We start from the raw sequence: 72,089 nt of genomic DNA on the forward strand, positions 1-72,089 counted from the left end.
ACATCGAGGGGCACGGAGACATCGAGGGGCACGGAGACATCGAGGGGCACGGAGACATCGAGGGGCACGGAGACATCGAGGGGCACGGAGACATCGAGGGGCACGGAGACATCGAGGGGCACGGAGACATCGAGGGGCACGGAGACATCGAGGGGCACGGAGACATCGAGGGGCACGGGGAGACATCGAGGGGCACGGAGACATCGAGGGGCACGGAGACATCGAGGGGCACGGAGACATCGAGGGGCACGGAGACATCGAGGGACACGGAGACATCGAGGGGCACGGAGACATCGAGGGGCACGGAGACATCGAGGGGCACGGGGAGACATCGAGGGGCACGGGGAGACATCGAGGGGCACGGAGACATCGAGGGGCACGGAGACATCGAGGGGCACGGAGACATCGAGGGGCACGGAGACATCGAGGGGCACGGAGACATCGAGGGGCACGGAGACATCGAGGGGCACGGGGAGACATCGAGGGGCACGGGGAGACATCGAGGGGCACGGGGAGACATCGAGGGGCACGGAGACATCGAGGGGCACGGAGACATCGAGGGGCACGGAGACATCGAGGGGCACGGAGACATCGAGGGGCACGGAGACATCGAGGGGCACGGAGACATCGAGGGACACGGAGACATCGAGGGACACGGAGACATCGAGGGGCACGGAGACATCGAGGGGCACGGGGAGACATCGAGGGGCACGGAGACATCGAGGGGCACGGAGACATCGAGGGGCACGGAGACATCGAGGGGCACGGAGACATCGAGGGACACGGAGACATCGAGGGGCACGGAGACATCGAGGGGCACGGAGACATCGAGGGGCACGGGGAGACATCGAGGGGCACGGAGACATCGAGGGGCACGGAGACATCGAGGGGCACGGAGACATCGAGGGGCACGGAGACATCGAGGGGCACGGGGAGACATCGAGGGGCACGGGGAGACATCGAGGGGCACGGAGACATCGAGGGGCACGGAGACATCGAGGGGCACGGAGACATCGAGGGGCACGGAGACATCGAGGGGCACGGGGAGACATCGAGGGGCACGGGGAGACATCGAGGGGCACGGAGACATCGAGGGGCACGGAGACATCGAGGGGCACGGAGACATCGAGGGGCACGGAGACATCGAGGGGCACGGAGACATCGGGGAGACTTCAGTGGAAGAAGAGCAGCGGATCCCGGGACAGCGTATCTCCCGACAAGTAAGCAGATGTGCAGAACATCTGCAATCTATTCTTCACTGTGTTTTTCACTTAAATGATCCTGTGGTCACTGTTTTTATTCTATTCTTCACTGTTCTTCACATCTGCTAACTTGTCGGGAGATAATATACGCGCGGAACAGTGAAGAATAGATTGCAGATGTTTGCATACATCTGCTAACTTATCAGAAGACATTCTTTTTCAATTAATTAACACTAGAGATGAGCGAACATGCTCGTCCGAGCTTGATGCTCGGTCGAGCATTAGGGTACTCGAAACTGCTCGTTACTCGGACGAATACTTCGCCCGCTCGAGAAAATGGCAGCTCCCGCCGTTTTGCTTTTTGGCGGCCAGAAACAGAGCCAATCACAAGCCAGGAGACTCTGCACTCCACCCAGCATGACGTGGTACCCTTACACGTCGATAGCAGTGGTTGGCTGGCCAGATCAGGTGACCCTGGGATAGACTAGCCGCTGGCCGCGCTGCTCGGATCATTCTGTCTCTGGATGCCGCTAGGGAGAGAGCTGCTGCTGGTCAGGGAAAGCGTTAGGGTGTTCTATTAGCTTACTGTTAGGCAGGAGTGATTCTCAAAGAACCCAACAGCCCTTCTTAGGGCTACAATAACGTTCTACTTTTTTTATTTTAATTTGCATCTTTTACCATTTTGTGAGGAATTAGCAGGGGGACTTGCTACCGTTGTGTTTAGCTCTTAGTGGCACACATATCCATAGCAAAGACCGAAGTGGGAAAATTCAGTAGGGGTTGGATTTCTATTAGGCAATAACTCAGTGTCATCTCATCTGGCATAGTAGTGTGCTTCCTTTGATACTTGGCTAGAAAATAGCCATAGGAGAATACAAACAGCTTCTTGAAGCCTACAGTAGCGTTCTATATATTTGATTTCTGGTTGATCTGCTGGTGGCTGTAGTTTCTGCAGTGCATGTACTTGCCAATTCTGAGCAATTTGTAGTGAGACTTGCGACCGCTGTGTTCTGCGCTTAGTGGCGCACATATCCATAGCAAAGGCCGAAGTGGCAAAATTCAGTAGGGGTTGGATTTCTATTAGGCAATAACTCAGTGTCATCTCATCTGGCATAGTAGTGTGCTTCCTTTGATACTTGGCTAGAAAATAGCCATAGGAGAATACAAACAGCTTCTTGAAGCCTACAGTAGCGTTCTATATATTTGATTTCTGGTTGATCTGCTGGTGGCTGTAGTTTCTGCAGTGCATGTACTTGCCAATTCTGAGCAATTTGTAGTGAGACTTGCGACCGCTGTGTTCTGCGCTTAGTGGCGCACATATCCATAGCAAAGGCCGAAGTGGCAAAATTCAGTAGGGGTTGGATTTCTATTAGGCAATAACTCAGTGTCATCTCATCTGGCATAGTAGTGTGCTTCCTTTGATACTTGGCTAGAAAATAGCCATAGGAGAATACAAACAGCTTCTTGAAGCCTACAGTAGCGTTCTATATATTTGATTTCTGGTTGATCTGCTGGTGGCTGTAGTTTCTGCAGTGCATGTACTTGCCAATTCTGAGCAATTTGTAGTGAGACTTGCGACCGCTGTGTTCTGCGCTTAGTGGCGCACATATCCATAGCAAAGGCCGAAGTGGGAAAATTCAGTAGGGGTTGGATTTCTATTAGGCAATAACTCAGTGTCATCTCATCTGGCATAGTAGTGTGCTTCCTTTGATACTTGGCTAGAAAATAGCCATAGCAATAGGATAGGATTGTTTGGTTTTAAAAACTCAAAAAAAAACAAAAAACACAAAAAAAAAACAAAAAACACAAAAAAACACCAAAAAAAACAAAAAGAAGTAAAAAAAAAAAAAAAGTTATAACTCTCATTTTAAAAATGTTTAACCCGAGGGCTAGGGGTAGAGGACGAGGGCGGGGACGTGGGCGTCCAACTACTGCAGGGGTCAGAGGCCGTGGTCCTGGGCGGGGTGAGACACCACCTGCTGATGAGGGAGCAGGGGAACGCCGCAGAGCTACACTCCCTAGGTTCATGTCTGAAGTTACTGGGACTCGTGGTAGAGCACTGTTGAGGCCAGAACAGTGCGAACAGGTGATGTCGTGGATTGCTGACAATGCTTCGAGCAATTTGTCCACCACCAGTCAGTCTTCCACGCAGTCCACCCTTGTCACCGAAATCCCCACTCCTCCAGCTCCTGCACCTCAGCCTACTCCCCCCCAGTCTGCCCCCTCCCAGGAAAATTTGGCATTTGAACCGGCATACTCTGAGGAACTGTTTTCTGGACCCTTCCCACAGTCACAAACCACTTGTCCGGTTGCTGCTGAGCAATTTTCCGATGCCCAGGTTTTCCACCAGTCACAGTCTGTGGGTGATGATGACCTTCTTGACGTAGTGGAAGTGTGTAAAGAGGTGTCCGACGATGAGGAGACACGGTTGTCAGACAGTGGGGAAGTTGTTGTCAGGGCAGGAAGTCCGAGGGGGGAGCAGACTGAGGGATCGGAGGATGATGAGGTGACAGACCCAAGCTGGGTTGAGAGGCCGGGTGAACACAGTGCTTCTGAGACGGAGGAGAGTCCTCGACCTGAACAGGTTGGAAGAGGCAGTGGTGGGGCCAGACGGAGAGGCAGGGCCAGAGCTGGTGCATCAGCGCCACTGTCAACTAGTGAAGCTCCCGTGGTGAGGGCTCTTGCGGCGAGGGCTAGATCTTCAGAAGTGTGGAGGTTCTTTAAGGAAACACCGGATGACCGACGGACTGTGGTGTGCAACATTTGCCAAACCAGGCTCAGCAGGGGTTCCACCACTACTAGCTTAACTACCACCAGTATGCGCAGGCATATGAATGCTAAGCACCCCACTCAGTGGCAACAAGCCCGTTCACCTCCGGCCGTGCACACCACTGCTCCTTCCCCTGTGTCAGCTGCTAGTCAGCCCCCTGCCCAGGACCCTGGCACAAAAACCCCATCGTCGCCTCCACGATCCTCCACAGCATCCACCAGCGTTCAGCTCTCCATACCCCAGACGCTGGAGCGGAAACGCAAATATAGTGCAACCCATCCGCACGCCCAAGCCCTTAATGTGCACATCTCCAGATTGCTTAGCCTGGAGATGCTGCCCTATAGGCTAGTAGAGACCGAGGCCTTTCGCAACCTCATGGCGGCGGCCGCCCCTCGGTATTCGGTCCCCAGCCGCCACTACTTTTCCCGATGTGCCGTCCCAGCCCTGCACCAGCACGTGTCAGACAACATCATCCGTGCCCTGACCAACGCCGTTTCTGACAAGGTCCACCTGACCACGGACACGTGGACGAGTGCTGCCGGGCAGGGCCACTATATATCGCTGACGGCACATTGGGTTAACTTGGTGGAGGCTGGGACCGAGTCTGACCCTGGGGCTGCTCATATACTGCCGACGCCGAGGATTGCGGGGTCTACCTCGGTCCAGGTGTTTCAGGCCTACTATGCCTCCTCCTCCTCCCACCCCTCCTCCACCTCCTCCTCCGAACTACCATCCGTGGGCACGGCGCCATCAGTCGGTAGCTCTAGGCACAGCAGCAGTGCCGTCGCTAAGCGACAGCAGGCGGTGCTCAAACTGCTGAGCCTAGGCGACAAAAGGCACACCGCCCAAGAGCTATTACAGGGCATCACGGCGCAGACTGATCTGTGGCTGGCACCGCTGAACCTCAAGCCGGGAATGGTTGTGTGTGACAACGGCCGTAACCTGGTGGCGGCTCTGCAACTCGGCAGACTGACACATGTGCCATGCCTGGCCCATGTGTTAAATCTGATAGTGCAGCGTTTCCTCAAGACATACCCCAATCTGTCTGATTTGCTCACGAAGGTGCGCCGCATCTGTGCGCATTTCAGGAAGTCCAGCCCAGATGCTGCCACTCTCAGGGCAGCGCAGCGCCGCCTCCAACTGCCCGCTCACCGACTGTTGTGCGACGTGCCCACGAGGTGGAATTCAACACTGACCATGTTATCCAGAGTTTACCAGCAGCGCAGAGCGATTGTAGACTGCCAGATGTCAACTTCCACCAGAACTGGTAGTCAGGTCAGTCAGCTTCCTCAAGTCTACAATGAGGAGTGGACGTGGATGTCTGATATCTGTCAGGTGCTGAGTAACTTTGAGGAGTCAACACAGATGGTCAGTGGCGATGCCGCCATCATCAGCCTCACCATCCCGCTGCTTGGCCTGTTGAAAAACTCTCTGGTCAGCATGAAGTCGGAAGCTTTGCGCTCGTCACAAGAGACGGGGGAAGAATATTCCCTTGTTGATAGCCAAAGCACCCTGAGGTCTGTTTCTCAGCGCATATCGGAGGAGGTGGAGGTGGAGGAGGATGAGGAGGAAGAGGAGGAGAATGTTGGCGAGACACAAGAGGGGACCATTGTTGAGTCCTTCACTGTTCAGCGTGTATGGGCAGAAGAAGAGGAGTTGGAGGAGTTGGAGGAGGAGGAAATGGACAGTCAGGCCAGTGAGGGGAGTGAATTCTTACGCGTTGGTACTCTGGCGCATATGGCAGATTTCATGCTAGGCTGCCTATCCCGTGACCCTCGCGTTCAAAGAATTTATTCCAGCACCGATTACTGGGTGTTCACTCTCCTGGACCCACGGTACAAGCAAAATCTTCCCACTCTCATCCCTGGAGAGGAAAGGAGTGTGAGAATGCATGAATACCAGCAGGCCCTGGTGCACAAGCTGAAACAGTATTTCCCTTCTGACAGCGCTAGCGGCAGAGTGCGTAGTTCTGCGGGACAAGTAGCGAGGGAGAGTAGGCGAGCAGGCAGCTTGTCCAGCACTGGCAAGGGTACGCTTTACAAGGCTTTTGCCAGCTTTATGTCACCCCAGCAAGACACTGTCACCTGTCCCCAGTCTCGGCAGAGTAGGGCTGATCTTTACAGAAAGATGGTGAGGGAGTACGTAGCTGACCATACCATCGTCCTAAATGATCACACAGCTCCCTACAACTACTGGGTTTCAAAGCTGGACATGTGGCACGAACTGGCGCTGTACGCCTTGGAGGTTCTTGCCTGCCCTGCCGCTAGCGTCTTGTCCGAGCGGGTTTTCAGTGCAGCTGGTGGCATCATCACCGATAAGCGTACACGCCTGTCGACTGACAGCGCTGACAGGCTGACGCTTATTAAAATGAATAAAGGCTGGATTTCTCAGAATTTCCAATCTCCACCAGGTGAAGGAAGCTCAACCTGAATAATTGATCCACTCCTCCTCCTCATTTTCCTCCTTCTCCTCCTCTTTGTACAGTAAAGCAGAGGAAAATGGCTATTTTTTGACAGGGCCCACTGGCTCTTGCTATAGTACTTCATGCATTTAATTTTTCTGGAGGGCCACCTACCCGGTCCTCTGTTTGAAACAATTTTTGTGAGTGCCACATACAGGCACTCAATCTATTCCATTTTTCTGGAGGGCCACCTACCCGGTCCTCTGTTTTAAAAAATTTTTGGGACTGCCACATACAGGCACTCAATCTATTCCATTTTACTGGAGGGCCACCTACCTGCTCCTCTGGTTTGAACAATTTTTGGGACTGCCACATACAGGCACTCAATCTATTCCATTTTACTGCAGGGCCACCTACCTGCTCCTCTGGTTTGAACAATTTTTGGGACTGCCACATACAGGCACTCAATCTATTCCATTTTACTGGAGGGCCACCTACCTGCTCCTCTGGTTTGAAACATTTTTGGGACTGCCACATACAGGCACTCAATCTATTCCATTTTACTGCAGGGCCACCTACCTGCTCCTCTGGTTTGAACAATTTTTGGGACTGCCACATACAGGCACTCAATCTATTCCATTTTACTGCAGGGCCACCTACCTGCTCCTCTGGTTTGAACAATTTTTGGGACTGCCACATACAGGCACTCAATCTATTCCATTTTACTGGAGGGCCACCTACCTGCTCCTCTGGTTTGAAACATTTTTGGGACTGCCACATACAGGCACTCAATCTATCCCATTTTACTGGAGGGCCACCTACCTGCTCCTCTGGTTTGAAAAATGTTTGGGACTGCCACATACAGGCACTATCCAAATTAAATTGTCTCCATAGCAGCCTCCACACGTTGTCTCCATTGCTACCTCCAAAAGTCGTCCATATAGCTGCCTCCATACATCGTCCCTTTATCAAACGAGGTGTGTCAGGCAGAAATTTGGGTTGTTTTCATGGATTCCACATCAAAGTTGTTAACTTTGTCGCCACCCTGCTGTGTTATCCACAAAATATACTGGCAAACTTTTACCATTTAGGGATATTATTTCAGCGCTTCTTGCGCATCTGTTTACATTCCCCTCACCCGCCATATCCTAAACTTATAAGAACGCTACTACACTTGATCTTATACAAAAGGTTCTTAGAAGTGCTGTTTGGGGAGTAGCCTAGAGACAGGGGCTTGGATTGGCGAAAGCTCGCCTGGCAGCGGAACGCCAGCTCCATGCGCATCATGCGCTTCTTGCGCATCTGTTTACATTCCCCTCACCCGCCATATCCCAAACTTATAAGAACGCTACTACACTTAACTTGGTGCAGGCTGGGACCGAGTCTGACCCTGGGGCTGGTCATATACTGCCGACGCAGAGAATTGCGGGGCCTACCTCGGTCCAGGTCTCAAAGGCCTACTATACCTCCTCCCACCCCTCCTCCACCTCCTCCTCCTCCGAATTACCATCCGTGGGCATGGCGCCATCAGTCGGTAGCTCTAGGCACAGCAGCAGTGCCGTCGCTAAGCGACAGCAGGCGGTGCTGAAACTGCTGAGCCTAGGCAATAAAAGGCACACCGCCCAAGAGCTATTACAGGGCATTCCACATCAAAGTTGTTAACTTTGTCGCCACCCTGCTGTGTAATCCCCAAAATATACTTGCAAACTTTTACCATTTAGGGATATTATTTCAGCGCTTCTTGCGCATCTGTTTACATTCCCCTCACCCGCCATATCCTAAACTTATAAGAACGCTACTACACTTGATCTTATACAAAAGGTTCTTAGAAGTGCTGTTTGGGGAGTAGCCTATAGACAGGGGCTTGGATTGGCGAAAGCTCGCCTGGCAGCGGAGCGCCAGCTCCATGCCAAGATCCAACTAACATAGTTTTAACTGCAGCACCTTTAATCTACTACTAGTTCACTGCCTCCATACATGGTCCCCTTATCAAACGAGCTGTGTCAGGCAGAATTTTGGGTTGTTTTCATGGCTTCCATGTTAACTTTGTCGCCACCCTGCTGTGTAATCCACAAAATATACTGGCAAACTTTTATCATGTACCGATATTATTTGAGCGCTTCTTGCTCACCTCCTTTGGTTCCTCTCTGCCACCCATTGGTTTGAAGCCTGAGTCCATTTAGGGTATGTCGCCATGCCACTCTCTAGCCTGCTGCCGCTGCCTCTGCCTCTGCATGCCGTCCCCTATAGTGTCAGGGTCAATTATTGGATGTTTTAGATGCTATCTAGCCTCATTCTGTCACTCTGTCATGGCCATGCTGTTGCCCATAATTTTGGCATAATGGTGCGATTATGCAGCCTCAGAGGCATCCATGCATGCTGCCCCTGCTGTTTCCTGTCCATTTCCGTGGTGTTTCCATCCTTTTCTGAGGTTCCCAGGTGTTTGGCCAAGCTTCCCTGTGCAGAGCCTTGGTCCCCTTGAAAAATGCTCGAGTCTCCCATTGACTTCAATGGGGTTCGTTATTCGAGACGAGCACTCGAGCATCGGGAAAAGTTCGTCTCGAATAACGAGTACCCGAGCATTTTAGTGTTCGCTCATCTCTAATTAACACATTTTATTCCCGAACCATGGTCCCTTTGAAAAATGCTCGAGTCTCCCATTGACTTCAATGGGGCTCGTTATTCGAGACGAGCACTCGAGCATCTGGAAAAGTTCGTCTCGAATAACGAGCACTCGAGCATTTTAGTGCTCGCTCATCTCTAGTCTAGATGCCTTTTTACACCTATATAACATTGATGGTTATGTTATATAGAATTGTTTCCCATAAATCTCTTCCTCATCCAATCCCTTCCCTTCCTTGGTTGAACTTTATAAACTATGGGGGCCCCATACGTAACTCTGCTATAGGGCCCAGCCTCTCCTCGTTACGCCCCCGGCTGCTGGATCTTATATGGAGAGATTCATCTGTGTCGCCGCTTTTGTCCTGCATCAGGGGTTAGGAATTAAAGGAGTTGTGGATTAATATAACATTAGCACGGAGAATACTGGATCTGTTAGCACCTTCTTTTTCATTCTTGCACAAATTCTATAAACAGGTAAAATATCCGGACAATTACTCAATAACACAGATACATAATTATGTCTTTAACATAAAAAGTTTCTAAAAAATGTGAAAATTCATGCAGATTTTAGTCATTAAACTGCAAGAGATGAAAAAAGTGTAAAATAAAACAGAAAATCAAAGGACGTAATATCCAGACTTCAGATGGGTAAAATATATAGATCTATCCTAAATGGCACCGCGCAAAAAAAAAACTGCGATGTTCTTTGCTATCATAAAAGCAATCAAAGAAACTGACAACATACCCCAAGGACACGTCTAGAGCGTCTACAAAATCACAGAGTGCAAAGCAAATTTAAAAAGGCACTGAGATGAAAATTACAAGAATTTTATAAATTTAAACTGTATTGTGGTGGAAGACGCTCTATTTATATCACAGCCCATGGGGGAACTGGAGGTAAATTGGGTGAAGCGCAAAAAGTAAGTAAGAAAATTGATGTTATAAAGTAGAAGCCAGGAAGGAGATTGTGAAGTTAAAAAGTGCAGTTCACTCTATAACAGACTTTATTCTGCTCCACGTGTGACTATACTACTGCTCCACACTGAGGATGGATTACATTATGGAGAAAGTACCGAGAAGTAGACAAATAGTGACCAGATTGTACAGATTCCTACTGGAAAGGAAGCAACTTATAATACACCTAACAGAGAGATATAAAACAATCATGTCTAGAAAACTGCCCCCTATGTAGAAGAATATAACTACTATAATACTGCCCCTATGAAGAAGAATATAACAACTATAATACTGCCCCCTATGTACAAGAATATAACTACTATAATACTGCCCCCTATGTACAAGAATATAACTACTATAATACTGCCCCCTATGTACAAGAATATAACTACTATAATAATGCCCCTATGTACAGGAATATAACTACTATAATACTGCCCCCTATGTACAAGAATATAACTACTATAATACTGCCCCCTATGTACAAGAATATAACTACTATAATATTGCCCCCTATGTACAGGAATATAACTACTATAATACTGCCCCCTGTGTACAAGAATATAACTACTATAATACTGCCCCCTATGTACAAGAATATAACTACTATAATACTGCCCCCTATGTACAGGGATATAACTACTATAATACTGCCCCCTATGTACAAGAATATAACTACTATAATACTGCCCCCTATGTACAAGAATATAACTACTATAATACTGCCCCCTATGTACAAGAATATAACTACTATAATACTGCCTCCTATGTACAAGAATATAACTGCTATAATACTGCCCCCTATGTACAAGAATATAACTACTATAATACTGCCCCCTATGTACAGGAATATAACTACTATAATACTGCCCCCTATGTACAGGAATATAACTACTATAATACTGCCCCCTATGTACAGGAATATAACTACTATAATACTGCCCCCTATGTACAGGAATATAACTACTATAATACTGCCCCCTATGTACAAGAAAATAACTACTATAATACTGTCCCTGTGTACAAGAATATAACTACTATAATACTGCCCCCTATGTTCAAGAATATAACTACTATAATACTGCGCCCTATGTACAAGAACATAACTACTATAATACTGCCACCTATGTACAAGAATATAACTACTATAATATTGCCCCCTATGTTCAAGAATATAACTACTATAATACTGCCCCCTATGTACAAGAATATAACTACTATAATACTGCCCCCTATGTACAAGAATATAACTACCATATTACTGCCCCCTATGTACAAGAATATAAATACTATAATACTGCTCCCTATGTCCAAGAATATAACTACTATAATACTGCCCCCTATGTACAAGGATATAACTACTATAATACTGCCCCCTATGTACAAGAATATAACTACTATAATTCTGCCCCCTATGTGCAGGAATATAACTACTATAATACTGCCCCCTATGTACAAGAATATAACTACTATAATACTGCCCCCTATGTACAAGAATATAACTAGTATAATCCTGCCCCCTATGTACAAGAATATAACTAGTATAATACTGCCCCCTATGTACAAGAATATAACTACTATAATACTGCCCCCTATGTACAAGAATATAACTAGTATAATCCTGCCCCCTATGTACAAGAATATAACTACTATAATACTGCCCCCTATGTACAAGAATATAACTAGTATAATCCTGCCCCCTATGTACAAGAATATAACTAGTATAATACTGCCCCCTATGTACAAGAATATATCTACTATAATACTGCCCCCTATGTACAAGAATATAACTACTATAATACTGTCCCCTAAGTACAAGAACATAACTACTATAATACTGTCCCCTAAGTACAAGAATATAACTACTATAATACTGCCCCTATGTACAAGAATATAACTACTATAATACTGCCCCCTATGTACAAGAATATAACTACTATAATACTGTCCCCTAAGTACAAGAACATAACTACTATAATACTGCTCCCTATGTACAAGGATATAACTACTATAATACTGCCCCCTATGTACAGGAATATACCTACTATAATACTGCCCCCTATGTACAAGAATATAACTACTATAATACTGTCCCCTAAGTACAAGAATATAACTACTATAATACTGCCCCTATGTACAAGAATATAACTACTATAATACTGCCCCCTATGTACAAGAATATAACTACTATAATACTGTCCCCTAAGTACAAGAACATAACTACTATAATACTGCTCCCTATGTACAAGGATATAACTACTATAATACTGCCCCCTATGTACAGGAATATACCTACTATAATACTGCCCCCTATGTACAAGAATACAACTACTATAATACTGCCCCCTATGTACATGAATATAACTGCTATAATACTGTCCCCTATGTACAAGAATATAACTGCTATAATACTGCCCCCTATGTACAAGAATATAACTACTATAATACTGCCCTCTATGTACAGGAATATAACTACTATAATACTGTCCCCTATGTACAAGAATATAACTTATTTAATACTGCCCCCTATGTACAAGAATATAACTGCTATAATTCTGCCCCCTGTGTACAAGAATCTAACTACTATAATACTGCCCCCTATGTACAAGAATATACGTAACTACTATTATACTGCCCCCTATGTACAAGATTATAACTACTATAATACTGCCCCCTATGTACAAGAATATAAATATTATAATACTGCCCCCTATGTACAAGAATATAACTACTATAATACTGCCCCCTATGTACAGGAATATAACTACTATAATACTGCCCCCTATGTACAGGAATATAACTACTATCATAATGCCCCCTATGTACAAGAATATAACTACTATAATACTGCCCCCTGTGTACAAGAATATAACTACTATAATACTGCCCCCTGTGTACAGGGATATAACTACTATAATACTGCCCGCTATGTACAAGAATATAACTGCTATAATACTGCCCCCTATGTACAAGAATATAACTACTACAATACTGTCCCCTATGTACAAGAATATAACTTATATAATACTGCCCCCTATGTACAAGAATATAACTACTATAATTCTGCCCCCTATGTACAAGAATATACGTAACCACTATTATACTGCCCCCTATGTACAAGATTATAACTACTATAATACTGCCCCCTATGTACAAGAATATAAATATTATAATACTGCCCCCTATGTACAAGAATATAACTACTATAATACTGCCCCCTATGTACAAGAATATAACTACTATAATACTGCCCCCTATGTACAGGAATATAACTACTATAATACTGCCACCTATGTACAGGGATATAACTACTATAATACTGCCCCCTATGTACAAGAATATAACTACTATAATACTGCTCCCTATGTACAAGGATATAACTACTATAATACTGCCCCCTATGTACAGGAATATACCTACTATAATACTGCCCCCTATGTACAAGAATATAACTACTATAATACTGCCCCCTATGTACAATAATACAACTACTATAATACTGCCCCCTATGTACATGAATATAACTGCTATAATACTGCCCCCTATGTACAAGAATATAACTGCTATAATACTGCCCCCTATGTACAAGAATATAACTACTATAATACTGCCCTCTATGTACAGGAATATAACTACTATAATACTGTCCCCTATGTACAAGAATATAACTTATTTAATACTGCCCCCTATGTACAAGAATATAACTGCTATAATTCTGCCCCCTGTGTACAAGAATCTAACTACTATAATACTGCCCCCTATGTACAAGAATATACGTAACTACTATTATACTGCCCCCTATGTACAAGATTATAACTACTATAATACTGCCCCCTATGTACAAGAATATAAATATTATAATACTGCCCCCTATGTACAAGAATATAACTACTATAATACTGCCCCCTATGTACAGGAATATAACTACTATAATACTGCCCCCTATGTACAGGAATATAACTACTATCATAATGCCCCCTATGTACAAGAATATAACTACTATAATACTGCCCCCTGTGTACAAGAATATAACTACTATAATACTGCCCCCTGTGTACAGGGATATAACTACTATAATACTGCCCCCTATGTACAAGAATATAACTGCTATAATACTGCCCCCTATGTACAAGAATATAACTACTATAATACTGTCCCCTATGTACAAGAATATAACTTATATAATACTGCCCCCTATGTACAAGAATATAACTACTATAATACTGCCCCCTATGTACAAGAATATACGTAACCACTATTATACTGCCCCCTATGTACAAGATTATAACTACTATAATACTGCCCCCTATGTACAAGAATATAAATATTATAATACTGCCCCCTATGTACAAGAATATAACTACTATAATACTGCCCCCTATGTACAAGAATATAACTACTATAATACTGCCCCCTATGTACAGGAATATAACTACTATAATACTGCCACCTATGTACAGGGATTTAACTACTATAATACTGCCCCCTATGTACAAGAATATAACTACTATAATACTGCCCCCTATATACAAGAATATAACTACTATAATACTGCCCCCTGTGTACAAGAATATAACTACTATAATACTGCTCCCTATGTACAGGGATATAACTACTATAATACTGCCCCCTATGTACAAGAATATAACTATTATAATACTGCCCCTATGTACAAGAATATAACCACTATAATACCATAGCTCCCAACCGTCCCGATTTTGACGGGACTTTCCCGTTTTTCGTACCCCTGCCCCGCGTCACGGGCAGCTATGATATTGTCACGGATTCTCCCCCCAGGTCCCGCTGTGTCCCGCTGCTGTGTCCGCATAGTAAATACTTTGAAAATCTGAACTCACAGTACAGAATGGCTTCTACAGACATCGGGCAGGGAATCCTTTTCAGAGAAGTGTCGGGCTTAGCGCAGAGCAGGGACCACGTCATCAGCTTCAGATCTGTCCATATATGGTCACTAGGGTTCCCCAGAGCAGACATCGGGCAGGGAATCCTTTTCAGAGAAGTGTCGGCTTAGTGGAGAGAGCAGGGACCACGTCATCAGCTCAGATCTCTATCTGTCCATATATGGTCTCCAGGGCTTCCCCAGACACAAGCTCTTTATATAATTAAATTACATAAAGTTTTGGCCAGGCTGAGATTCGAACCTGGGACCCTCTGCACCATAGACAGGAGCCTAACTAACTGAGCTATAAGCCCAGTGATACAGAACTGGGGATTTCTGGTAAGTAAGACATGTTATCTGCAATTTACACTGTGACACAGACTAATGCACTGATATATAGAGAGGGATCTTCTCAGAGATTATTATTGTAATTATTGAAACTATTATTATTATTATAAATTTTATTATTATGGAGATGATTATTAATAATGGTAAAAATAATAATAATCATCTCAATAATAATAATAATAATAATAATAATAATAGTCTCAATAATTACAATAATCTGAGAAGATCCCTCCCTATATACCAAGGCAGTATATAGTTCTTAGTTACCAAAATTCTCCACTTGTTAATCACTGAGGTTATAGCTCAGTGGGTTGAGGCGCTGTGTTATTATTGTACATGGACACTGCAGGTTCTGGGTTCAAATCCCAATGAGGATAATATTTTTTATTTTTTTTTTTTTTAAATTATGATTTTTATTATTTTTAATATGGCTAAAATTTGGGGCGTGGCCAGGGAGTGATTGGGGGTGTGGCTTAGGGGGTTCGCCGCGGCACGCTACGCGTGCCGCCATTTTGTCCCTCTTTCCTTTTCCCAAATGTTGGGAGGTATGTAATACTGCCCCTTATGTACAAGAATATAACTATTATAATCCTGCCTCCTAAGGGTGAGGACGTGTGTGGTTTGAGCTCCTGAGACCTCTGCATGTCTGGAGATAGCCAAGGGCAGGGCCACCCTGGGTGGGGAAGCTCCCCAAGCAAGGCCCAGGCTTCTAGGCCTAATTTGGCGAACAGCAATCAGCAAGCTGAAGTAAGAGATGTTAACCCTAAAATGTCTGTTATTGGAACAAATGTCAGCAGTTCCAGTGGTGTCAGGAAAGTTGGTGTAGAAAAAGAAGCAACAGTAAGCAAGAATTTGGTGAAACCACCTACCAGTAGGAAGGTTGTTCTGCCTGTGAACAAGCCTGAAGTATCGCAGAGTCCAAAGTCAGGTATCATCCAGAGTGTGCAGCAGCGTCCAGTGCAGGCCTCAGGTGGACAATCCACCTCCACCCCGGACATCACTGGAGAGGCAGACGATCCAGGAGAACCTGCAGCAGCGTGTAATGCTACCGTCTGATCGTACCAGGTCTGGGGGCCTGCAGGCTGTGAAAGAGACCAAAGGCAGCCATGAAGCAAGATCCAAAGGTGCTACCAGCGTCGTGTCTGCAAGACATCTGGGATCCAGTCGCCCATCAGGAGATTGTGACCCCACGAGAAGTGACAGCAGCCGGGAAAATCCAGGAATCTCTGAACTCTGCGCCAAAATCACGGGGTTCAGTGCCAGGAAACAGCGGTCATGGTGCACCTGCAGGGTCCAGTACTGCAAGCAGGCCGGAACAACAGCGCAGCAGCAAACTGCAGCCCCCAGAGCCATCACCTGAGCTCCAGCCCCCAGAGCCATCACCTGAGCTGCAGCTGGCCAGACAGATCCCAGCACTGGTGAGGAAGATGGAGGCATTGAAAGAGCAGAAACTTTTCCTGCAAAAACAGATTGACTGCACGTATAAGCTAAAAGCAGCAAACCCGGGGAAGCAGGTCCTGCTGGACAAGAAGCTGGACACGTGCGCAAAACAACTGGCTGACATTGTGCAGGAGATGGAGTCCATCATTGAGCAAATGGGGCCAGTGGGAGAAACTTTCAGAAACCAGCAAAGGTTTGAAAGAGACCAGGCCTCATCATCCAGGTCTGAGACCCAGCAGTCCCATGTAAGGCCCATACTACAGCCAGATACTCTGCCCTTTGAAGAGGGACAAGTCTACAAGAAAGAGCAACAACAGCCAAGTCCTGCCACTACACCTGATAAAGTACTACAAGTCCCAGCGTGCCCTGACGAGGTACGACAAGTCCCAGCGTGCCCTGACGAGGTACTACAAGTCCCAGCATGCCATGACAAGGTACTACAAGTCCCAGCATGCCCTGGCGAGATACTACAAGCTCCAGCAGTAAGTAAACCTGATGTTGCCAGTGAAGTAGTGGAGGAGACACCAAAAGTCCCAGAAGGCAGCGCACTGCAGGAGGACTCTGGACTCTCGCATGCAGGTAACACTGTATCTGTACCCCAGGGTATTTCTGAGCAGGACTGTGAGGTTCAGGATGAATCTGAGCAGGACATTCAGGACTGTGCTGTGCAAAGGGTTAATTCTGATACTGTTGCTGACATGTCTGATATTGCAGATATTTCTGATAATGTTGATGTTTTTGTGGTTGATAATGTCCCAGCTGAGGAGTCATCTCAGGTACAATCTGTGGCAGTTGGTGACACAGAGACCCCCAATGTTGATGTTGTAGAGGGCGAGGAATTTCCCCCTTTAGTTACACCACAAGCAGCAGAGCCCCATGGTCCAGCTGCTCAGAAGCCCCATGGTCCGGGTGGTCAGCAGCCCCCTAGTACAGACAGTACACAGCCCACCCATCCCCCACAACAGGACAGGGGTCAGAAATCAGGGAATGCGTGGAGTCGGGGTTCCCCATTTTTCTCCTCCAGCACCCATTACACCGGCCAGGCCTTCAAGAGGAGGAATGTTGTCAGGTTTAGACATAGAGGGGCTAAGGAAGATCTACCTGACAGGAGGCATGTGGTCAGGGACATGTTGTGCACCCAGATGGGTTTCCAGCCAGCCGACATCCTGGCAGTGATTAATCTGCCTGACAGACAGGGGTATGATATCAGCTTCAAGCTGATGTCTAATCTGGACCGGTTCTGGGCTCAATGCCCCCGATACAGAGATACTGAGGGATGGAGTAAGTTTAGTTTCATTCCCATCTCCAAGCTAGATACTGCGATTGTCACCATCATGTTCTGGAATGAGTCTGTCCCCCCTCAGGACATCATCATATGGCTCAAGAGACATTGCACCCTCATGTCAGACATGACCAAGACCAGGGATGAGGATGGAATCTGGACCGGGGGGTGGAGGGTCCTGGTCAGATTACATCAGAACCAGAACATCACCCATCACCTCCCCAATTCCTTCTTTATTGGCAGAGAGAAGGGTGTATGTTTTTATTTTGGTCAGCCCAGGTTATGCTTTAGGTGTGGGAGATCAGGTCACGTGGCGAGTAACTGCACCGCAGTGAAGTGCACCCTGTGCGGGGACCTCGGCCATGTGAGCGCCAACTGCAAGACCATCAGATGCAACCTTTGTGGTCAGATTGGTCACCCCCATAGGGACTGTCCTGATGCCTGGCATAATATCTGTAGGGACCTCCCCGATGAAGAACTGATGGAAGGGGCAGATGTCCCAGATGAGGAGCAGGAGGAGGAGGTGTTATTATCAGGGTCAGTGTGCACAGTGCCAGAGACCCCAGATATTAGTGGTGCTGCCCCGGACCATCCAGGGACAAGTAACACTGAGGGAGACATGGAGGTAGTGGAGCAGTCTGTAGAGCCACCAGTGCCCGTCCCTTCCCCTGCCTCAGCACCTGCCACTGGGGATAATAATAGTGCTGTTAAAAAGAGGAAAAAGGACAGGAGCACCAGAAAACCTGAGACTGCATGGACCACTGTCCAAAAACCCTCTAAAATGAAAGTACAGAGTCAGGCTGATGTTACTGTAACCACTAATAGGTACAGCGTACTGTCTGAGTCAGATGGAGAGGAGGAAATAGAGAGAGAACTGAAGCGCATGATGGAGGAGTATGATGATGATCCAGGGGGGGATCCTCCCACAAAAAGGAAACCCCTTCATGCCGAGTCTCAGTCTGTATGGGATATGGAGATTAGTAGTCAGCAAGACAACTCTGACTCTGATCTATGATGATGGGGATGCTCTTTCTATTTCTTCTTCTGATGGCAGGCTTCCATCTTTCTGTGATCACCAGTAATGTGAATAGCATTAGGGCTAGAAGGACCAGGCATGTTGTATATGACCACCTGAAGTATCTCGAGGCCGATGTATATTTCTTACAGGAGACACGATTAAACACCTTGGGTCTCCTACGAGAGGCGGAGAGAGATTGGCAGTCTGGTCCTTCCTTTTGGTCGCTGGCTGTGGAGCCTTATGCCGGGGTCTCCATCTTGTTTAACACCCATGATGTCACCGTCCACAGACTCACCAAGGTATCGATGGGACGGTGCCTGCTGCTAGAGGTCACCATGAGAGGTAGAAGACTCCGGCTCATTAACATCTATGGCCCACAGACAGTGACCGAAAGGACTCAGCTTTTTAACGATGTAAAGCCTTATCTATTCACGTCTATTCCAGTCATCATGGCTGGGGACTTTAATGCCACCACTACCACCAGGGACAGGAACAGTAGGCCCCTTACCAGGGATGGTAAGGTCCTTAATAGCATAATTCAGCAGGCTGGCCTGTCCGATGTTTTTGTACAGGGTGGTAGGAGTCCTAAGTTTACTTACACATGTGCAGGACGCAGCAGTAGAATAGATCTTGCTCTGGCGAGTCCTACTGAAGCCATAAGGGAAAGAAGGGAAAGAACGGTCCCATACTCCGATCATTTGGCCTTATATTTTTGTTTGGGTGCCAATAAGTATCCTGATGTTGGTAGAGGGCTATGGAGACTAAATTCTAGTCTATTAGATGACAATTCTGTCGAGGAATACTTGCACTATTTTTTCCAGAACCGACTTGACAGAGTGGATTTTTATGACAACATGGCCGACTGGTGGGAGGACGTCAAGGAGGAGATCCGATCCCTCTTGCAGAGACTGTCAATTAAGAAAGGGAGAAGTAAGTATAGACAGTATCTGAGACTGCGTAAAGAATTGGAGTCACTCTACAGGGCCGGCTCCAGGTATAAGTAGGCCCCTGGCGCCGGTGCCTCAGTGGGCCCCTTTACTATGCCTCCCAAATTTGAGTCAGAGAGAGTGACCCGCGACCCACTTTTGCCCCCTCCTGTTACCCCACCATACATTTTTCATGTTATCATGTGTTTTGCTGCTTTTAAAGCCATTTTCTTCATTAATGGAAGCATAAGCTAATGTGTTTACATTTTCACACCTGCTTACACTTCTAGCAATGAAAGAAAACTCTTTCTAAGTAGCCAAACACATGAAAACACATGCGGTGTTATGCATACATACAAACGTGTGCAGAAAACACTGTGGGCCACATTTATCAAAAGTAGTGCACTAAGAGCAGTTTGCCTGTGGAGTGTGCAGGATGCGGCACATTATAGAATACTGCCGTACAGTCTTCATTAATCTGGTACCCCTGCACTTTTCGGGAAGTGTCAACAACCTTTTTTGGTGCACTGTTAACTGTGCCACGCAATTCGGTCGTGTTGCAGTAATAAATGTGGTGGAGGGTCCGACTATGCGCCGGACGCCCCTTTATGTGCAGAGTTTTGTGGTGTGGCGGCTACAGAGCAGCTGCCACACAAAACTGGTGCAGACACTTTATAAATACACATGCAAGCAGTTTCGACATTCAGACAGAAAACTGTCGCAAGCGCTTTAATATATGTGACCCATGTGTGAACGCAGCTTCAGGGTTATTGTTTTTAAGGAATAGGAGGAGGTCAACAGGAAGGGAGACATTGGAAAAGAGGTAGAACAGGTGACACCGGGGTAAAATGGCAGGGGACAGAAAGTGGGCAATAATTTACACTGTAGGAGGGAGAAAATGAATGTCAGACATCAGCAGGTTTTAGACTACTCTGCAAGGATGGACTACAAAAGTAAGAGGTAGGCAGTGGCATGAGAACCTGACTGTCAGGGGCAAGATAGCAAAGGGTTAACTGAACAGACAGCGGCCTGACTCCTACCATGCTGTACTCCGGAGCCTCCTCACACATGGTCATGGGGTCACCATACATCGTTGCAGACAGAGGTGACAAGTTCAGCACATGCTGCCTGTGTCTGCGTCCAGCCTGTCTTCCTCCGTGCAATTCCTTATACAGCAGCCGGCCGACCCCCGAACAGTGGGAGGTTTGCCCGCCCCCTACAGGAACCCGGGCAAACGCTGCACAGGCACTGATGATGCAGAGAGTGACTGCTCTCTGCATCATTATTATATCCGTAGGACACAGCTAACCCGCCTCCAGTGGGCCCTGCCAGCACCAGTGGGCCCCGGCACTTGCCCAGGTATGCCGGGTGCTGACGCCGGCCCTGTCACTCTATTCGGCGGGTGGGGATGATCAACAAAGGATTGACCGGCTGAAATCTGAGATAAGACAGTATCAGTACAGTAGATACACCTCCCTGGTAGTCGAACGTGACTATGGCACCCGAGGGGCACCGGATCCATTTGAGAATTGCCGGGAGCGTGTGGAGAAAAAACTGATCGCTGGTCTCACTGACTCCCAGGGTGTTTTACAAGAATCTCGGGAGGGAATCCTGGGGGTGGTGAGATCGTACTATACTGACTTGTTTCAGAAGAAGGCTTTGGATAAGGAAAAAGTGACCCAATTCTTGGAGGCAACTCCAGCCCCTGACACTAGAGAATTGGACTTTTCTCCTTTAACAGCAGAAATAACAGTGGAGGAAATAAAAGAGGCAATTGATAAGTTAAATCTGAAGAAGGCACCAGGACCAGATGGGATAACAGCAGAATTTTATAAGAAGTTCAGAGACCTCTTAGCTCCAATCCTCGTGGATGTTTACAGAAATTGTCTAGAAAATCACCTGATGCCTCCATCCATGAGGGTCTCATCGCTAATTCTGCTGTCCAAAGGTAAGGAGCCTAGCGACATCAAAAACTGGAGGCCGATCGCCCTCTTGAATGTTGAAAATTTTGGCAAAAATTCTATTCTGTAGATTAGTCTGTTTGTCCCCGGCACTGTTGGCAGGCTCTCAGTATGGCACAGTAAGAGGGCGGAACATCTCTGGAGCAGTCATCTCCATAAGAGAGATGTTTGAGAGATGTAAAGCTCTGAGGTGTGGGAGATATGTTGTAGGTCTGGACCAGGCTAAAGCCTTTGACAGGGTTGACCATGACTATCTATGGGCCACTTTATCAAAGTACGGTATTCCGGGGCAATTTATAGATTGGCTCAGGACTTTGTATAGAGAGGCGAAGAGCTTTCCTCTGATCAATGGTTGGCAGGGGGACACTTTCAGGGTAGAGGCAGGGGTGCGACAGGGCTGCCCCCTGAGTCCACTGCTGTATGTGTTTGCCATCGATCCGTTCCTGAGATCACTGCAGTGGTGCGATTTTCAGGGGGTGCCGGTCCCCCACTGCTTGCCCCTGGATGTTGTTGCCTACGCAGATGATGTGACTGTGGTGATATCTGAGCCTCATGAGGTGGAGATGTTATCTGCAGCCATCAGAAGTTACTCCGAGGCCTCCGGGTCTCTGGTCAACCTTGAGAAGAGTCAGGCTTTCTGGACATTGGATACTGCTCCTGGCTTTGATCTGCCACAGTTCGCCAAGGCCTCCACCCATATTAAGATCCTTGGGATTAAATTTGGGAGGGAAGATAATTCCAAGCTAAATTGGGAAGAGAAGTTGGATACCGGAAATGTAAAGGTTCAACGATGGAAGAACTGGAGGCTGACCTATAGAGAAAGGGTTACTCTGATGAAGACTTACCTGGTCCCTGTCTTCCTCTACGTCTCTGTCGTCTTTCCTTTGCCAGAATCTTTCTCCGCTAGGCTCTTTAGCCTGTTCTTCCAGCTTTTATGGGGGAACAGGTTGAACCCAGTAAAAAGAGGGATAACCTACCTACGGAGGAGAGAGGGTGGGCTGGATATGTTAAATCCAAGGGTTTTCTTTGACTCCATGTTTCTGAAAGCTAATTTTGGTAACTTGGACTCAAACCACAGTCTCCTGTGGGTAAGTAGTGTCAGGGACTGGATATTGCCTTCTGCAGAATCCTGGATGCGAGGCGGCAGTCTCAAGAGGGGTCGGTGGACTCCTGGCTTCCTCCCCCAGTATCTGGAATATGGAATAAGGTGTCTGAAGAAATGGGGTATAGACAAAGGTTTTATTGAGAGTAAGACCAGGAAAGATCTGTACTCCAGAGTCTGTAGGACTTTCTACTCTCTACAGCTAGCACTTCCGGATTGTCCAACCACCACCCTAAAGGACAGTCTGAGGTTTCTGAATGGTCGGAGGCTGCCCCCAAAGTTCGGTAACATCGCCTGGCTCTCATTACAGGGAAAGCTCTTTGTCAGGGGAAATCTAAAATTCCTAAGTGTAGCAGATGTGTCCCCTCGGGTGTCAGACAGAGGAGACTATGGTCCACTTTATATCAGAGTGCTGGGGTGGACGTAATATCTGGCGTGACATATCCACCAAGATAAGAATCCCATCACTGCAGTCCCTTCAGTACCCAGAGATCCTCTATGGTATAAGATCTAATGTAAGTAACATCAATCCGGAGACCATGTATATAGTTATCCAAGTCATTAAATACTATCACTGGCATATGAGAACCAGAGTGTCCATACACAGCGAGCCATTCCACCATGATAAAGCCATAAGCCTCATAATGTCCGAGCTCAGATGGATCCGGTCATTAGAGGTCAAGAAAAAGGGGGAGAATATAAGACTCTGGAGGAACATCCATCTAGACTGATTGTAATATGCGATTGTATCTGTTATATATATATATATATATATATATATCTTTCTTTTTTTTTTTTTTAAGCCAAAATGGACTTTTAAGTTACAGTTAATCTAAATTTTATTTTTATGAACATGTATGATTTATACTGATGACCTTTAATGTTGGTTTATTTGATGGAAAAGTATTTCTGTATTTATGTTTGTTTTATACTAATAAAAATTGCCCCCTATATACAAGAATATAACTACTATAATACTGCCCCCTATGTACAAGAATATAACTACTGTAATACTGTCCATAATGACAGGGATATGACTACTATAATACTGCCCCTAATGACAGGGATATAACTACTATAATACTGCCCCCTATGTACAAGAATATAACTACTATAATACTGCCCCGTATGTACAAGAATATAACTACTATAATACTGCCCCCTATGTACAAGAATATAACTACTAAAATACTGCCCCCTATGTAGAGGAATATAACTACTATAATACTGCTCCCTATGTTCAAGAATATAACTACTATAATACTGCCCCCTACGTACAGGAATATAACTACTATAATACTGCTCCCTATGTACAAGGATATAACTACTAAAATACTGCCCCCTATGTACAGGAATATAACTACTATAATACTGCCCCCTATGTACAAGAATATAACTACTATAATACTGCCCCCTATGTACAAGAATATAACTACTATAATACTGCCCCCTATGTACAAGAATATAACTATTATAATACTGCCCCCTTTGTACAAGAATATAACTACTATAATACTGCCCCCTGTGTACAAGAATATAACTACTATAATACTGCCCCCTATGTACAAGATTATAACTACTATAATACTGCCACCTATGTACAAGAATATAACTATAATAATACTGCCCCCTATGTACAAGAATATAACTACTATAATACTGCCCCCTATGTACAAGAATGTTACTACTATAATACAGCCCCCTATGTACAAGAATATAACTACTATAATACTGCCCCCTATGTACAAGAATATAACTACTATAATACTGCCCCTATATACAAGGATATAACTATAATACTGCCCCCTATCTACAAGAAAAGAACTGCTATAATACTGCCCCCTATGTACAAAAATATAACTACTATAACACCGCCCCCTATGTACAAGAATAGAACTACTATAATATTGCCCCTATGTACAAGAATATAACTACTATAATACTGTCCCCTATGTACAAGTATATAACTACTATAATACCGCCCCCTATGTACAAGTATATAACTGCCATAATACCGCCCCCTATGTACAAGAATGTAACTACTATAATACTGCCCCCTATGTACAAGAATATAACAACTATAATACTGCCCCCTATGTACAAGAATATAACTACTATAATACTGCCCCCTATGTACAAGAATATAACTACTATAATACTGCCCCCTATGTACAAGAATATAACAACTATAATACTGCCCCCTATGTACAAGTTTATAACTGCCATAATTCCGCCCCCTATGTACAAGAATGTAACTACTATAATACTGCCCCTATCTACAAGAAAAAAACTGCTATAATACTGCCCCCTATGTACAAGAATATAACTACTATAATACCGCCCCCTATGTACAAGAATATAACTACTATAATACTGCCCTCTATGTACAGGAATATAACTACTATAATATTGTGCCCTATGTACAAGAATTTAACTACTATAATACTGCCCCCTATGTACAAGAATATAACTGCTATAATACTGCCCCCTATGTACAAGAATATAACTGCTATAATACTGCCCCCTATGTACAAGAATATAACTGCTATAATACTGCCCCCTATGTACAAGAATATAACTGCTATAATACTGCCCTCTATGTACAGGAATATAACTGCTATAATACTGCCCCCTATGTACAAGAAGATAACTACTATAATACTGCCCTCTATGTACAGGAATATAACTAGTATAATACTGCCCCCTATGTACAAGAATATAACTAGTATAATACTGCCCCCTATGTACAAGAATATAACTACTATAATACTGCCCCCTATGTAGAAGAATATAACTACTATAATACTGTCCCCTATGTACAAGAATATAACTACTATAATACTACCCCCTATGTACAAGAATATAACTACTATAATACTGCCCCTTATGTACAGGAATATAACTACTATAATACTGCCCCCTATGTACAAGAATATAACTACTATAATACTGCCCCCTATATACAAGAATATAACTACTATAATACTGCCCCCTATATACAAGAATATAACTACTATAATACTGCCCCCTATATACAAGAATATAACTACTATAATACTGCCCCCTATGTACAAGAATATAACTACTATAATACTGCCCCCTATGTACAAGAATATAACTACTATAATACTGCCCCCTATGTACAAGAATATAACTACTATAATACTGCCCCTATGTACAAGAATATAACTGCTATAATACTGCCCCCTATGTACAAGAAGATAACTACTATAATACTGCCCTCTATGTACAGGAATATAACTAGTATGATACTGCCCCCTATGTACAAGAATATAACTAGTATAATACTGCCCCCTATGTACAAGAATATAACTACTATAATACTGCCCCCTATATACAAGAATATAACTACTATAATACTGCCCCCTATGTACAAGAATATTAATACCATATTACTTTTCACTATCTTTCCCCTTTCTACATTCTATTACTCTCCTCGCTTCTTGTTGCCCTCAGTGAGGTTGATTTTGAGGTAAATTCGGGCTCCATCTCTAGATGATACAACTGAGTACAATGTTACAATTGATTCTGTACCAGTAGAAAATGGCATCAAATGTGTCAGAGTGAGTTTTTCCATTGTGATGGTGATCATGATTCACGTTTACTGATGATTGTATCTGTATGTGTTCGCAGTGGGGCATACAGCCGGTAGTGTATGGGGATTGGTGGGCAGGGATGCTTTCGGCAGTTGTATACGTGACATGATCTTCTATCCCCCCCATCCCGTGCACCGTGCTCTCTTATCCCTTGGTCGCCAGTGATTTGTTGTTCTCTATGTCTGGGGAGATTGAGAAATAAGTCTCAGGACTGAGAGCATTGTGTCGGCTAACAAGATCAGATGCCGCACATTACACCACAGCAGGAGCCGCTCACTGCACCGAGAAATGCTCATATTTCATCTATATTTTATTATTTCATTTGGAAGGTGAAAAAGTGAAATATCAGGAGGTTGTTGTGGGCTCCGTTGTGGCTGTAAAAGTAGGAAATCCAGAAAGTAACTGGTAAAGTTAATGTACAGCACAGATATGGTGCCGGAAGCCGCTGCTCTGCTGGATGGGTCATAATTGACAATAATTTGGAATGGATGAGGTTTGGAGTTTTGGAGATTGGAATACACAGGGACACATTTAATTACCTGGTCCCTGCGCGATCCCTGAGGTGTGTTGTCCGCCTGAATGTCCATCTGCCGCGGTTCATGAAGATCGTATCCCCAAGTTCTTGCATGTGTCGCTTCCCGCTCAGGTCCGCCGGAGTTCACCATCTTCTTCCCGGTGCATGTAAGTGCTTGGCTGGCGATACAAATTGATTTGAATCTAGATCGTCTGATGGCCCGCCCCCTGATTTGTGTCCCGTGAAAGCCGTCGCGGCTGTGCCAAAATCTGATTGCGTGCGGCGCAATCCCCGAAGACGTTGAACAACCCAACGGAAATGCAGCCGCGGGACCTTAGAAAATGAGCCCCACAGTGTTCAGGATTGTTCTCTGTGTGTATGGACAATAAAGCTGCTTCACAGGGCCCCGTATCAATGTCATGGCTGCCCCCCCCCAACACACACATCTTGTCAACTGAACTGATCATAGATATCGGATATCGGAGAACGGGTATGTCAAATCTCTGTGATAACGGAGACAGAGCAAACACAAAGCAACGATTTTTGAGCCGTAACAGAACCCAGAACTGTTGGGTCCCACAGAACATGTTATGACTGGGACACAGACAGTGCGCATGCATTTCCAATATATCACTGCCAAAAAGTAGTTATAATTGAGCAAAACTACATTTTGAAAATAAATATCACAAACTCTTATAAGCTTTGACAGCTCCTGCCTGACACAGTGGGGCTTATGTACAAATAGTCAGCGGACGCACTTTCGGTGGATTTTCCGACATTTGCGGGATTTGGGCCGCTGTGAAAGGTATCAGGTATTTATCTGGGGATTGTATCACAAGCAATCGGATTGTGGAGCGGCTGCAACAGAAATCGGGGGACAGGCCATCGGACAATCCGATTGATTCGGACTTAGCACGGGATTTAACATTCAAATTGTGTCGCAAGATCAAGCACTTACATGCACCAGGAAGAAGAAGGTGAACCCCTGCGGACCTGAGCGGGGAAGCGACACATGCAGGATATCGGGCGCATGATCTTAGTGAATCGCGGCACAGTGCATTATCGTCTGACAATGCACTTTCGTGAACTCCGCAGACGGGTATGTAAATGTGCCCCAATGTGTTACTTACCAAGGTAATGTAAGCCAAGTCTTGATTGATTTTCCTCAGACACTAATTACATAATCCCATAAATACTCTTCCTTTACTCGTAGTAATTACTCGATTTAATGCTCGATTTCTATGACACCAAGAGACCAAGTCTGAGCGATGCTTTGGTTTCAGTATAGTACTGGATTGAGCTGTTAAGGGCCCGGGTTGGCACATGGTCGGGTGCAGTTCTAGTAGACAAAACCAAGAAAGCATCTACAAGAGATAGAAGGGGACAGAACAGAGAAACGATAATGAGGATGAAGAGGAAATAAGGGAACAAATAATCCAAATCAGAAGGTGGTAGCAAACCTGAAAGCTCAGAGAGGGTCGAAGATCCCGAGAGATCACAATATCCAAGGAAGGGTCAATCATGAGCCGGGCACAAGAGAAACTCGATAAGTAGCCCAGAGTAGAAGCCAGGTAAGATCTCCATACTACGCCAACAGAAAGAGTCATCAGGTAGGTGGGAGACTGATGCGACAGGACCTGACACGATTCTACAGTCTATGGGTAAAGGTGATGGTTCTGTATTACTGAAGTCATAGACTGATCCTGAACCAATTTTTAGCAAGAAAAACTGTTGTTAAAAATGACTTGGACTTATAGACCAAAGCCCAGGAGGATCCGGCACTTCACCTCTGAGAGAGCAGCTCATCCGTACATGACTGTTATTGAAGGACTTAAAGTGATGTAAGAGGCATGTGAGTGAATGGATGTTGTGGTGCAGAGTGTGTTCATGTGAGTGAATCTATGTAGCTGTTATGAGAGCATATATGGATATAGCAGGAGTGTGTGAGTGTGAGTAAATTGTAATAGCAGTGTGAATGAATAGCAGAGCTGTGGGTGTGAGTGAAAGGATGTAGCAGAGCTGTGTGTGTTTGAGTAAATGGATGTAACAGCACCTTGTGTGCATTTATGGATGTAGCACGGCTGTGTGAGTGAATGGAGGTGGCAGAGCTGGGTGTGTTTTAGTGAATGGATGTAACAGTGCCTTGTGTGCATTTATGGATGTAGCAGGGTTGTGTGAGTGTGAGTAAATAGATATAGCAGTGCTGTGTGTGAGCAAATAGATGTAGCAGAGCTGTGAGTGTGAGTAAATGAATATATCTGAGCTGTTTTTGAGTGAATGGATGTCAGAGAGCTGTGTGTGTGAGTGAATGGATGCAGCATAGCTGTATGTGAGAGTAAAAGGATGTAACAGAGCTGTGTGTGAATGAATAGATGTAGCAGAGCTTTAATTAATGTCATTTGTCGAAAACTCCTGTAGTCTCATAGTCTGTCTATGAGAGCGATGGCTGTTATACCCCAGTAATATATATGTGGCTGCTACTGTATCAATTTCTATTGTAGAGAGAAGTAGTTAGCTAGTTACAGTATCACCAATGTCATTATTTCATACATTGACTCCATGAAATGTAACAATCTGTAGATGAAGACCATTTCAGTGGGAAGTGAGAGAAGAAGACAACCACCCAACCACATAGGTGGTCACACGTCATGTGACGGTCGGCATCAGACAGCAACTTCCTGTCCCTGGAGGAAGCCGCAAAGTGAGACTATCCTGCAGAGAGACCTTGCTTGACATTTCTGGCACAAACTCATGGAAATCTTTATATTTTAAGGACATGTAGTAAAATATATATTTTAATGATATTTTACAAAGTCTAAACATGACAGAAGACTCGTAACAATCCCGACCAACTATCCGTCCAAATTGTTAGATTTCTGACTACAAAGTCAGATTTTTCTCCTTAACTCATCTTCACGGTAGAAAAGAAACTCTCCTCTGCGATGACCTTGACAAATAATTTAATTTAAGGTTCTCAAAGTTAAGGTCTGGAAGGAAGTTATCAAATAAGCAGCCATTGACAAGCTGTCACTTTTTTTATCTCCACGAAAAGGTCAAAATTCTAGAGTTATTTAAGGGTGAAAATGGTAAAACTGATATTCAGCAAAACCGGCATTAGCGCACGACCGTCTCCCAATAATAAAAATGTCATTGATATTTTTTGTCAAACTGTCTGGGAGGAAATGCCGCGATTCAATTTTTATAAATGTCTTAGAAAGGTAAGTCAGAATATCTCTTAGAAAATCATCAAAAATATTTCAAAAATTCCCCAAAACTGAATTGAGAATAAGACTTAAAGGGGTTGTCCAGGATAAGAAAACATGGCTATTATCTTCCACTGACACACAGGGGGTCATTTACTAGGGGCCCGAATCACGTTTTTCCATCGCGTTACCCGAATATTACCAATTTGTGCTGATTTTCCCTGAATTGCCCCGGGATTTCGGCGCACGCGATCGGATTGTGCCGCATTGGCGCCAGCATGCACGCAACGGAAATCGGGGGCGTGGCTGTAAGAAAACCCGACAGATTCAGAAAAACCACCATATTTTAAAAAAAAGTGTCACTTGACACGCGCTTACCTGCACCCAGGGAAGGACGGTGAACTTCAGTGCACTCTGACGGAATTCAGCGCAGCAGCGACACCTAGTGGATATCGGGTGCACTACCTTAGTGAATCGCCGGAAGACCCGAATCCTCCACTGAGAATGCGCCACTGGATCGCGACTGGACCGGGTAAGTAAATCTGCCCCACAATTTCATAAAAAGCTGAGCTGTAATACCTGTCAGGGTTCGGGGTCAGTGGACCTCCGCGGTAGATGGTACTAGCCGACACCTGGGACCAAAATCTAAGTGGCATCTGGTCTTCACCAGAGCCCGCCGCAAAGGGATGGTCTTGTGCCACCAGGTTGTTCCACAGGTGCGAATAGCCCACGGAGGCAGCCAAGGTCGAGGTACAGAATCAGCGTCAGAGCTCAAGGTCAGGTACAGGCACGTTGTCAGGGCTGGCGGCAGAGATGCAAGGTCATAGGTCAGGTCCGAGGTCACAACAGGAATTCAGGCAAAGGAGAAACGGGAACTAGAGCAGGAACGCAGTGAAGCGGAGAGGTGAGTGAGGGCCGGGGGACAGGGCAGCGCCGCCAGGGGCTGGGGTGTGCCTGTGATCCGAGGCATGGATCGCAGGGATGGCCGTGACAATGCCAAAGACAATCAGCAGACATATGTGGCAGTATATCAGAAATAAAGTCCCCATTATGTTGAAGTCTAGGATATGTCTTTTAATGCCAAAAGCCTCTAACATTTCTGCTTGAATTCAATTAATTACATCAAATTATTAATTAAATGATCTTATTAAAAGTATTTCAGTTTAGAAAGGTTTAATTTAGGTGATTCATGAGGTGCAACATATGGAACTTCCACTTATCAGCAGTTTCATATTATCAATGGAGATGGTCGAGGACAGCCCCGGCCATAGTTAGTGGCCATCCTCCCTCAAGTGCTGACACTGATTCTACTCAAGTGCATGCAAGTGGCAGTAGGAAATAGAAGGTATTTATTAGAGGAAGATCAAAGGAGAACAGAAATATCAGTATGAAGAGATACAGCAGAGGAAAAGGTAGTAAAGTAGAGGAAGAATGGTATAAGATATAACAATAGGAAGGAATAGGAATGAAAAAGCAAATAAATGGTAGCGGAAAATAGAAGAAAAGCAGAGGTGGAGGAATTGGATAACAAAGAATTGTAGAAAAAGGGTAAAGGAAGAAAAGATGAAGATCATAGAAAGAGTAAAGGAACAGAGAAGGTATAAAGGAAGAGCAGAATAAGAACAGTAGGAAAGAAAAGGAAGAGGAGAGGAAGAACAGTGCTAGAGAAGAGGAAGAGCAAAGGAAGAGCAGAGAGTAAGAGCAGAAGAATAGAAGAGCAGAGTAATATCAGATGGGAAGTAGAGGAAGAGCAGAGTAATAACAGAGGGAAGGAAGAGGAAGAGCAGAGTGAGAATAGAGGAAGAACAGAGCGAGAGTAGAGAATGAGCAGATCAAGAGGAGAGGATGAACAGAGCGAGAGAAGAGGAAGAGCAGAGGAAGAACAGAGAGGAAGAACAGAAGAATAGAAGAAGAGCAGAATAATATCAGATGGAGAATAGGGGAAGAGCAGAGTGGGAATAGAGGAAGAACAGAGCGAGAGAAAAGATGAGCAGATCAAGAGGAGAGGATGAACAGAGAGAAGAGGTAGAGCAGAGGAAGAAAAGAGAGTTAGAACAGAAGAATAGAAGTGGAAGAGCAGAGTAATATCAGATGGAGAGTAGAGGAAGAGCAGAATAATAACAGAGGGCGGGAAGAGAATCAACAGATCAAGAGGAGAGGATGAACAGAGTGAGAGTAGAGGATAAACAGAAAGTGAGAGTACAGGATGAACAGTTAATGAGAACATAACAATAGTAGAGTACGAACATGTAATTATAGAGGGAGCATGGAGGAAGAGCAGAGGAAGAACGGGAGGAGTAAAGGAAGGACAGAGGAAGAACAGTGCGAGAGTAGAGGAAGAGCAGAGGAAGAACAGAGGGAAAGAAGATGATAGCCTTATCTCTATAGACATTAAATACATTAACCTTCTTATCAAGGACAAGCCCTCCACCAGCCTCCACCCCATCTTCCTGAGCTCGGATACACAAGCGATGGCTCCTTTTAAGCTAAGTTCTGCTGTGCCCCGCTGTTCTGAAGAGTGGTATTTTTTATTTTCAAATAAAGTATGCAGAAGCAATCCAAGACTCACAATTCAGTCAGATCAACAGCTGGAAATTGAAGAGAACAATGCTTCATGCTGCTTTCTATAATTTTCAAAAGCTGTAAAACACAAATGCAATCTTTAAAACACATGCACTGGCATTTATAGCCGGCGGAATGAGAGAAGCGACTGCTCCGCCGGCCTCATTTACAACACAAATGTGGATAAAACACGTTCGCGAACTGTGTGAGGGAATTAAAAGGAGCAGCCAAACATCTATCCTCAACAAAATCTGAGGCATCTGACAGTTTGGAACAAAATAATTGATTTCTAATGAACAGTGAATCTCGGCAGACGTCGGCTGACTCCGGGATGTTCTTCTAGAGACCTCGGAGGACATATTGACTTCTAAAGGGGCAGTATTACAGACTTTGTTTGACTCCAGCACTGCTCCTCATCATGTGGCCCCTGGTATCAATGTCTTTAATCTGGCCACTAGTCAGGTCGGTATTTACCATTAGGCACTATGGACACATTGGGGCAAATTTACTTACCTGGTCCTGTTGTGATCCCCGATTCGGATGGTCCAACAAGGATGAAGTCCGGCACGATTCATGAAGATCATTCGCCCGAGTTTGTGCATCCGTCGCTTCCCCGCCGAGTTCGCCTTCTTCTTCCCGGTGCTTGTAAGTGCATGTCTTGTGACACAATTCTAAATGTTAAATCTTGCGCATTGTCCGAATCCGTCGGGTTGTCCGCCGGCCACGCCGCCCAATTTCTGTTGTGTGCAAGCCGGCGCCGATGCGCCAAAATACCGGGGCAGTTCGGAGCAAAATGCAAATCGTCGGGAAACCCGATAAAAATGTGCTCCGCGGACCCTTAGGAAATGAGCCCCATCGCCTTGGGTGACCAGCTGAGGGGAGGCCAGGCTGCAAAAAGTTTTATTTATATGTTTACAAAAAATTAATTGTTGATTGAGACGAGAGCACGAGACCCTCCTCCCATTCAGGTGTGGATGGAGCAGGTGCTGGGCACATCTACCCACACTGCTGCAGACAATACACAGATAAGGGACCCCATTTATTAACGTGTATGTGCCAGTTTTCTGTCTGACTTTGCACTGAAAATAAAGTGCAACCTGCTTGTACATGCATTTATAAAAAGTGTCTGCGACAGTTTTGTGTCGCGTCTGGTCTGTGTCCGACACGACAGAAAAAATGTGCACCTGTTACAGAGGATGCAACAGCTTAGTCAGATAATGGGGCACTTTTACTTGCCCGGTCCTGTCGCGATCCCCGATCCGGACAGTCTGGCGAAGAGTTCACCTTCCTCTTCCTGGTGCATGTAAGTGCATTGTCTTGCGACACAATTTAAATGTTAAATCCCGCTCTCAGTCCGAATCCGTCGGATCGTCCAACGGCCACGCCCCCGATTTGTGTCACGTGAAAGCTGGCGCCAATGTGCCAAAATCTGATTACGCACCACAATACCCTTATAATTGGTAATCGTCGGAATATCCGACGTTTGTGTGGTCCGCGCACCCTTAGTAAATGAGCCCTAATGTGCCCCAATTCTGCAGGAAGAACAAAGTGCACCAAAAAAAAATTTGGTGCATTCTGCTGGAGAAGTGCAGGGGGGCCAGATTCATGAAGACTGTGGGGCTCATTTACTTACCCGGTCCATTCGCTATCCCGCAGCGCGTTGTCCGACGTTGATTCGGAGCTTGCCGGGATTCACTAAGGTCGTGCGCCCGATATCCATTAGGTGTCACTGCTGCGCCGAGGTCTGCCGAGGTCCACCGGAGTTTACCATCCTCTTCGTGGTGCATGTAAGTATGTGTCAAGACACATGACACATTTTTAAAAAAAAATACTGCAGTTTTTCCGAATCCGTTGGGTTTTTTCCGACGGCCACCCCCCCCCCCCCCCGATTTCCGTCGCATTAAACCCGGAACTGATGCGACACAATCCGATCGGGGGGCAAAAAACCCAGGGCAAAACAGCGCAAACCGTTAATTTTCTGGAAAACACAAAGAAAATGAACGATTCGGGCCCTTAGTAAATGTGTGACACATTTCATTAATCTGGCACCCCTTGTGCTCTCCACAAGCAAACTTCACATAGTACACACTGCACTGTATTTGATAACCGTGGCAAAGTGGCCAAAGTGGCAAAGCTGCCATCAGGGGGGAGTGCTGGCACTCCTATCTCAGCTCTGCAGTCAGGTCAGAATGATGGGGGATGGGCTGCAAACTGATGTGATGTGGGAGGAAACTGCAGAGGCTGCTGTCCCAATGTTTTCCTGCTCATGAATACATAGCTCCCAACCGTCCCGATTTTGACGGGACTTTCCCGTTTTTCGTACCTCTGCCCCGCGTCACGGGCAGCTATGAGATTGTCACGGATTCTCCCCCCAGGTCCCGCTGTGTCCCGGCGCTGTTTCCGCATAGTAAATACTTTGAAAGCCTGAACTCACAGTACAGAATGGCTTCTACAGACATCGGGAGGGAATCCTTTTCAGAGAAGTGTCGGGCTTAGCGGAGAGCGCAGGGACCACATCATCAGGTTCAGATCAGCATCTGTCCATATATGGTCACTGCATCTCCTAGGGTTCCCCAGAGCAGACATCGGGAGGGAATCCTTTTCAGAGAAGTGTCGGCTTAGCGGAGAGCGCAGGGACCACGTCATCAGGTCAGATCAGTATCTGTCCATATATGGTCACTGCATCTCCTAGGGTTCCCCAGAGCAGACATCGGGCAGGGAATCCTTTTCAGAGAAGTGTCGGGCTTAGCGGAGAGCGCAGGGACCACGTCATCAGGTCAGATCAGTATCTGTCCATATATGGTCACTGCATCTCCTAGGGTTCCCCAGAGCAGACATCGGGAGGGAATCCTTTTCAGAGAAGTGTCGGCTTAGCGGAGAGCGCAGGGACCACGTCATCAGGTCAGATCAGTATCTGTCCATATATGGTCACTGCATCTCCTAGGGTTCCCCAGAGCAGACATCGGGCAGGGAATCCTTTTCAGAGAAGTGTCGGGTTAGCAGAGAGAGCAGGGACCATGTCATCAGGTCAGATCACCATCTGTCCATATATGGTCACTGCATCTCCTAGGGTTCCCCAGAGCAGACATCGGGCAGGGAATCCTTTTCAGAGAAGTGTCGGGCTTAGCGCAGAGCAGGGACCACGTCGTCAGGTCAGATCACCATCTGTCCATATATGGTCACTCACTGCATCTCCTAGGGTTCCCCAGAGCAGACATCGGCAGGGAATCCTTTTCAGAGAAGTGTCGGCTTAGCAGAGAGAGCAGGGACCACGTCATCAGGTCTGTTCAGCATCTGTCCATATATGGTCTCCAGGGCTTCCCCAGACACAATTTAATTAAATTAAATAAAGTTTTGGCCCAGGCTGAGATTCGAAGAGAGGGATCTTCTCAGAGATTATTATTGTAATTATTGAGACTATTATTATTATTATTATTATTATTATAAATTTTATTATTTTTATTATTATGGAGATGATTATTAATAATAGTAAAAATAATAATCATCTCAATAATAATAATAATAATAATAATCTCCATAATAATAATAATAATAGTCTCAATAATTACAATAATCTGAGAAGATCCCTCCCTATGTACCAAGGCAGTATATAGTGTGGGGAATTGCTCTGGTAGTTGACAGGTAGCAGTGCAGGAAGCAGTGACACACGCAGGTTTAAAAGTCCAACTTAAGTGTTTATTCACACTTGCAAAACAGAACACAAATTCAGCCTTGGCTTAGGCACATGCAAAAACATTACAAAAGTAATTCCTGCCCGGCTAGGCGCTGTCTAATACATTTGGAGGACCCTAGCTATCCGGGTACCAGGCTGCCTGGCACACGCTCTTGGCCAGCAGCAAGACAGGAGACCCCCAGTTACCTTTGCTGTGAGAATGCAATCTCGCTTTCAGCTCTCCAGGTAGGGCCTCTCCTACTGCTTCTGGCCTGCAGACTAAATCAGACCCTAACGAGGCCTGTGACCTGCACCTGTGGGCTATACAAAAGCCCAGGACCGAAGCCCGGGTGGAGTAGGAGTCCCACTACCAGCCTACCCCTACTCCATAATAAGCAGGCCCAGTACGGACATTACAAATGTGTCTGTGTTAGCTAGGCCAACACAGACAAAACAGACTATTCCTGCTTATCATGTCTGCATTAACCCTTGGCTTACTGCAGACAAACCCAGGGCTTTTACCACCAGCATTTCATCTGCCTATAGGACAGATAGCGGTTTTCCCACACAACACCTCTCACTTTCTCACATACCCTCCCCCTCAGTTCAGACCCACCGGGGCGAACTCCTGACATTAAGCAATGCGTTCGGGACAAGGCATCCGCATTGCCCTGTAGCTTCCCGGCTCTGTGCTCCACCGTAAAGCTGAAATTTTGGAGGGACAAGAACCACCTAGTGACCCTGGCATTCTTCTCCTTAGTTCTACTCATCCACGTGAGAGGAGAGTGGTCAGTTATGAGACGGAACTGTCGTCCCAGCAAGTAGTACCGTAGGGACTCCAATGCCCACTTTATCACCAGACATTCCTTCTCTACGATACTGTAATTTTTTTCAGCTGGCGTGAGCTTCCTGCTCAGGTAAGTAATGGGGTGTTCCTCGCCATTCACCTCCTGAGACAGGACAGCTCCCAGTCCTACATCTGACGCATCCGTCTGCACAATAAACTCTCTCTTGAAGTTTGGCGCAATGAGGATGGGAGATCCACACAACGCAGACTTCAATGCCTGAAAAGCACCTTCTGCTTGTTCATTCCACCGCACCATGACAGGCCTTTTACCCTTCAGCAGGTCTGTCAGGGGAGCGGACACGGTGGCAAAGTTTGGTATAAACCGTCTGTAGTACCCTACAATGCCCAGGAATGCCCTGACTTGCTTTGTGCTCACTGGTTGAGGCCAACCCTGTATAGCGTCAATCTTGTTGATCTGAGGTTTAATTATACCTCGACCGATCACATACCCCAAATAGTGTGTCTCCTCCATTCCCAGCGCACACTTCTTGGGGTTTGCAGTCAGGCCCGCTGCCCTTAGAGAGTTCACTACGGCCTGTACCTTGGCCAAGTGACTCTCCCAGTCTTGGCTGTAGATGATAATGTCATCTATATAGGCGGAGGCGTATCTCCTATGTGGCTTTAACACTATGTCCATTAACCGTTGAAAGGTAGCGGGGGCCCCATGAAGCCCAAACGGTAATACAACATAGTGAAAAAGGCCCTCAGGGGTGATAAAGGCTGTCTTTTCTTTAGCCCTATCTGTCAGGGGTACCTGCCAATATCCTTTAGTTAGATCCAGGGTGGTGAAGTACCGAGCACCCCCTAGTCTCTCAATAAGCTCGTCCACCCGGGGCATGGGATAGGCATCAAACTTAGACACCTCATTCAATTTTCTAAAATCGTTGCAAAATCGCAACGTCCCATCCGGTTTGGGAATTAGAACAATTGGACTGGCCCACTCACTTTTGGACTCCTCAATAACCCCTAGCTTCAGCATCTTCTGAACTTCTTCTGATATGGCTTGTCTACGAGCTTCGGGGACTCGGTACAGCCTTAATCTTACCCTTACCCCTGGCTCAGTGACAATATCATGTTTAATTACAGATGTGTAGCCTGGCAACTCTGAGAACACATCTGTATTTCTTGCTACAAACTCTCGAGCCTCTCGCTGTTGCTCTTTGGTAAGGGTATCGGCTATTCGCACGTCTGCCTCCGGCACAGGCTTATCTGCAGCCTGTGAGGGTAGCGCAGGAGGTGGACTGGCCAGGACCATCTCTGTATGCAGACTCTCTCTGTCTTTCCAGGCCTTCAACAGATTTACATGATAAGTCTGCTCGGGTTTTCTCCGTCCGGGCTGACGTATCCTGTAGTTCACCTCTCCTATTTTCTCTATAACCTCATACGGTCCTTGCCATTTAGCGAGAAACTTACTTTCTACAGTGGGGACTAGCACCAACACACGATCACCGGGACTAAAGCTCCTTACTTTTGCTGACCTGTTATAAACCCGGCTTTGAGTCCTTTGTGCCTCCTCCATATGCTCTTTGACAATGGGCATGACGGCTGCCACCCTGTCCTGCATATCTGCGATATGGTCTATTACACTTTTGTGGGGGGTGAGCTCTTGTTCCCATGTCTCCTTGGCTATGTCCAGGAGACCCCTGGGATGTCTGCCATACACTAACTCAAACGGTGAGAACCCAGTAGAGGCTTGTGGGACCTCTCGGATGGCGAACATTAAATATGGCAATAGTACATCCCAGTCCTTCCCATCCTTGTTTATCACTTTTTTTAGCATACTCTTTAAAGTTTTGTTGAACCGTTCTACCAATCCATCCGTCTGAGGATGGTACACAGAGGTGCGTAACTGTTTAATATTAAAGAGCCGACATAGCTCCTTGGTGACTTTTGACATAAAAGGAGTCCCCTGATCTGTGAGGATCTCCTTGGGAAGTCCCACCCGGCAGAACATGGCAAACAACTCTTTAGCAATTAGTTTCGCAGAGGTGTGCCGCAGTGGGATGGCCTCAGGATATCGGGTAGCATAGTCCATGACTACCAGGATATGCTGATGCCCCCGAGCAGATTTAACTAAAGGACCGACCAAATCCATGGCGACCCTTTCAAAGGGTACCTCAATAATGGGCAGAGGTACCAACGGACTTCGAAAGTGTACCATGGGAGCATGCAATTGACAATCAGGACAAGTTTCACAATACCTTTTTACCCTATCATATACTCCTGGCCAGTAAAAACGCTGCAAGATACGTTCCAGAGTTTTTGTGGTACCTAGGTGCCCTCCCATCACATGCTTATGTGCAAGGTCTAACACCATCTGACGATATGGCTGAGGCACCATTAACTGCTCCCGGGTTTCACCGTGGACCTTATCAATGCGGTACAACAACTCCTGATTTACCACCACACGAGGGAACAACTTATCCGCACCTGGGTGCTGAGGTACGCCATTAATTTCTACCACATTTTCTCTGGCGCGGACCAGAGTGGGGTCCTGGAGTTGGGCAGTACCAAAGTTGTCACGGGACACCTCCAAATCAGACAACTGCGGTCCTGTCACTACCTCCTCAGTTTCGCCTGCCATAACATCTAGGGGAAACATTACACTTCCATCTTCTGTGGCGGTCACCCCTACGGCTGGAACTCCAGAGTCTGGGTCATCAGGCTCGGCTTCAGAGATCTGACCAGACAACACAGGAGAACAACCCCCCAACTCTTGGTTTCCCCGCCATAGAGTCCAGAACATGGGGAAGTCCCGTCCCAAGATAAGGTCATGGGGCAAGTTCTTGACAACCGCTGCCTCATGTAGTGTCTCTCCACAAGAGGTCTGGAAGTTAATAACTGTGGTGGGGTAGTCCTTTACGTCCCCATGGATGCACAGGACTCCAATTGTGCGCCCTGTGACTGCCTTGGGGTCTGTGAGGGACCCATTAATCAAGGTCACCCGACTGCCTGAGTCCAGCAGGGCCAACGCTGGATGCCCTGCCACAGTCACCCGGCACAGGTGGCGCTCATCAGCAGAGTCGGGGCTAGTAGCTGTGTAGACAGGGGCAGCATAGAAAGAAACCCTTCTGGCGGAACTGCAGTCCATGGGCTCTGAGGAATTGGGGCAATGGGCTGCAATATGACCTGGCTCATGGCAGGTCCAACAGGTGGGAGCCTCCCCCCTCCTCCTCCCCTGGGGTACTTCCCGGACATTGGGCGTTGTCCTGCCCCGGGAATTTGTGGGTGACAAGACCTTCCGTGCCTTAAGGCCTGTCTTGGTATAAGGGGCTTTCTTTGTTAGGGCCTGAGTGGCACAAAACCTCTCCACCAACCCCACCAGCGCATCAGCATCAGACGGGTCCCCGTGTCCCACCCATTGTTGGATCTCACCCGGCAAGGAAACGGTCCCTCAGGAAACGGTCCAAAACAACCTTCTCGACCATCTGGGCTGGGGTTGATGTCTCCGGCTGAAGCCACTTGCGGACCAAGTGAACAAGTTGGTGCATCTGCCCCCTCGGTGGTAGCGCCTCCTGGTATCTCCAGCTATTCACTCTTTGAGCGCGTAGATGCTGATCCACTCCTAGTCGGGCCAAGATCTCTGCCTTTACCTTGGAGTAGTCCCGGGCATACTCCTCGCTCAGGTCGTAGTATGCCTGCTGGGGATCAGCGACGAGTAAGGGGGCCAACACCTCTGCCTAGTGTTGCTGTGGCATCCTCTCTCGGGTGGCCACCCTCTCAAAGCCTGTCAGATAGGCCTCCACATCATCCTCGGCGGTCATCTTGGTCATAGCTTTGCGGACCTCTTTCCTGGCGTCCTTCACCGTCATTGCTGGGACAGTCCTTTGCTGAGCAGCGGTCAGGGCTGTTATCTGCTGGAGCAGCAATCTGTTTGTCTCTTGCTGCTGCACGTTGGACTGGACAAGCTGCTTGATTAACTCCTCCATGGCTGTGGCTTGCAGCTTCAGTGCTGTCAACTTCCAGGACATGCACTAGTGTATACTTCACTGCACTTTGCCCGCATCCTCCACCATATGTGGGGAATTGCTCTGGTAGTTGACAGGTAGCAGTGCAGGAAGCAGTGACACACGCAGGTTTAAAAGTCCAACTTAAGTGTTTATTCACACTTGCAAAACAGAACACAAATTCAGCCTTGGCTTAGGCACATGCAAAAACATTACAAAAGTAATTCCTGCCCGGCTAGGCGCTGTCTAATACATTTGGAGGACCCTAGCTATCCGGGTACCAGGCTGCCTGGCACACGCTCTTGGCCAGCAGCAAGACAGGAGACCCCCAGTTACCTTTGCTGTGAGAATGCAATCTCGCTTTCAGCTCTCCAGGTAGGGCCTCTCCTACTGCTTCTGGCCTGCAGACTAAATCAGACCCTAACGAGGCCTGTGACCTGCACCTGTGGGCTATACAAAAGCCCAGGACCGAAGCCCGGGTGGAGTAGGAGTCCCACTACCAGCCTACCCCTACTCCATAATAAGCAGGCCCAGTACGGACATTACAAATGTGTCTGTGTTAGCTAGGCCAACACAGACAAAACAGACTATTCCTGCTTATCATGTCTGCATTAACCCTTGGGTTACTGCTGACAAACCCAGGGCTTTTACCACCAGCATTTCATCTGCCTATAGGACAGATAGCGGTTTTCCCACACAACACCTCTCACTTTCTCACAATAGTCATAGTTCTTAGTTACCAAAATTCTCCACCATGTTAATCACAGAGGTTATAGCTCAGTTGGTTGAGGCACTGTGTCATTATTATACATGGACACTGCAGGTTCTGGGTTCAAATCCCAATGAGGATAATATATATTTTTTTTTTTATTGAGATCATTTTCATTATTATAATATGGCTAAAATTTGGGGCGTGGCCAGGGAGTGATTGGGGGTGTGGCTACGCGTGCCGCCATTTTGTCCCTCTTTCCCTTTCACAAATGTTGGGAGGTATGTGAATATATGCACCACATTTATTAAGCCTCCTCAATGCCCCAGCAATTCTCTGGCATCGCGATGACCATGCTGAGGGTGCCCTCTCTGTGAAACAGGTGCCTTGGATTTCACTGTTTAGCCGCAGGTGTTGGTTGGGTCACACGAAGGGTCCAGGCAGAGGTAATATTGTGCTGTCTGTATCCAATAATCAGTGAGGGCCAGGATGGCGCCCCCTGAGGTGGAGGCAGGTGTCATCCTAGGCAAACGGCAACCCCTTGTCCCAGTCCTGGTTTCAAGTTGTGCTCCTGGACCTTATGCATATATCGGTTCCTGAATTATGAAGTTCATTGAGACCCTCAGTCAAGACTGACACCCACTCATTGTGCCAGAATGAGCAGAACTAGTCGCCACATAGTTAAATACAGAACAACACTCTCTTGATTCTGTAATATCGGCTGCTAGAAGTTGTTGGATAGTATCTGTTGAAATAAAATTAGATAATTAGACAAATTAGATTGTCTGTTCCCCTCATATGAGATGGTTCATCCCATTGTGACGTCAGACTCTACAAGTTCTGTCTAATCTGTAGTGATATTTTACATTTCTCTTTGTAATCCGCTGCTTTTATTTCCAGATTTCAGGATGTAAGTAACGACGGGCGCGTAAACAAGGCGTTCTGTCTGGCGGCCCCCAGCCCCTGATGTATTACACCTTTAATTTCTTCCGAGAGTCGATTAAACAGTCAAGAAAGAAACGTCTTCTCCCATATTCCCAATAGATGAAGTGTAGATTAGGAGCGGCCGGATTGCCACCTTCCATCGTCGCCGCGCTGCAATATTTAGTCTCCAATGTTATTTGCAAGGATGATTTAATACTTTTGCCACTAGGAATTTGGATCGGAGGCCTCACGTGCCGATCACACGCGACAGATCCAACCTCTCAATATATGAGATGACTAAGTGAATAAATCACCATGTATCAGGCAGAATTTCCATACACCATCAAATTTCCTCCCCGACAACAAAGTAGCAAAAAGCGGAGCGCGAGCGGTGGAGAGTGTGCGGTAATGTAATCAGGGCGGCGTGTCGCGGGGGATGGAAGGTCACTTTCCATTCTGGAGTAATAGTTATGTTTATCATAGTAAATTAATAAGATGTCGCGTTTCGCCTCTTTGTGATGTTTCCTGAGAGTTGGACTTGCAGAATTCTCGAGACATTGTTATCGGCTCTGACGTCTCATATTCATCTCGTTTCTTTCTAAAAATAGAATTTTCTGTAAGAAACAACAGAACTTCTCGGCTATGGATTATGAGGGGAGAGAAGTGGGGAAAATCGGATCACGGAGGGGTAAGATTCGCCTTATAATGCAGAGGATGCAATGCTTTATCGCAGGTAACTCAGCTGGTTTCCCAGAGGTCATGACCTCCAGGTCACTAATACTGTCTTGATGCTCACCTGTAGGGTCATGTGTCCTACCTCCTATCCCTCTTATTTCTGCGCTTGCAAGATGCTCTTCCGTCTTCTGTGTCAATGGTAGAATGATGGAGTGAAGATCCGCCGGCCGCCTGCTCCGCTCACCTCGTGGAGCGACGATGGGTCCGACAACGGTACCTGGGACCCCATAGGACCCCCCATTCTTAATATCTATGGGGGTCTCATCACTTAGACCCCCAACGATCAGCATGTTAGGCCTTATCCTGAGGATAGGGCCTAACTTGTTTCATGGGAAACCCCCTTTAAATCTCATCCCCAAAAACTGGAAATGTCCTGCTGACTCTAGGATTGTTTTAAGATATAATTTCCCCCCCCCCCCCTAAAAAAATTAAATCCTATGTGAAAATGTACGAAGATGGACCTTATGTTGGATGGAAACTGGGACAATGACAGGTGGACTCATCACAGAGAAGGCAGGATAAGGCTGGTAGTCCACTACAGCGCCAGTCGGCAAAAAACGGACCATGGGGTGAATGGATTTCATGGACTGAATTTAGAGAATCTATTCTGTGTGAAAATAAAGAAATAATAAACTAAAACAGTGTCAGGGACTGGGGAAAATGGTGCAGTGGTGCAGGGGTTAAGATCCCGGAGAAAGGCTCCTGCAGGAAGATCTGATGCTACTTGGGTTTCTTGGGGCAGATGCTCCTTAGTGATAATTGATGAGAACTTGCTGAGAAATTTGATTTTCATAAAGGAGAAGCTTGAAACCAAGAAACAGAAGATTTATATTGTTTACAAGAGAAACAGATTCCAGCACAATGTATCTAAATGTACAAAGATTGCAACAATGTATCTGTTCAATCTGCGCCTCATATGAAGATGGATGGAGACGGCTCAGCAACTGCCAGGACGGGGCCGCGTCGCAAACACAGACAAAAGATGACAATTAGCGAAAATCACATTAATAAACATGTTGTGCGTGGAGGTCACAGGGAGGCGCAGAGGTGATACATGAGATGAGATACTGGGAGGGATACAGCACAATGTCATAACTCACTGTAGAGGGATACATGTGGATTGGGATGGGAATAACACGCTGAGCAGGATATGTGGTGTATATACGTATGTTACATATATAATTGGTGTGTGTCTGTGCATACAGTATGTAATATTTATATATGTCAGTGTGCAGTATGTTATGTTTATGTTTGCATACATTGGGGCTCATTTACTTACCCGGTCCAGTCGCCATCCCGCGGCACGTTGTCCAACGTGGATTGGGGTTCTGCCGGGATTCACTAAGGTCATGCGCCTGATATCCAATAGGTGTCGCTGCTGTGCCGAGGTCCGCCGGAGTTCACCTTCTTCTTTCCGGTGCATGTAAGTGCTTGATTTTGCAACACATTTCGTTTTTTTAAATTCTGCGTTTCTTCCGAATCCATGGGGTTGTCCTACAGCCCCACCCCCTGATTTCTGTCTCGTGAAAGCCGGCGCAATTGCGCCAAAATCCCAGCGGAATTCGGCGCAAAACTGAAAAATTTTGGAAAAACAACGAAAAAGTGCCTGCAGAGCCCTTAGTAAATGAGCCCCACTGTGTTTATTGTGTGTGTAGGTGCATAAGTGTGTAGTATGTTGTATGTAGCTGTGTGTATCTAGAGGATCTTGAGTGCATGAGAGTCTGAGTATGGTATGTTTTGTGTGTAATGTGTAAGACCCAGTGGGACTGATCACCTCACTGGGCTTTCCCCAACTTAGATATCCAGGTAATAGGTCTCTTTCTTTATTCAAAGGATCTATATTACTGCCTTGGTTCCTCTGAGGTAGTCTGAATGGTACCGCTCTACCTCCAAGTACTGAGAATAGGTTTCATATTTGTAGGTCTGTCCATTGAAATGTTCACATCTTTACATTATGGGAGTTTAAGTTTGTAACTTTCTTGAGGTTTTACAGGCTTGGATTGGCTGACAGCTCAGAGCTGTTTCCTCCGACCAAATATGTAAATATAGGCTTTGTCAGGAGGTTTGGTTCTTTTGACTTTGGCTCTTCAGTGATTAAATCAAGCGTCTACTCTGATTGCTGATTGTTGTGCTGCTGATGCAGCAGAGCCAACCTGACTCCTTGGAGATCAGTGCCAGGTTAGCTGACCACTGATCCAGGCTGAGGCACTTTTGTTTCTGCTATCTAGAGCCAACCAAATAACAGTCCTCCTAGCCTTCAGAGAAGGAGTTTGTTGCCAGCCTGTTATCTGCTGCCGTTGGAGTTCTTCTAATTAATCAACTGTGAGTTTATACCTCCATTTGCTTTGTGCATTCCTGGTCTGCCCCTAACATCACTGGCCTCCTTCTTACTATCTGCTAGGATCTGTCACTTACACTGGAAGTGCTCTTGGAGTCCAACCTTCATCATCACCCAGCTTCCCCCTCTTCTGGCTTCTGGCTTTTTTGTCTTGGACAAAACTATCATTGCACCAGCGGCCATCAAGTCGGCACCCATTGGGGATGTTGCTTGTGTATATATGTACTTTTATTGAAGGTGTAAATGTGCTGGAATCTCCCTGTTGTGCTAATGGATTGTTACATAGGGGCAGATTTACTTACCCGGTCCATTCGCGATCCAGCGGCGCGTTCTCTGCGCTGGATTCGGGTCCGGCCGGGATTCACTAAGGTAGTTCCTCCGCCGTCCACCAGGTGGCGCTGCTGCGCTGAAGTTCCCCGGAGGCGCGCTGGAATGCCCTGAAATTCACCGGCCTATACCTGGTGAAGCTAAGTGTAATTTTCGCGACACATTTTTTGTCTTAAATGCGGTGGTTTTTCCGAATCTGTCGGGTTTTCGTTCGGCCACGCCCCCGATTTCCGTCGCGTGCATGCCAGCGCCGATGCGCCACAATCCGATCGCGTGCGCCAAAATCCCGGGGCAATTCAGGTACAATCGGCGCAAATCGGAAATATTCTGGTAACACGTCGGGAAAACGCAAATCGGGCCCTTAGTAAATGACCCCCATTGTCAGTGAAATGATTCCATGTGGAATTTACACTAAATACAAGTCTTCAATTAGAAAAAGGTTGGTTGCAAACCCTCAGTGATGGCAAATTTTATGCTTCTGGATATCATGAAAAAGCTTTATATTTGGTAACGGGGAGGAGGAGAAACACAAAGAACTTGCAGACGTTTTCATTATCTCATTATTCAGCTGCTTACCCTGGGACCTTGTACAGAATACTACACGATTTCCTCCGCTCATGCAATGGTCATCCATGCTCTGACATTTTATTATTTTGTTGTTAGAAGCTGATGGGGCACAAATTAACCCCCTCAAATCTGACCTAGTAGATGCAGCCTGAACATCAAATCTATAACAACAGAGAAAGATAGAGACTCCGGGATTTATTCCGAAATGAAATAATAATAAGCTTAATTTGATGTTAATCTAGTACTTTAATGGTCACCATAAGAGGCCCCACCATTAACCAGACATATTGCCAGGAGATAAAAATAGAGGAAACTTGTCCTAAATATCTGCTCCATGGTACAGGACTGGAACATACAAAGAGCAACCTGGAGAATACAAGAGATGCCCAACACCAAACCAACCAGACTGAGGTTAAGAACGTTCAAAGGGTTATTCTGGTAACTACAAGGTGGCAACAGGATATTCTTCGGACTCGATGCAGAGGACCTGCTTACACACTACTGATCAGCTCACTCGCTACGGATGAGTTAGAAAAAGCAAAGTTCAGCGCCTGCCATCAAAGTGATTCAATCCTATTTAAAAATGATAAGAAAAACATGGAAACTTTTATGCTTTGCAAAAAATAGAAGCAAACAAGGAAAGTGCTGAACGCAACCAACATTAACAACAAAATGAGGCCACTTTATATAGTCAGTATTTAGTCAGTGTTTTGTATCAATATATTTGAAGCCGAAACCAGCAGCAGAACAGAGAGGAAAAGTATAATGGAAAGAAGTACAACTCGTCCCAGTCCTGGGGCCATTGGTTTGGGTTTCCATGGATCAATGGAGACCGGCAGCGAGATGTGGTCACAGTAGGTGATGAGTTTGTCATTTGTACAGAAAGTCTCATGCTAAATACTTTAAATCTCCTGAACATCAAGATGTTCCTCTACTGACCAAAAAGCACAAGACAAGACTCCTCCAATGTGATCAAACGACACAAAAAGTCATCTGGGTTTTTTGGCCAGTGCAGCAATGAAACCAATAAAACAAAGCTAGAATTTTGCTAATAAGAACATCTCTCCTACAGTGGAGCATAGCGGGGACCAATTAAGAAATCTTAGGAGAACATTTCATGTCTTCTGTAAAGAAGCTCAATCTATGGTGTCACTGGATCCCCCAGCGTGACAATATCCCAATATCTCAAAGCCTCAGAAGTGTCCTGGAATATTCTAGAATGACAATCACAGGTGTCTCAGTGGAACGGGATATGCGTAAGGAGCCTGCAGTGCCAAATCCAAGAATATTAGTCACCAGGAGGATACTGACTGAGAAGCAGCTACGATTCGGGAGCTGGTGTCCCCGCAGGGGGCGCTCCACGCTAGACTGAAGACCCTGGAGTGTCAGTAGAAGTGACATGTAAAGAATTTGGAGAAATCACTAGTTGTATTCGTTGTGCTCAGCCACTCACATTGTTTGTGTTTAATGGTTTTATTGCATAGAAATTTGATGGGATAGAAGAGAGGAGTCATCTTGATTGAAATTGTGTCTTTTGTAGTCTAGAAAATCCATGAAAGCCCAGAAAAACATCTTCCACACATTACACTACAAGCTGCCACTTATATTACCCATTGTGTGCTCCGAACTCAGGACACAGAGTAACAAAATCTAAAATAAACAATAAACAAAATACAACATAAATAGTAGAATCACAAATAAATGAACACAATAAAAACATATAAATAATAAAGACAATAAAGTGAAGAGACAAAGCATAAAACAAGACAAACAACCACATAATGTGGGGCCGCGGTGACGGATTCGCCGGCTCGCGGCTCAGACATTTGTCTCAGATTTGTATAAACGGGAGCATTTTTTATCATAAGACGATGGACGTGCCTGTGTCGTGTGCGCTGCAGAGATGACACAAGTCCACAGCATTTATCTTCATTTACTCGTCTGAGGCGCGGACGGCCGGTGACATTGTGTCATACATTCAGCCTGTCACCGATACTGCGCCGATTCCTCCTGCCCGCTCCCGCTCACCATCATATCTCTACTGGTGATGAATCTGCTAATTGCCGTCCCTTCATTAATTGAATGGATACACAAAATGGAATTAATTTCGCTCGCCCATAATTGAATGGGAACACGAACCACCTAATTGATGACTTGTCTGCTGAAGACGGAATCATCGCGTGAACTATCGGTGCCGGATAATAAGTCGCACGAGGTCAAGGAAACAATATTCATTCATTTACACAATTTACTGCGGAACACAAGGCAGGAGCCGTAATCAAAAATATTCGGTCGGGTCTGTCATGGAAACAGAGTAACCTTTCACCTGAGGTGAATTAGTTCTCAGAAATCAAGTATGAACGCAGTGACCTCATACGAGGACAAGAACAGGGCAAGTCATCTGTAGACGGGTGACAGTATCGTAATACACAACATGGGAGTCATTGTTACAATTCTCATATTTTCAGTGTAACCAACAAAAACAAACCTACAGTCCAGAACAGGATCATCTGTGACAGATCTGGGTATATATGCTATCCATATAGTACTTTAAGCATTGCGTGAAATATGGAAGACCTTATTACATAATAATTTAGAAACTTTCTGCCCAGCAATATCCTCCAGCACCGAGGCATCAACCCAGCACATCAGCGCATCAACTCCACCACCGCATGGAGCACAAGTTTATCCAGACGGGACCAGGAGGACTCCAAAGCCATCGGGCAATCAAGAAGCCAGCAGGTATCACAGGCATCTGGCACCGAACTAGCGATTCTTCCAGCAGGTTGGCGTCCGGGTACAAGGGAGCTCAAATTTTTCCACTATTTAATGTGGTCAGAGATAGATAGATGGCTGGATGTAGCCTTGAGCCGTACAATGACCAGGTCTGATATGCAAGGGTGGATTCACACAATTGAGTTCTGTCCATGAAGCATGTAACATATGGTGGCCACTTCCTTGGACCTAACAACGCTACAGGGATTGGACTCCAAAAATCACACTTATACAGCAGATAATAAAATCCTTGCATCCCCATGGGACAACGGTAGTGAACTAAAAAGATGTAGTCTTTAGGGATGCAGGGATTCCTTGTATCATATATAAAACCCTGGGTCATGAAACTTGACCGACCAATCGTTTGTGTGAATGAGCTCTGGGATTTTCAGGAATCTAGGGGTCTGAACCAGGGAAGGGAAAAAAATAACACATACATCCCCTGCACTCAGTTCCCCGCGTCCCTCTGGCACTTTTAGCCAGTGAATGGTCTCCTTGGACCTGGATTAAAGTCAGAGGTAAATTCATGTGATGTCCCATGGTCCAAGGAGGTCACTCATTGGCCGGAACAAAAAAAGCGTCAATGATCCTTCTGTTACAGATGTTACTCAGACACGGCAGAATCATCTCACGTGCCGTAGCGCTGGAGGACTATAGAAGCTTTACAAAGAGGTAACAAATGTAGCGACCTCCAAACCAAAACATTTCCAAAAATCTCCCCTCATCTACATCCTGCAATGAGTTAAACCAATGGATTTAGATTTGTACTTCCAGAGAAGAGTGAAAAGTAGAGAACTCATTATCTCGCCTCCGAAATGAAGGGATTTGTGTAGTAATTCACGGCCCCCGGAGGTTTTCCTGTATGAAGGGATGTAAATTCTTCTCAATTGTTTTGTCAATGAGTTTTGTGTGAAGATTAGTATTTTTATTTTTTTCCATCCTCGATTTTCTTTTACTCTTCCCACAAGAGACGCGGTGGAGTAATAATCCATTAGAAGATGAAGCAGTTATTAGAGGGGGAGGACTTCCTATAACTCCGCTCTCCACCGCTCCTGGATATTTCCTCCATATGACGACCGGTTGTGTAAGTGACCGCAGAGGCATCACACAACTTACTTCTTCCACTATCCTACAATGGGGCACATTTATTTACCTGGTCCAGTCGCGATCCAGCGGCGCATTGTCTAACGAGGATTCGGGTCTGCCGAGATTCATTAAGGTTGTGCACCCGATATTCAGCAGGTGTTGCTGCTGCGCCGAGGTCCGCCGGAGTTCACCTGCTTCTTCCCGATGTATGTGAGTGCTTGATCTTGCAACACAAATCGTTTTTTAAATTCCACGCCCCCGATTTCTGTTGCATGAAAGCCGGCGCTGATGCGCCACAACCCGAGCACATGCGCCAAAAACCCGGGGCAATTCGGCGCATAACGGAAATATTTGGGAAACCCGAAGAAAGTGCGGCGTTCAGACCCTTAGTAAATGAGCCCCAATGTCTCCAAAAATCATATGAATGCACATTCGTCTCACAGGTGTAAGGTGCGGTTTGCCGTTCTTGCACCCTTGATCTGTTGCAGTGAACGTGATAAAATTGAAGATGGTGAAGGACACTTATTTCCTTGTAGTGACACCTTCTGTCTGCTCTGACACCATCATAACTATTACATTTCTCCTTTTCTGTGGTATCTCTTATCAATCTCATGATGCCTCAGCACAGCATCACATGGGCAGTTTGAAAGTGTACCATCTCTGCTTGCTGGGAGGACAGTGTTATGATTCATATCTCTATAACTCCTAACAATCACAGAGAGCAGAAGTATACAGTCAGGGAGGCTGTACTGTTATAATTGCGGGACAGGAACTTGTCATATCATCAGCAGTATCTGTTATCAGTGTGTACTCCCCATGTGTCACAGTCTATGCCATGAGACTTGGTGCCTGAGATGTGACCCCTTGCTAAAAAAAAAAAAGAAAGTCATGTGATTCACAAGGGAAGGGGGGAGGGAGTCACATGATCCAACTAAATCCAACTACATAATACTGCTATATAGTGTACTACAAGATATATCTTACATTTTGCTGCCATATACTGCAGCCAGCAACTTAATACTGATGATGCCTTCTTATGATGTCCATATAGTAGCTACACAGCACTCATATACAGTGTACGGATAATATAGCTAAATATAAGTTATAAAAAGGTGCCATATAGTAAACATTATATTGTCATATAATTAGTACATAATACTGCTATACAGTGTCTACACAATGCTATCATGTTGTGAAAATTTGCTATATAGTGTTCCCAGGATATTGCTGTGTACTGTATGTATTTTACTGTTTTACAATAAGGCTATATGGCGCCTGCATAATGCTGTCATATAGTTCTCCTATTATACTGACATGTAGTAACAAGGTTATACTTCTGTACTGTTGCAATATGATTGCTATAATACGTTGGGGGTCATTCACTAAGGGCCCGAATCACGTTTTCCCGACGTGTTACCTGAATTTTACCGATTTGCGCCGATTTTCCCTGGATTGCCCCGGGATTTTGGCGCTTGCGATCGGATTGTGGCGCATCGACGCAGGCCTGCACGCGTCGGAAATCGTGTGGCGTGGCCGTCGGAAAACCCGACGGATTCGGAGAAACTGCCGTATTTTTTTTAAAAAAATGTGTCGCTTGACACGCGCTTACCTGCACCCGGCCCGGCTTGGTGAACTTCAGTGCACTCCGACGGTATTGAGCGCAGCAGTGACACCTATTGGACATCGGGGGAACTACCTTAGTGAATCGCCGGAAGACCCGAATCCTCTGCAGAGTACGCGCCGCTGGATTGTGAATGGACCGGGTAAGTAAATCTGCCCCAATGACTACATAATGGGGGTCATTTACTAAGGGCCCGATTCGCGTTTTCCCGACGTGTTACCCGAATATTTCCGATTTGCGGCGATCTTCCCCTGAATTGCCCCGGGATTTTGGCGCACACGATCGGATTGTGGCGCATCGGCGCTGCACGCGGCGGAAATCGGGGTCGTGGACGAACGAAAACCCGACGGATTCAGAAAAACTGCCGCATTTAAAACAAAAAATCTGTTGCGAAGCTTGCACTTACCTTCACTCAGCCCAAGCCGGTGAACTCCAGTGCGTTCCGATGCTTTTCAGCGCAGCAGCGCAACCTGGTGGACGGCGGAGGAACTATCTTAATAAATCCCGGCCGCTAGATCGCGAATGGACCCGGTAAGTAAATCTGCCCCAATGACTACATAATATGGCTATATAGTGCCGCTCAGAGAACCCATAACAATTCTTCTTATTGCCACAATAACACATCTATATGGTGACAAATGATAGTGCTATACCGTGCGCTGAGACGTCACATGTACAGATGGAGCGGTCTGAGGTGCGGCACGTCTCCGACTCATCCTTCTTCATTGTGTCTGCTCTTTGTCTTTCTCCTGAGTTTCTCGGCACATTAATGTTTTGTGAGTGCTCAATTTAGTTGACAAATGTTGGGCAGTGACCGGTTGTATCGCAGCCCTGGAGACGTTACCTGCAGTGATATTTTATTATACGTGAGAAATGGAAACATTTAGTGATGGAAAGCAGTATGTTACCACCATGACTGAAGCCTTAAGATCCTACCACCACCCGTGTGAGTGCAATAGTGGGATCAATTTGTGTGGGATTTTCCTAGATTTTAGTTTGTGTAATGTGATTTGACCCTGTAAAGTCATATTCCATAACTGTCCATGTCCTGAGACTCCATCTATGTTCACACTGTGCAGACACATCTCTCTGTTTTTAACACAAATTGTGATAAAAATGTAGCATAACCCTAGCAAAACAGCACACAAAAAGAGGTTGTCCTCAACTTGAGAACCCATCGAAGAAAGCACCTAGTGACCACCCTGTCCATAATGTAACAGAGGACTACCTAGACCATCATATAATGGACAACCCCCAAGCAAGTCCATTATGTGATGGAGGACCACCAAGGCTATCATGTAACAGAGGACCACCTAGGCCAGTGAAGAATGTGTCACTGAAAATAGCAATGAGTGTGACACCTTGGGCTTTCCCAGACTGAAGGAGGAACATTGGAGTCCTTTCTAGTGAGCACCATGTTAGAGTGTTGGCATGGGTACCCACAGAGAAGGCTTTGAGTGACACCTTTGGCCCCACCTGCCTAGGCCATTATGTGACAGAGTGCAACCTAGGCCATTATATATTAAAGCAACACATAGAGCATTGTATGATAGAGGACCACCTTTGCTATCATGTGATAGAGCACCACCTAGGCCATCATGTAATGGAGGACCACCTAGGCCATCATGTGAAAGAGGACCATCTAGGCCATCATGTTATAGAGGACCACCTAGGCCATCATGTTATAGAGGACCACGTAGGCCATCATGTGATAGAGGACCACCTAGGCCATCATGTGATGGAGGACCACCTAGGCCATCATGTTATAGAGGACCACCTAGGCCATCATGTTATAGAGGACCACCTAGGCCATCATGTTATAGAGGACCACCTAGGCCATCATGTGATAGAGGACCACCTAGGCCATCATGTGATGGAGGACCACCTAGGCCATCATGTTATAGAGGACCACCTAGGCCATCATGTTATAGAGGACCACCTAGGCCATCATGTTGTAGAGGACCACCTAGGCCATCATGTGATGGAGGACCACCTAGGCCATCATGTGAAAGAGAACCATCTAGGCCATCATGTTATAGAGGACCACCTAGGCCATCATGTGATGGAGGACCACCTAGGCCATCATGTTATAGAGGACCACCTAGGCCATCATGTTATAGAGGACCACCTAGGCCATCATGTGATGGAGGACCACCTAGGCCATCATGTTATAGAGGACCACCTAGGCCATCATGTGATAGAGGACCACCTAGGCCATCATGTGATGGAGGACCACCTAGGCCATCATGTTATAGAGGACCGCCTAGGCCATCATGTTATAGAGGACCGCCTAGGCCATCATGTTATAGAGGACCACCTAGGCCATCATGTGATGGAGGACCACCTAGGCCATCATGTTATAGAGGACCACGTAGGCCATCATGTGATGGAGGACCAACAAGGCCATCATGTGAAAGAGGACCACCTAGGCCATCATGTGATAGAGGGCCACCAAGGGTATCAAGTCAGTAGCCCTTCTGCAGACACATTTTTCTATGGCTAATAGAAATGGGTCATCAATGCTTTTCAATTTTCAGATATGAACAATCTACCTATGTGTTTCCCTGAACCGGATATCAAAGGCCCTTTATTGGGTATTTCTGATAAGTTAGATGGTGGCTGCAAAGCCTGGATTTATAATAGGATGAGACCTTAAAAATATGGAAACATATTTATCAAATTACCCTTCAGTCATATTTTCTATAACTGAAATCATCTTGCTGCGTTCTATAGATCACCCATTTTTTGGTACGTACTCCACCCACTTCATCTTCGGTTTCCACTACTGCATGTTATACTCCTTACTAATTCTTACTAATAATGAGTAAAATGGTAGAATAAACTTACCGGATTTGTATCTGTGCTGTGTTAGATACAGCACATGACCTTCTTGACCTTTACACCTGCTTCCGGACACTGGGTGCTATCGGTAAATTTACAATGTTCCAATCCTGTTGACCCTCACTTACCACTTTTCTTCTGTCTGGATTCCTGGTGTCATTTTACTGCTTTCACATATTAATCTGAAATCTCCATATGACATCACTTCCATATCAATGTATAAAAAGTTCTTTAATGCATTTGTGAAATTTATGTCAACTGCTCATTATCTTCCCGGCTGTGCCATAAAGCGAGATGCAGAGATAATAATGCGGATCATAGCGGAGAGATGGAAGGGATTGCGCATTGTTCTGTTTACCGCGCTCTTCTTCCCTCTTCTGTGACACCAGTGATGAAATTAATTGAATCCTGCGGCTTTTAGAGTCTTCTCTACAATAATTCCTTCTTCCCACTATTTTGTTGAAAAGCATAAAAAAAGCAAATGTGAAAAAAAAAAACAGGGATATTGTTATGCAAATCAAATGTGTTATTAAAGTCCTTACATCTGATAATTCTGGCTGTAAAACCCGTAAAAATGCAGCAACAGCAGCTAAGTGACGACAAGCAAAACGGAGCTGACAAGACAAGACGCCATCAGAAGGACGGGGGCCGCGAACGAGAATAACCCAAAAAAAATCACCCGAGATCGCGAACGTTCCGGGGTCACAGTCCTTATACTGTTTATCTAGCAGATAAGGAGGAGGCTGCTGACGGAATGACTTAGAAGGACGATGGAAAATACTAAGACTTGCACAATTATTGCACTTGTGATCCTTGGATTTGCTTACGGGGTAATCAGGAAACTTTAAACTGGAAAAATGATTGCAACTGAATTAGATCGTAATTGAACCGAAGGAGATGAGAGCTTTGCTGTCCACATAAAAGGCTGGTGATTTAAGCCGACATTTGCTTCGAAATAGACACATTACATCTAAATATGTTGGAATTTGGATGGAAGAAGAATCCTCCATGTTGAGATGATTTAATGCTGAAGTCTCGCTCCTTTAAGTAATGTGTAAGTATCAAGTAACCCAAAGACTCATCCATGAGGCTCCCGGGGCTTCCATGAGTCCGGTGAGGACCTTCATGCCGCAGGTGGCTTTCTCCTGGCCCAGTGGAGCAGATATAGCAGACTACATCCAACAGAGTCAAAATATTCCCATCCACCAGTATTTTCCCTCCACGTCACCCTATTAAGAATGGTCCACGATTTTGCCGTCGCTCAATGTTCAGTGATGGTTTCTTACTTCCTCATTATGAATGTTGCTTGGACAGCTAATAGGATAAACCTAATATCTGTGAGGCAAAGTTTTGTCTCGGATCCACTACTGCACAGCTCTGCCTCCGAATCTTTGTGGGTCCCTAGAAATCGATTGGTTTTTGTAATGGGTAAATGGATTCTTAAAAGAACCTGTACAGTCCAAAGGAAAAGGTGGTAAAGAAAGTCTGAAATGGCTACAACTCATCACAATGTCATGCAGTCACCAATATCTCACCAGGAGGTACATTCCCCAAAGGTGGCCTCTCCGAGTCTTCTGTATGGGGAAGCAGAGGAGGCACCTTCCTGCCAACACCAGTGTCTCACCAAAGGGCAACAGTGATCATTGACGTCACTGCCTGCCGAGTGCTGCAGCAGTTCTGTATTTCTGTCTGGATGTGTGAATAAAATTTTTTGCCAATGGCTGAATTACTATAACTACTAGTACTACTAATATGAATGTTTTACTACAACTAGGGATCCTTGAACACTGCAGGTTTGGGTATCTGAAGTTCACCCAAACAGTGTCCAGGCGCATCTTCTCCCCAACCAGTAACATCTGCAATCCCCAAACTAAACCAGCCAAACCCAAACCCTCATCCCTACTAATCACTTGTAGAGTAATGAGAACTGCGTGTAATGAACTTTGCCGAGTCGCCTCAGAAGATACCACCAATTCAATTTTACAAGAAGGTAGGGCGTAGGGCAGCGCCCTGATACGGGCAGCATATTAGACTCCTGAGATGCCTGCGAGCTGGAAACACTGACCACAGATGTATTTCCCGGTATGGCCCTTATTCTCCTGGACCATGACTACTAGGACCCCCAGCAAGTACCGTGCCCCACCAATAATGGATCCCCCGTTCAAAAACATTGAAGTATCTGTGGTGTATCTGAATGTGCAACCTCGGTCCCACATGACCCATTACAGGCCTCCAGCTCTGATTCTGTGCTATTGTGATGAGCTCTTTATGATACATTTTTACGAAATATAATTCTATTAAAAGTTGAAATTGAAAAATGCCAGGTCTGCTTTATCCTGTAGTAAGCAAACGAGACGAGGAGAAATAATGGAAGAAAAGAAGAAATCAGCAAAAAGATACGGAACAAATTACATCAGCAATAAATAATGGCAGAGACTGTCTATCTAACAAGTAATAATATATTTATTTTCAGTATCTATCTATCTATCTCATATCTATCTATCTATCTATCTATCTCATATCTATCTATCTATCTATCTCATATCTATCTATCTCCTATCTATCTATCTATCTATCTATCTATCTATCTATCTATCTATCTATCTATCTCATATCTATCTATCTATCTATCTATCTAGAAAAACAAAAACGAATGGCACTCCAAAGTAGTGGAATAATTCAAGTGGTGTTTATTCCCAAGCTGCTACGTTTCAGTCTTGTCCGAAGCCTTTCTCAAGCACCTTTCTGGTAGCGTGCACCCATCTCTTATCTTTTTTGCAGTGCCGTTAAAGAAACTTCTCTTCGTATCTATCTATCTATCTGATTTTGGTTGTAGTTTGGGCACTCGGTCTCTAAAAGGTTCGTCATCACTGATCTATGGCTTTAAGCATTCACATGCCTTTAAGGTGACCTTAAGTGGCAATCTCTCCATAAGGAGAACACCTAATGTCTGACCCTAGTCAATAGCCACTCACACAGCCAAACCAGTTCCATGTGCTGTACTGAGGAGACCCAACCAGGTTGAAACAGCGCTGTCTACAGTTGGGAGTCTGTTCCTTCTGGAATAGATATACTGGTTTGGCTTAATCCCACATCATGTTTTTAGACTTCTTGTAGGTCAAACTTGGTGTTAAGTGGGCTGCCTTTCAAGGTAGCAAAAAAGGGCATTGTTTTCCATTTAACACCTTGGAAAATGTTTTTGCATACTTCCCTGAATTCCCTAGTGAAGCATCTATGGCTTTAACTCTTCACATGCCTTTAAGGTGGCCTTAATTGGGAATCGCTCCATTAGGAGAACACTGTCTGGCATTACTACCTTGGCAGCCACTGCGGGCTAGTCGCACCTCTGGAATAACCTGGTGGCACCCTGGTGCAGCAAGACCATCCCGCTTTGCGGCGGGCTCTGGTGAAGACCGGGTGCCACTTAGATTCCGGTCCCAGGTGTCGGCTAGTACCATCTCCTGCAGTGGTCCAGAGGGTCCACAGACTCCCAGCCCTGACAATACGTTTCTGTGATCTGGGACCTGGTACATTTTGGGGCATCTCTCATGTGCCCTATGTGAGCGGTGCCTATATAAAGATGCTGATCCGTTCTATCAGCACATCCTGTAGTCAGAGCTTATCGACACAGTTTCTAGACACTTAAATGGAAAATTTATATGAATTTAACACAAGAAGAATTCATGGAGTAAGTTTCCAGAGCATAACCTCTCTCCGGTGAGATGCAGAGCGACACCTTGTTGTATATCAGCAGCAGATCTGACAGTTCTGGAGCTCGAGTCACTCAGGAGTCTATGAAATTAACTGTGTGATATATGAGAACAATCCTCGCGGTTCCGTTCATCTGCCCATAATGGCCCCAGTCATCTGTGGCCGGAGAGGAGATTGCAATGTCAGCGTCATGGACTGCAGAAGATCTCGATTGTAACTTGTACAGAAAGTCCTGAGGTTAATGAGCGAGGAAGGAAAGTGGCCCAGAAACTTAGAGAACTTTCCAGGTCCAGGAAGATGAGCGGCTGCCCTCTGCTCCCATTATCTGACCTCCTCCAACAGAACCAATTCATTACCAATAATCTGGGCCAAAGGGTCATATCCCCAAGGAGCCCAGAGATATGTGACCTGGGACCGGGCCCCTTTAGTTATAGTGTGTATAGGGTATGGGTCTCCTATGTGTAGGCATTAAGTACACTAGATTCTATAAGAAGACTATTTGACCAACTCAACTGTAGATTTCTGTTTCGATACTTCTACATCCTGTCTCTATATATCACCAACATGTTTAGATACACTCCACCTGTCTAGATACACCCATTGTTGCTTGATACATCTAGATACAGAGGCAAATTTACTTACCCTGTCCATTCGCGATCCAGCGGCGGGTTCTCCGACGCTGATTCGGGTCTTCCGGCGATTCATTAAGGTAGTGCGTCCAATGTCCACTAGGTGTCCCTGCTGCGCTGAAATCCGTCGGAGTTCACTGGAGTTCACCAAGATAGCCTGGGTGCAGGTAAGTGCATGTCAAGCGACACTTTTTTAAAAAAAAAAATACGACAGTTTTTCTGAATCCGTCGGGTTTTCCAACGCCCACGTCGTCCGATTTCCGTTGCGTGCATGCTGGTGCCGATGCGCCAAAATCCGATCGCGTGTGCCTAAAACCCAGGCCAATTCGGCGCAAAACGGTAATATTCGGGAAACGCGGCGGAAAAACGCAATTCGGGCCCTTAGTAAATGACCCCCTCAGTCTCTTCCTGTCACTTGTGTAGCTACTCCTCGGTATATTCCTTCCCTGATCATGTATAGATAACCTGATAACCTGTCCACAAACAATATCATTTCCAGGGCAATGGCTCTCATACATTAGGTGCATTTGCAACAGGAGGTCGTAGCTTCTATCCGGAGGGGGGGAAGGGAATTATAAAGTTTGGGGATGATTTGGAAATAATCAAAGAGATGGTGATAAATGGAGTGGAGAAGAGAGGACGGGCCAAATCTCCGATGTGTCTGTCCTGCTCCACCATAGACTAAACATAGAAGAAATATAGTAAAGAAATCAGAAAGATTGAGCTGAAGATATTACCTCATCCAGGGTGGTGTGATGAAGCCTGGAGCATGTGGGGGGCTCTGAGATGCGGATCAATATGTAAAGCATTTCAAAGCTGGACCTCGGCTTTAATCATTCCACCAGCGAAGAAAGAAACACGGCTGGAAAGCAAAAATAACTTGTAATAAACCCAAGGAAGAAGAAAAAGCGTGTTTTACTTTTGCATTTCAAAAAATATGGATTTTTGTTTGACTTTAACCTGAGATAGAGAATTGGATGAAGGAGGAGGAGGGGGAGGGGGATGCATCACAACTTCTTGGTTTATTTGAAGGTTTCGACTATGAACTGAAAGTTACAGAACGTTCCATACAGAATCGTAATTACAGACAAGAAACGGCTGCGGTAACTATAAAGGATGTGGAGGAGCCACACGGCAGTGGATGGGGGGTACGGAGGGTAAGTCCGGGCTGGTTTTCTCTGTGTCACATGGGTTTAGGTTGCTGTGGTTCCTAAGGATGACTTCCCTAGTTTTCACCCTTTAACCTTGTAGGAATCTGGACTTTGTTGGTTCATTGTAGGTGACGGACAACCTAGAGATGAGCGATGCTGATTCCAAGTATCAGGGAACAGATGAAAGAGAATTTAGGTACAAGCTGAGCTTAGGGGAGGCAGAGTCTGTGTAGATTTCATCAAGTCATTGATCAGGGTGGAGAGCGCAGATACAACTTCATAGGCAAGAACATGACAAGAAAAACTATGGATATCAGAGAATCAATAACCATAGCAAAGCCAGGAACATGGGAAGCAGGAAGGACTGGCATGTACACGATGGACCAAAAGCAGAGAGAGACCATAAGTAGGTGCGAACCCAGTGTCTAACCGCAAAAGCAGAGAGGGCAGAGTTGTGCTGGCCATAGGGTCTGCCATGATGAAGCCACACTATGGCTCCGTCAATATGAAGCTCTAAGACTAGGGAAGACCATATGGTATCAGAGATTTGCGTGTTTCTTTATGGAAATGGATGACGTAAACAAGCCTTGAAGAACTTGGAAAGAAGGGTGACTCAGTGGTTAGCACTATAGCCTTGCAGTGTTGGGGTCATGGGTTCAAGCCCCATGGAGGTCAACATTTGCAAAGAGTTTGTATGTTCTCTCCATGTTTGCGTGGGTTTCCTACAGGTCCTCTGGTTTCTTCCCACACTCCAAAAAACATATTGGTAGGTTGATTAGATTGTGAGCCCCATTGGGAACAGGGACTGATCTGACAAGTGCTGCGGAATCTGTGTGCACTATATACATAAAGGAATTATTATTATTAACTTAGTTTGTATTCAGGATCAGTAAGGATCACTATCTCAGCTAATTTAGTCTCTGAAGCCTCACGTTCCCCTTTATTTCATCATTGTTCACACTCGTATAATAATTACATTCTAAAATATTTTCAAAAGCCATAAAGTATCTCTCGTGTTTCCTGGGAATTCTCCATCACAATCTTCTCGCTCGAGTCATTGACTGTAGCCGAGTTTCATACAAGCTGAACATATGGCGATACATAAAATAAAATAGAAAGTGTAAACTGTAGCCGAGTCATAACCGCAAGATGCCATTTGCCTTTCTATACTTACAGGAGCGTCTTGTTCACTGAAGTATTTCATCTTAATTGCCCTTAAATACACCAGAGACAGAGATTTCTTAAAGGGGAAGAACAAAAGGACAAAAGAACATTCCAGCCTGAGTTGTATCTGCGCTATGGTTCTGCTCTGATGTAGTGCAGCTTTTCTACAACTCTCCATTTGACCCAGTGGGGCTTATTTACTTCTATTATTTTCCTAAGTTTTTGGGAATTGATCTGCTGTCACAGGTATTTAACTGGGGATTGTGTTGCACGCGATCAGATTGTGGCGCAGCTGCACTGGCTTTCATGCGACGGAAATTTTTTTGGGGGGGGAGGGGGGCCGTCAGACGATCCAACTGATTCGGACTGAGCGCGGAATTTAACTTTCAAATTGTGTCGCAAGACAATGCACTTACATGCACCAGGAAGAAGAAGGTGAACTCCGGCGGACCTGAGCGGGGAAGTGACACATGCAGGATATCGGGCGCACGATCTTAGTAAATTGCTGCAGAGCGCGTTATACACGGACAATGCACTTTCGGGGATCGCGTTATGACAGATAAGTTTATGTGCCCCAGTATTTCAGTTTACTTCCAATGCCCAGAAACCAATCCTGGTAAAAGATAAAATTGTATCACAATTACATCCATTCTGGCCAATCAGAATTGGTCATATTGGATTTGACTGTAACAATTTGTTTTCTTACTGTTGATGTGAATGTTTGGTTTTGTAGGAAATTTATACAATGGATTTGGTTTTTATTAAAATGTCATGGAGGGTTGCTTATGGGGGGGGGCGGCGGCGGTTATTGTGCTTTTTTCTTATGTTTCTTTTTCTTTTAGCTGCTGCCTTATTAATAACCCCTATAGGAAGTACAATGTCTATATATGTGGGCAAGAGGTGTTTGCCACTAAAATGACCTTAGATAACACTTGCCCAAATAACTATAGTAAACTAAACCGCCTATTATTACCCAGTTACACTATTAGGGATGACTAAACCTAAAGGTTCTGTACCCATACCAGGAACCCAAATGTTCACCCCCACTGGTAACACCCAGAATATGTACTGGCACCAATCACCCTTTAAATGCAGATGGCAAAAGGGGGGCAGTGCTGAACCTGAACTTCTTGCAAGGTTTGGCAAGGACTCAAACATTTAGGGTTCAGATCTGCTCATTGCTTATCATTAGTCAGGTACAGAATGTAACAGGTACAATCTAGAACAATGGAATTTCATACCTTACATTTCAGAAAAGCTGCACATCTTTGTATTAGATTTGGTGATTTAGTTTTTCAACACTTTAAATCTCTCTCCCGCTTTGATCATTTGTTATAATGTAAAGTCTGGACTGAATACAAATGTAACAAGTAACAAAAGGAGAAGAATTAGATCATCACTTATTATCAAAAGTATCTAATATTATTCCTGTTCCAGATCAAGACTAAAGATGTCACTTACATTTACCAAGATCCACTTATTACTGATGTGTCCCCAAAGAACAACCACAATGGGGCACATTTACTTACCTGGTCCAGTCGCGATCCAGCGGCGCGCTCTCCGACGAGGATTCGGGTTTTCTGGCGATTCACTAAGGTCGTGCGCCCGATATCCTGCATGTGTCGCTGCTGCACCGAGGTCCGCCGGAGTTCACCTTCTTCGTCCCGGTGTATGTGGGTGCTGACCTTGCGACACAAATTCTTTTTTAAATTCTGCAGTTTTTCCGAATCCATCGGGTTCTCCGACAGCCACGCCCACCGATTTCTGTTGCTTGAAAGCCAGCGCTGATGTGTCAAAATCCGATCGTGTGCGCCAAAATCCTGGGGCAATTCGGCGCAAATCGGAAATCATAGGGAAACCCAATGAAAGTGCGCAATTCGGACCCTTAGCAAATGTTGGCCATCACATGTATCGATGTAGCATTCGGTAAATGGCTGGTTCCCTGCACAATCGCATCTTATAACCAGGGCAGCATTTCTGGAGACGTTTTCACCTTTCTTTCTGTAGTCTCTAAACTTTCCACTTCCTCGGCTTTTCAGCATCTAAGCCACGTTCAGCGTTCTCCCGTCCTGACATAATTTAGTTACCTTATTGTTTGCAGAATTATGGCAGCAGAAGATAAAAAAAAGTGCAATAAATTATGATTGTGCTTCCATAGAAAATTGTTAAATGGCGCTTGAAATACATTAATCCTTGTGTCAACATGTAAGCAAATGCAGACATTACAGCGGAAAGCTGCAGCGCTGTGCAGAATAATGGGAGAAAATCTCTGCCCCTGCACTTTTCTCAAAGTTATGAACAAGCGGCAGCAGATTCTGAAGACGGATCCATAATATATATATATACCAGGTCATCACTATTACTAGTCCCTGCATCTTACATTGGACACTTCCGTCTCTGTTATACTCTGAATTCTAGTTGTCGCATATTGGGGCACATTTACTTACCCATCCGTAGGAGTTTCCGAAAGTGCATTGTCCGACGATAATGCCCTGTGCCGCAAATCACTAAGATTGTGCGCCCGATATCATGCATGTGTCGCTTCCCCGCTCAGGTCCCCGGGGTTCACCTTCTTCTTTCTGGTACATGTAAGTGCATTGTTTTGCTGCACAATTTTAATCTTAAATTCCGCGCTCAATCTGAATTGGTTGGACTGTCCGAAGGCACGCCCCCCGATTTCTGCTGCATGAAAGTAGCGCAGCTGCGCCAAAGTCCGATCGCGTGCGACACAATCCCTTACTAAATACCTATCCAAACTGCAAAACCCGAAAAACGTTGGAGTATCCGATGAAAGCCCCATTGTATTAGGCTTTCTATTAAATTATTTTTTGTTTCAAAATCTCTGCTTGCTTTCAGCTGAGGGGTTAATTTGCCACACATTTCCATTTTTTAACTTGATATATTCTGCAATTTTGAACAATTGCATAGAGAATGGGAAGCAATATGACCTTTATTCTTGTGGTCATTGATTGAAGGTTCAGCTGTCGGACCTAACCAATCGGTAAGGAATATTCAGGGATTTTCACGCACAACCATCTCTAGGGTTTACAGAGAATGGTCCGAAAAAGAAAAAACATCCAGTGAGCGGCAGTTCTGTGGGCGGAAATGCCTTGTTGATGCTAGAGGTCAGAGGAGAATGGGCAGACTGGTTCGAGCTGATAGAAAGGCAACAGTGACTCAAATCGTCACCCGTTACAACCAAGGTAGGCAGAAGAGCATCTCTGAACGCACAGTACGTTGAACTTTGAGGCAGATGGGCTACAGCAGTAGAAGACCACACCGGGTGCCACTCCTGTCAGCTAAGAACATGAAACTGAGGCTACAATTTGCACAAGCTCATCGAATTTGGACAGTAGAAGATTGGAAAAGCGTTGCCTGGTCTGATGAGTCTCGATTTCTGCTGCGACATTCGGATGGTAGGGTCAGAATTTGGTACAACAACATGAAAGCATGGATCCACCCTGCCTTGTATCAACGGTTCAGGCTGGTGGTGGTGGTGTCATGGTGTGGGGAATATTTTCTTGGCACTCTTTGGGCCCCTTGGTACAACGCCACATCCTACCTGAGTATTGTTGCTGACCATGTCCATCCCTTTATGAGCACAATGTACCCTGTAACATCTGATGGCTACTTTCAGCAGGATAATGCGCCATGTCATAAAGCTGGAATCATCTCAGACTGGTTTCTTGAACATGACAATGAGGTCACTGGACACAAATGGCCTCCACAGTCACCAGATCTCAATCCAATAGAGCATCTTTGGGATGTGGTGGAACGGGAGATTCGCATCATGGACGTGCAGCCGACAAATCTGCGGCAACTGTGTGATGCCATCATGTCAATATGGACCAAAATCTCTGAGGAGCTTCCAGCACCTTGTTGAATCTATGCCACGAAGAATTGAGGCAGTTCTGAAGGCAAAAGGGGGTCCAACCGTTACTAGCACGGTGTACCTAATAAAGTGGCCGGTGAGTGTATATACATGTCTGTGTATGTGTGTGTGTATGTCAATATATGTCTGTATGTATGTGTGTGTATACATGTCTGTGTGTGTGTGGGTACGTCTATACATCTCTGTGTATGTGTGTGTATGTCTATACATGTCTGTGTGTGTATGTATGTACATTTCTGTGTGTGTGTATATATGCATCTCTGTATGTGTGTGTATGTCTATACATCTCTGTGTATGTGTGTATATGTCTATACATGTCTGTGTATGTGTGTGTATGTCTATATATGTCTGTGTATGTGTGTATATGTATATACATGTCTGTGTATGTGTGTATATGTATATACATGTCTGTGTATGTGTGTGTATATGTATATACATGTCTGTGTATGTGTGTGCATATGTATATACATGCCTGTGTATGTGTGTATATGTATACATTTCTGTGTATGTGTGTATATGTATACATGCCTGTGTATGTGTGTAAATGTCTGTACATCTCTGTGTATGTGTGTATATGTATATACATGTCTGTGTATGTGTGTGTATGTCTATATATGTCTGTGTATGTGTGTATATGTATATACATGTCTGTGTATGTGTGTATATGTATATACATGTCTGTGTATGTGTGTGTATATGTATATACATGTCTGTGTATGTGTGTGCATATGTATATACATGCCTGTGTATGTGTGTATATGTATACATTTCTGTGTATGTGTGTATATGTATACATGCCTGTGTATGTGTGTAAATGTCTGTACATCTCTGTGTATGTGTGTATATGTATATACATGTCTGTGTATGTGTGTATATGTATATACATGTCTGTGTATGTGTGTGTGTATGTGTGTATATCTATACATGTCTGTGTATGTGTGTGTATGTCTGTACATCTCTGGGTATGTGTGTGAGTGATCTGAGCCCGATGTCTGCTTCACTCTCAGGATATTAACAGAAGAAAGAGAAGCAAAGAGGGAATACAAAGCCCTAAATATCAGCCTATAATGAACTCTCCTGTAATATAAAGAGCGGCAGGTCTCAGCATTCAATAGATGTCATGTGACAGACGCAGATGAAATTTCCAAAGAGAAACCTCAGTGTTTCTTGTTCATTCAATATGACCTTTTGTCGGGGAACACTCGAGACGTGTCGCTCCAATATTCAGAACAGGCTTTTGAAGTCTCTGGTGGAAACATGTAGTAAATTATAATGCAAAGCGGGTCCTAAAGCTCCATCATAAAACACCCATCGCATGAATGTGAAAACAGAAGCGAGGGAGGCGAGCGCCTCGCTAAATATTTTATTTCTCGGCAGCGGTGGAGGAACATCTTCTTAAAGTGAAAAAAAAAAACTATAATACATTTACAGGGGAGGAGGCGCAGCGCCCCACGACGCAGTCATGTCATTTCAAAGGGAAGCGTTGGAGGATCCTGCAGGATCTCCTTCTAGTATCCATGTAACACGTCTGCAGTAACGAGGAGCCTCACATCTTCACTGCAGACCATCGGGGATAACGTACCAGAATCTGACTGATTTCTCCATGACATGTCTGTGTTTTATTAGAAATATCACACACAAGACGGTTACTTCTATTCTCCAGATCTTACACCTTTCTATTCTTTGTGTCCTCCTCTTCTCCTCCTTCCTTTTGCACATCCTCCTTTGGCTTCTTCTCTATGTTCTCCTACATGTTTCTTATTAGTCTTCACTATCCTCCATCTTCCATCTTGTTTGCTCTGCTCCGCCTTCTCTTCCATCCTTTCTTTCTTCTTCTATCTTCACATCCTCCTTTACCCTTTTCTTCTTCTATTACATTCAGGGGCGTAACTACAGCGGTAGAAGCCATAACAGCTGCTATGGGGCCCTCAGTGTCAGGGGCCCTCGACATCCAGCCTGACACACTAAATAATGGAGGATGTGCACCATTATATATATATATATATATATATATATATATATATTATGCTGCAGATATTCCACAGAAAACGGCTGTTGGCTTGTGTCATCGTCCTCGGTGGTCCAGGGGGTTCACTGCCCCAGAAGCCTGATACATATCTTGTTTAATCCCTGAGCTGAGTGGTTTTGCTGAAGAAACAATTATAAAGTTAAGATAATGAGGCTCTTGTGCTTCTGTGCCTGGCTCTGCACTTCTCCTCCTACATTAGTTATGCACTGCACCACAGGATGATGCCTCTGACAGGCAGAAGTAAACAATAGCTGTACCATCCCCCAGCTTCTGTGTATGACTCATCCAGCTCAGGTTGATTTGTCCTGTCTGGGCAGTTCAGGAAGCTGAAGGCAATCCAGCTTTCCCAAGATCCTGAATGTTATAATTGTTTTTTTTTTCAGCAAAACTACTCAGTTCCGGGATTAAGCAAGATATGTTTCTGCATCAGTGAATTAGTGTCACTACAATATTCACAAATGGTAGATTTCTTTTAAATAATTCCATGTCCGTTTGTAATGTATTTGATCGTTTCAATAGACGGTAATAGAAAGTAATTTTTTCCAGGAACTTAAATACAATGGGATTGTTGTAATATGATCAGCAGATAAGGGAAGTACAGTAGTTATTTGGATAAGAGTCTATATAAAAAATGGAATGAAATACTGACAAATGAAGAGTCCATTATATTCCTTCTTTACCTTTCTCTACTAGTTTGTCTCGGTTACTTGATGGTGGAGAGACATTGGCTACCAAGGACAATAAAACCAGAGAGGATTTGCAGATGTCAGATCCCATTGTCCAAGTTTTATATTCACTTTCCAGGGTCTATAAAGACATTTTTCCACTACCCATAGGGGCTCATTTACTAAGGGTCCGAATCACGCATTTTCGTCGGGTTTCCCGAATATTTCCGATTGCCCCGGGATTTTGGCCGATGTGTTCGGATTGTGGCGCATCTGCGCTGGCTTTCATGCAACAGAAATCAGGAGGCGGACAACCCAACGGAATCGGAAAAACCGCGGAATAAAAAAAAAAAAATAGTGTTACAATATACACTGGGATGAAGAAGGTGAACTCCGGCGGACCTCGGCGCAGCAGCAACACCTAGTGGACATCGGGCGCACGATCTTAGTGAATCGCCGGAAGACCCGAATCCTCGTCGGAGAACACGCCGCTGGATCGCGACAGGACCGGGTAAGTAAATGAGCCCCACTGTGTCCAGCATTGGCTCCTGGTGAAAAGGGTTGGGACAATGGGTCGATCATTTGCTGAAACCTCTTGTAAGCGATATCCCTGGGTATCTTGGGGATAGACGGCCTGTATTGCAGTTTATTGAATTGGCACAATCGTTAAAAACACGGACGTTACAGTGGATGTTACTCCTCAATTCCAAAAAATCTTGCAATCACAGCGTTGATACTTGAATAAGTAAAGTACATAAGGCGACAATGTGAAGGAATTCTTGGTGAGGTCAATGGGTTTTCTATGACATAACTTTTTCTTTTTTAATGTTGAATATTACTAAATGTTTTTCAATGAAAACAAAGATATTGTATGGCACGCCTGTAACATCGAAAATCCTTCTCGTTATTTGGGGTGCTTGCCGTTGTGATGCCCCTAACCTCATATCATACATGAAGTATTATCATTAGAGTTTACTAATATAGTGAGAACATATGTCCTTGTACTGGCTAATATGAAGGCTCCATCTTCGGGCACTTTTCTCTCTCTAAGTTTATTTGTGGATTCTTGAAGTTCCCCAACCTGCCTCGGTTTTAAAGGTTATTATAAGTGTTGTCATAAAATGTAACAGCATCATATTAACCTATCAATATTTTGCTGAAATAATTTGATACACAATGTGGTAGGATTGTTTTATAACTTAATTATGTCGCATATATATACTCGAGTATAAGCCTAGTTTTTCAGCACAAAAAAATGTGCTAAAAACTCAAATTCGGCTTATACTCGAGTAAAAAAAATATAGGTTTTACCAGGTTTTTGTGATAAAATTAGGGGCCTCGGCTTATACTTGGGTCGGCTTATACTCGAGTATATATGGTATGTTATTGGCACTTACATCCCATTATCCATTATACTATGCACGGTGCAGGTATTTTGGGGGTTTATGCTTAAGGAGGACTTGTAAAAACGGCACTAGGAGATGTTACTAATGTAAGTAGCTCCTAGTGATACAACAGATGGTAGCAGGGTTACACCGCTAGCGTTACCGGAAACCTCTGATAACGCTAGCAGACACTGCCGCGCTGTACAATAGAAACACTGAACAGCGTTATAAAAGGTTGGGTGTATTCATGAGGGGGTGGTCCTAGAAGCTGCTTCACCCCTGGGCCGCCCCACCCACTCCATAGGCCGGTGATAACAGCGAAGCTTCATGCGGCTGTCACCGCCCCTAATCCCGCCCCCTCATGAATATGCCCGACCACTTACGGCGAGTTCCGGCGATCCAGGGGTGAAGCAGCTCCTAAGGACCACCCCCTTATGAATACACCCAACCGTTTATAACGCTGTTCAGTGTTTTTTATTGCATAGCACGGCAGTGTCTGCTATCGTTAGCGAAGGTTTCCGATAACGCTAGCCGTGTAACACTGCTACCATCTGTTGTAGCACTAGGAGCTGCTTACTTTAGTAAGAGACGTGTCTTCTCGTTAGCTGATGAGACTTGGGTTTTTACCAATGTTTGACTTGCACTGTGTTACCACCAGAGAGAAGAAGCCGGTCGTCATGTTCTAGAACACGTGTTTTATAAATGTCTGTTTAGAAATATTCCACGGACATAATGCCACGGCGGCACATCATGTTCTCTACATTATGTCTTGTTTGTGTTCATATTTCATCTCCGCACGATAAAGGACATTATTTCAGCTTACTTTCCCATAACTGCTGACATGCTACAAAGTGGGTTCAAGTTCACCCTTTTGAATTCTTGTCATCGCGTCCTCACTCTTTTTGTGGCTAATGCATCACTTTTACAGCGCAGAGCTTGGCTCGCTAAGTTATGGTTCAGAGTCGTAAAGCTGGAAGATAATGCGGAGTTAAACTGCGCCGGCGTCGCTCCACCACATCCCTAACAAAGACATTTATTTAACTTGACCTTCATAAAAGTCTCTGCAAGGAAACAGGAGGAGGAAAGCCATGATGGAAGCAACACAAACACATTCACACAATACAGTAAGGAAATTATTACAGATTAATGTCGATGGAGCTGCTCAGCTAATGAAGCAGATGTAGAAGATCACTCCACATCACAGACGTTACTACGAGGTCAATCAGATCTGTAGTGAGAGATTTTCCTATTTTTTTTTTGTCAAAGCTATTATGGAGCTTTAGGACCTGCAGGTTACTTTAAGGTACTTGACACAATGATACATGTAAAGGCTGGATTATGTCCGGAACATCAGGAAACAGGGTGGGGTGGCCCAAAAAGGCAGTGTCAGGAGAAGGAAGAATTGTGACCCCTGAGCTTCCCGTAACCCCTTACCCTGCCTATTTTCTGGCTGTGTGCTAAATCACAGGTGACAATTGGGCGAAGGTCCATACTCTGGGTTTTTGCACAGAACAATAAACAAGAGAAACAGAAAGACAAAAAAAGGGAGGTCTGGAAAACTGAATCAAAACCAAGATGGCGGCAAGGTACAAAATTGTAAGGGAAAGAATAGTCAAGGGTACAAGAAAAAAGTTCTGATATACAGAGACAGAGACTGCTAGAAAAGTCCTGATAGAATAGTCAATCAGGCAGCCTCCTGCAGAGCCTTCACCGTGGTGGGCAACTACAAGAGGAAGAACACACTGGTGACCTGGTTCCTGCATGAGTTCTGACAGAAAGTCTACCAAATATCTGTATGTCAGGGTTCAGGGTCAGTGGACCCCTTGGAACACTGCGGGAGGTGTTACTAGCTGACACCTCGGACCAGAATCTAAGTGTCACCTGGCCTTTACCAGAGCCCGCTGCAAAGCCGGAGGGTCTTGCTGCGGCAGGGTACCACCAGGTCCTTCCACAGGTGCAACTAGCCCACGATGACAGCCAAGGTCAAGGTACCTTTGCAGGAGACAGTCTCGTAGTTAAGCTTAAGCAGGCAGTCAGGGCAGGTAGCAGAGGTGCAAGGTCAGAGTCCAAATACGGAGTCAGCAATGGGAAATCACACTGGAACAGAAATGCAGGGACACAGGAGCACAGGAACATGGGAACACGGGAGCACATGAACATGGGAACACAGGAGCACTGGAACATAAGAACACAGGAAGCTTTCTCCATGGTTAACGCACTAATCCTGCCGGATTAAATAGAAAACCCGGAA

Source organism: Engystomops pustulosus, chromosome 9 (genome assembly GCF_040894005.1).
Source record: "Engystomops pustulosus chromosome 9, aEngPut4.maternal, whole genome shotgun sequence".
NCBI lineage: Eukaryota > Metazoa > Chordata > Amphibia > Anura > Leptodactylidae > Engystomops > Engystomops pustulosus.